Source organism: Prinia subflava, chromosome 24 (genome assembly GCF_021018805.1).
Source record: "Prinia subflava isolate CZ2003 ecotype Zambia chromosome 24, Cam_Psub_1.2, whole genome shotgun sequence".
NCBI classification, from domain to species: domain Eukaryota; kingdom Metazoa; phylum Chordata; class Aves; order Passeriformes; family Cisticolidae; genus Prinia; species Prinia subflava.
The window spans coordinates 6,043,220-6,113,200 of NC_086270.1; the positions used below are offsets into that span (position 1 = coordinate 6,043,220).

At 51.2% G+C, this 69,981-nt stretch overlaps 1 protein-coding gene and 1 long non-coding RNA gene across 3 annotated transcripts; one reads left to right on the forward strand and one right to left on the reverse strand.

Moving 5' to 3' along the window:
• The first annotated feature begins 479 nt into the window (after positions 1-479).
• MATN1 (matrilin 1) lies at positions 480-23,476 on the forward strand. Of its 2 annotated transcripts, XM_063418980.1 has the most exons (8): positions 480-706; positions 5,331-5,677; positions 10,628-10,850; positions 14,469-14,594; positions 15,948-16,361; positions 18,706-18,858; positions 21,143-21,221; positions 23,136-23,476. In XM_063418980.1, exons 1-8 carry the CDS (start codon positions 619-621, stop codon positions 23,185-23,187), a joined length of 1,482 nt encoding a protein of 493 aa, XP_063275050.1. In that variant the 5' UTR covers positions 480-618; the 3' UTR covers positions 23,188-23,476. The 2 variants fall into 2 exon arrangements, with proteins under 2 accessions (XP_063275050.1, XP_063275051.1); XM_063418981.1 differs by lacking the exons at positions 480-706; positions 5,331-5,677 and adding an exon at positions 5,783-8,416.
• LOC134561745 (uncharacterized) lies at positions 9,535-13,668 on the reverse strand. Its single transcript, XR_010082973.1, has 2 exons — positions 11,401-13,668; positions 9,535-10,244 (listed from the first exon to the last, which is right to left on the reverse strand). It is a non-coding gene; the product is annotated as an uncharacterized LOC134561745 (long non-coding RNA).
• Positions 23,477-69,981: the final 46,505 nt, after the last annotated feature.

Here is a 69,981-nt window from a genome sequence, read left to right on the forward strand (position 1 = left end):
TCTGCTGCTGCCCTGAGCCTTCACCCAGGGCAGGGACCCCCAGGATCTCCAGCCCTGCCCTTGACACAGGGGGAACGAGAGGGGACCTGTGTGACGCTGTCCCCTCCCTGGCATAGGGGTAATGAGAGGGGACCCATGACCCGTGTGACGGTGGCACTGTCCCATGCCCTTGGCACAGGGGCAATGAGAGGGGACCCGTGTGACGGTGGCATTGTCCCCTCCCTGGCACGCCCGGCCCCTCTGCGCCCCCAGCTCCGCGGGCAGCAGCCGCCGACCGCCAGCCCCACCCCGGCTCCCCAGGGCTGCTCTCACTGGTGCCGCTGTTCCAGCCCCACATTCCGCACCTTCCCCCGCTCCGGGGCCCTTTATAGCTCCCCGTGCCCTCCGCAGCAATGGGGCCATTGTGGGGGGCTGGGGGCCGGCAGGGCAGGGCTGACATCGCCCCCTCCCCACCCTGCAGCATCTCCCCCTGCTCCTTCCTCCTGCCCCTCTCCCCTGGCTGCCCCCCCGGCCCCGGCGTGTCAGGGGCTGGCTCGGAGCCTCGGCAGAAGGGCAGGTTAATACTCGGGGCCAGCCCTCTGCCCCGCACTCGCAGCGCGGCCGCGGCCCCGCACAGCCATGGCCGGGATCTGCTGTGCCCTGCTGCTCTCGCTGCTGCTGCTCCTGCACGGCCCCGGCGCCGGCGGGGCCCCGCCGCAGCCCCGCGGTGAGTGGGGAGCCGGGGGGCTGGGGGGGCTGGGGCTGGGGTCCGTCTGTGCCTCCGGCTGGTGCTGGGACGGGCAGGGCAGAGGGAATGCCCAGAGCCAGGGAAGTGAAGGAGCTGTGCCCGGTGTGTCCCCAAGGCAGCGGGACATGGGGCTGGGCTGGCTCCTGTGGGGACAGCGCGGGTGGCCCCGGCAGGGGTTGGAGGAGGCCCAAGGGGGCAAGGGCTCTGCCTTCCCTCCTCTCTACAGCTCCACGGTGGCTGCCTTGGCTGGGAGCTGGAGCAGGAATTGGCCAGACACCCCTGGGTCACCTCCTGAGCAGCAGGTCTGGGTCGGGTTGGTGGGAATAGGACTTTCCTTGGATTTTCTCCATCTGTTCCTGAGCAAAATCCTGCTCTCTTTGGCTTCCCAGGTGGGGAGTAGGGCAGCCAGGAGCAGGTGAGCTGCCTGCTCTGCAGCTTGCACGGGCTCTAAACTCCAGCCTGGAATGAGTGCCAGCAAGGGCTGGACACCCGGGGCAGGGCTGGACACCGAGGGAAGGGCTGGACACCTGGGACAGGGATGGACACACAGAATAGGGTTGAACACCCAGGGAAGGGAGGGTCTGCTCCTCAGGAGCATCCCTGTTCTTCCCTGGGCTCCTCAGGAGCATCCCTGTTCTTCCCTGGCTCCAGGCAGCCTGGAGGAATTGCTGCAGGAGATGCAAATCCCCCTGCAAGGCCAAACTTCTGGGAATTAGAAATGTTTGGACGGTCTGATAGTGATGCCTCACACACAGCCTGAGCTGTACAGGTGTGGCAGTGACTGCAGAGACAGTGACTGCCCGCTACCTGGGGCTGAGGAAAGGGAGATTTCAGATAAACTGACCTCTTTCTCCTCGGGAATTTAGGAAAGGAGGGTTCTCTTTGCTGTGAAAAGTTGGGAAGTGAAACAGAGCAGTGACTGAGCTCAGCCCTGCTGTGAGCAGTCACCTCTCTAAAATAAACCCCTTTTAGCCCTGGGTTACTGCGCTGTTTTCCCGCTGTTTTAATGGATATGGCAAAGATGCCCTGAGAGGGATTTTCTGCTAAGTCAGGGCATTAATTCAGCTACTCCTGAATCATTGCTAGTGTGGATATTTGTAAATAGAGAGGAAGATTTTATTTCTGGTTTGATTCCAGTTTTAACTAAACTATGCTGAGTTAAGATGTCAAGCAGAGCAAGTGACTGCTGGAGAGAACAGGGCCTGTCCTGCAGACCCTGACTGTGGCTGAAATCCCCAAAATCTCCCCCCTGATATCCTTTCTTTACTCTTCCCTTCTCTGAAATAAACTCCACTCTCATAAAAAGAAGTTAAAAATGTTATTTAGGGCCAAATCACAGAGCAGAAGTAAATAAAATAGATAGACTTCAAAATTTCTATTGGCTCCAGCTGTTCTTAGGGAAATAAAATAACTTTTCCTGCTTGGTTTGCCACTAAATCCAGGCATGATTCATTGGTCCAAAGGGGGACTTGTGTTTTATTTCTGGAGGAATTAATTGCAAGGCTTTGAGCCTTTCCCTGGACCTTCATTTCTCACCTGTAAACTGGGCACAAGCAACCCCTGGAAAATGGATTTCCAGTCCTGCAGATGGTTCTCCCAGGGAGTTTTCCTTCCTCTGCAGTGAATTGTGGGGGAAAATGAAATTCATCCATATGGGAAAAGCTTAGATTGGATTTTAGTGGGAATTAGAGCTCGTGACAAAGTGACCACTGCCTGCTTTGCTCTCACCTTCCCAGACCTTTCTGGAGCAGATTCAGCCTCGATGCCTCTCAGGAAACAAACCTGATTATTTCCTTTACGGATCCATCGCAGGGTATTTATTTTTATCTGCCTCAAAGACTGAAAGCCCTTTAGATCTCACACTGAGGACCAGCTGTAATATTTATGTCATCATTTGGAGCAGATTTGTTGGCCCAAGAGCTCCCATTTAAAAATCTGTCCACAGAAATCTCCTTTATGACAGGAACTCCCTGGGCCCTGCAGAAATCAAATATTAACAGAGTACTTGGTGCCTGACAGAGACAGGCTAAATGAGATGAAAAAATTAAAAAGAACAGGATGCCATAGATCTGCTGGGGAAATGGGGTATTCATTTAGGAAATCATAAAAAAACACAGGCCTTTTTTATGTCTTGCTACAGCTGAAAATAAAGATGGGAAATGGAGTGAAAGCGAGAAATTTAAATAATAATAATAATAACAACAACAATCATTCAGTTTGTTGCATTGCTGATGCCTTCTTTTTATAGCCTCTCCTTTTCACTGTGGGTATTCATGGGGCTGTAGAGATTAATTATGAATTATTAACTATGAGTTATGGGTTCCAGATTTCTCTGTAGTTTCCGCCTCACAGACATGAACCAGCTCTGGGCTGTGTTACTGGGGTCTGTTATTAGGGAACAGGGGTCTGGCTCCTGCTGTGCTGGGGGTTTGACCTGGGACTGTTGTTCCCAATCCCAGCTGATGGCTGAGTGTCGTGCCTGGGTCTGGTCCCATTCCCATTAAGTGATAACCGTGAGGTTGGTTATCCAGGTCTGAGGTGCAGCAATCCCTTTCCAGCCTTTTTTGGATGCAGAAATGCAGCTCAGGTTTCAGTCCCTAGCTTTATCCCTCCTTCCCTTCCTTCTTCCCTCCCGTCTTCCCTCAGTGCTGCCATTCCTTCCTTCCTTCCTTCCTTCCTTCCTTCCTTCCTTCCTTCCTTCCTTCCTTCCTTCCTTCCTTCCTTCCTTCCTTCCTTCCTTCCTTCCTTCCTTCCTTCCTTCCTTCCTTCCTTCCTTCCTTCCTTCCTTCCTTCCTTCCTTCCTTCCTTCCTTCCTTCCTTCCTTCCTTCCTTCCTTCCTTCCTTCCTTCCTTCCTTCCTTCCTTCCTTCCTTCCTTCCTTCCTTCCTTCCTTCCTTCCTTCCTTCCTTCCTTCCTTCCTTCCTTCCTTCCTTCCTTCCCTCCTTCCTTCCCTCCTTCCTTCCCTCCTTCCTTCCCTCCTTCCTTCCCTCCTTCCTTCCCTCCTTCCTTCCCTCCTCCTCCCTTCCCTCCTTCCTCCCTCTTCCCTCCCTCCTTCCCTCCCTCCTTCCCTCCTCCTCTCCTCTCCCTCCTTCCTTCCCTCCTCTCCTTCCCTCCTTCCTTCCGTCCTCTCCTTCCTTCCTTCCTTCCTTCTCCTTCCTTCCTTCCTTCCTTCCTTCCTTCCTTCCTTCTCCTTCCTTCCTTCCTTCCTTCCTTCCTCTCCTTCCCTTCCTTCCTTCCTTCCTTCCTTCCTCCTTCCTTCCTTCCTTCCTTCCTTCCTTCCTTCCTTCCTTCCTTCCTTCCTTCCTTCCTTCCTTCCTTCCTTCCTTCCTTCCTTCCTTCCTTCCTTCCTTCCTTCCTTCCTTCCTTCCTCCTTCCTTCCTCCTTCCTTCCTTCCTTCCTTCCTTCCTTCCTTCCTTCCTTCCTTCCTTCCTTCCTTCCTTCCTTCCTTCCTTCCTTCCTTCCTTCCTTCCTTCCTTCCTTCCTTCCTTCCTTCCTTCCTTCCTTCCTTCCTTCCTTCCTTCCTTCCTTCCTTCCTTCCTTCCTTCCTTCCTTCCTTCCTTCCTTCCTTCCTTCCTTCCTCCCTCCCTCCCTCCCTCCCTCCCTCCCTCCCTCCCTCCCTCTGTCTTTCCCTCCTTCCCTCTCTCCGTGCTGTCATTCCACACATTTATCCCTCCCTCCTTCACTCCATGCTGCTGTAGGGGGATGAGGTTTTCTGCAGCCCTCAGAGGCAGCCCAGGGTGACAAGGGACACCCTGCTTGTCACAAGTCCGTGTCACCCCCCGGAACTCTGCTTTCTCACAGGCACTTCCCTAGAGAAGCAAAAAGAACACTTAAAATATTCAGTTAGAGCTGTGAAACAGAGAAAGGACTGAAGCTCCTCTCTGCTCAGCACTGCTTTACCAGCACTGTTCTCTCCCTCCCGGGACATTTTCCCCTTCTTTCCCTTTGATTACCTTGTTGGAACCCTGGGCACTGAGAATTTCAGACTTTCTGTGCTGACAGGCACTGACCCCCAAGCAAACTCGGAATTCGACCTGGGGACTTGGAAAAGGCTTCCAAAATTGAGTGACAGCACTGGGATTGTGGGGGTGTATTTTGAATAGAAGTTTGTAATATCACATGGTGGAAAACTTAAGAGTTTAAGGTTTTAGAATATAGTAATATATAAATCAAGCAAGATGGAGGATTTAGGGCGTTGCCTAAGTCCTTCTTTTTTCACCTTCTTCTTCATGGGTCTGGGTGGTATCTTGTAACTGGATAGAAAAGTCTGCATTGTGGGCCACAGGTGGTTGGTTATTGGATTAAAAGTAAAAATAATTTAGGTGTCATTTCTTAATTGGACAGTTTGTCCCTAAAAGACCTTGTAGAGAGATAAAGACACAGCCATTTTTCACTTTGTTAGCTAGAACTCACAGCTTGTAAGGCTGTACTATAGATAAGAATTAATAAACATCTGAGTCCAAACATGAAAAAACGTCTCTCGAGCATTTAGCCCCGACTCTGAAAGAAAAGAAGATAAAACACCCAATGGTGTTTTAATGGTGGCCTGTGTGAGGATGGAACACCCGACCCTCAGATTTCCCCTCTGTCCCTGCCGCCCCCAGGCACCCTGTGCAGGACCAAGCCCACGGACCTGGTGTTCATCATCGACAGCTCGCGCAGCGTGCGGCCGCACGAGTTCGAGAAGATCAAGGTGTTCGTGTCGCGCGTGATCGAGGCGCTGGACGTGGGCCCCAACGCCACCCGCGTGGGCGTCATCAACTACGCCAGCGCCGTGCGCAGCGAGCTGTCCCTGCAGGGCCCCCAGGGCAAGGCGGCCCTGCTGCAGGCTGTGCGCAGGATCCAGCCCCTCTCCACGGGCACCATGACCGGCCTGGCCATCCAGTTCGCCGTCAGCCGCGCCTTCAGTGCCGCCGAGGGCGGCAGGGACGGTGGGCCCAACTTCAAAAAGGTAAGGTGGAGGAACAGGGTGAAAAGCCGGCCTGTCGTTTCTTCTAAGTGCAGCTAACTGTCGCTGTTGGACATGAAATAAAGATGCTTGACTCCAGTCAGCAGGCAGAGGAGAATCAGAAGGGTTTATTTACAATTCATTCAGCCTTTTTATAACCCCCTATGCTAAAAAGGCACATTATTGGTGCATAGGATGGACACCCGCCTCCATTGGTTCAGTAACACAAACAACACCTGGGAGAGAGGTTGTTATGGGAAAGGAATATTGTTTACCCAGAAATGTTAGGGGAAGAAAAGTTATTTACACAAAGCTGCTTGGGAAAGGAGAAACTGCTGAAAAGTTTCCCTTGGAAAAGCCAGCACCCTCAGGCTTCAGAAAATCAGGCCCACAGCTAACAAGCAATTCGTAAGTTCCCATGTGAAACTGTTTTGAGAATGAGAAGTTCCTTTATTTATTCCTTTATTAATTCCAACAATTTATTCTGAGGGTGAAAAACCTGTAATAACAAGGGATTTGTCCCATGAGAATCAGTAAAGAAAATACGTAACCAATATGCGAATAGATAGCTTTGATGGACAAGTAAAATACCTTTTACTAACCAATAGAATAATTAACAAGAAAGCTATTGACCAATTAGAAGTTGCCCTCAAAATTTGGAAAAGCTGTATAAAAGAGAGCATGCCACCATAATAAAGAGCTTTTTGAGCCTCCTGAAGATTTTACCGTATCACTCTGTGTGTCATGGCCGTCCTAACAACAATGGTAAGGAGGCAAAGAAAGGGTCTGGTTCCTCCAGCTCCTTGCTTGGGACTTCATCCTGGAGCGGTTGGAAAAAGCAGAAAGGTGATTTTCTCTGGGCTTTGATTGTGTGTGGACACATGGGGGTTGATTGTCACAGGTGGAAAACCTCTGGGAGGTGCAAACCAGAGGTTTGAAAACCTCCAGGAAGTTCACACCTCTCAAGTCTTCTTGGAAACCTCTGGGAGGCGCAAACCCCTCAATTCTTGGAAACCTCCAAGAGGTTCAAACATCTCAATTCTTCTTGAAAAACCTTTGGGAAGTTCAAACCTCTCAATTCTTCTTGAAAACCTTTGGGAAGTTCAAACCTCTCAATTCTTCCTGAAAACTTCTGGGAGCTTCAAATCTCAGTTCTTGAAAATCTCTGGCAGGTTCAAACCTCTCAATTCTTCTTGAGAAAGAAGCTCTTCTTTGTGACTTAGTGAAAGAAAATACAAAACTCATTATGACATATTCAGTCTTAGTTTTTGTTCTAAATGCAGCCTGACAGTTACACACAGCATTGGCCACTCCTGTAGATTGAAGAGACATTTCCACTGAGCTGTCCATGAAAGTGCTGGATCCTCATCTCCGGAATCTCTTCCACACCATTCCATGTCCCCTCTCCTCGTGCCCTCTTTTCCTGCTGCCAGTCAGCTCCCCCAAGCCTTGCTGTTCCCTGTCACCTCTGGCTGTGTGCAACAAACCATCCTGGATTTCCAGTGTCTCACTGAAACCTTTCCTGGACAGCTGGAAAAGCTGAGACCAGTGGGCTTTGGAATGATTTATCTGAGGCATTAAAAAAAAAAAAAAAAAAAAAAAAAGGGAAATCACTCCTTGCTTTTCCCTTCCACTCTGGAACTGATCCAAGAGGCAGAGTCATAGAAAGTGTTGGGAGGGGTCTCTGGAGCTCACCCTGTTCTCCAGTGGGGCTGCCCAGGACCATGCCCAGGTGACTTTTCAATGTCTCCAAGGTGGAAAACTCCACAACCCTTTGTATTCTTGGTTGTTTTATTCACTTTTTTCCTCTGCCTTGAAGTCCAGCCAGCTTTTCCCTTCTGCTCAGGGTGACCCCATCCCCTGGCTGGGAGGAGGAACAGGTCATGCCGGGATTTAGGGAGGTGAAGCTTCCAGAAACACCGGACACGGTCCTTGCTCCTTCCCACAGCAGAAATCCAACAAATCTCCACACAAATCTGGTTGTCAACATCCCAGAACATCACACGGTGCTTTGCTCTTGCTTTGTGCAGCAAATGTCACCCTCGGCCAGGGAAAAGCACAATTTGTTTCCGTAGGAGCTCCGAGAAAAACCTGCTCCCACCTTCCTCAAAACCCGCAGGGAGCCCAATTACTTTCACCTCATTTTTTAGGGAAGAACAGAACAACAAATAAATTGGCAAATTGTTGAGCAAATGCAGGGCTTTGTGCAGCTCCCTGCCCGATTCTCCTTGGAGCGCGGCTGGAACATCACGTTCCCAGAGCATAATGAGCCATCGCTCCCTCATTAGCTGCGGGATCGCCGGGAAATTCCATTCCGGGGCTGGGAATACCTGGGAATGCTAAGGAATACTCAGGAGTGCTCAGGTGTCTGAGATAACCAGGAATAAATTGTGTCAGAACACGCGGGATTTCTGTCTGACAGAAGGACTGAGGGATCCAGAATGTCAGGAATTCACAGGGAAAGCCGCTGCTTGCATGAGCACAAGGTTTGACCTTGGAAAGCAAAATTTCTGAGTTTTCACAGTGCAGAACTGAGGATCAGGGTAAAATTCAGCTGTTGGAGGCTGAACAGAAGCGTCATCTTTTCATAATTCCCCTCACATGGCTGAGCAGTGCCAGCACCTCCAGCATCCAGAGGCTGCTCCTTCCCTCCAAGCCTTTCCCAAATCAGGCACACACCAGCACTCAGCTTTTTCAATGACAGGGGATTACAGAGATCCTCAGATTGCAAATAATTTGGAGGTAGGTTTGAAAATACTTCTTTAAAAAGGGACATTTTTTTGCATTGACTCAGGCTGGATGCAGAGAAAATATCTATGGTAGGAATCCTGGGGAAAAAACCCCAGGGTTTCCTGATGATTGGGCTAACCAAATGTGATATTAAGGGGTATTTTTTACACTCTTTCTGTCAGTCTGTCACAGAAAGGTCCCCTGGCTTCCTCTCACTGTTACATTCATTTTCCCCGTGGGCTCCCTGACTAATTCCCAATCCCAGCTCTGTATCCAGAAGTTTTGTTATCTCCAACAGCAGGGCAGAAGGCAACATGAATTTTGAGTCCTTTATGGCAGGTTTCCACACAGAGGCATTATGAGGATCTTTCCTATCATATCCAGTGTGGATGCTGCAGCTCCACCCCATCCGGGGCTTATCTGGGCTCGGGCTTAACCAGGCTCAGGTTATCTGATAGAGAAGAGGAGCTGATAAAACCTGGAGAATTTCTTGATTTAGGAAGAGAATTGCAGGAGGACAGGTGGCTGCTGACAGGACCTGCTGGCAGGGTTTGGTCCCTGATTTGATAGTGCCTCTCATTCCTTGATTTGATAACTCCTCTGTTCCCTGATTTGATAACTGCTCCATTCCCTGATCTGATAACTGCTCTGTTCCTGATTTGATAACTCCTCCCATTCCCTGATCTGATATCTCCTCACTCCCTGATTTGATATCTCCTCACTCCCTGATTTGATAACTCCTCTGATCCCTGATAACTCCCCCCATTCCCTGATGTGATAACTCCTCTGATCCCTGATTTGATATCTCCTCATTCCCTGATGTGATAACTCCCCCCATTCCCTGATTTGATAACTCCTCTCTCTCTGCCGGCCGGGCTTTGCGGGGCTCTCCCGGCAGCCCCGGGCAGCGCTGCTGGCGCTGCGCAGGCGGCGCAGCCCGGCTGGAGCTGCGGCTGAGCCGAGGGCTCTCTCTCCTGGCAAAAGGCTCCACTGCACGGACGGATCCGCTCCCACCCCGGGAAAACCCCGGAGCTCCTCTGGCACGTCCACTCCCCGCACAGCACACCCCTCACCTGCCACAGGTGATGCTTTGTCTTATTTTTGCCACGCTAGAAGAGAAAGGCTTGAATTTGTTTATTTTTATCCCTTGGAAGCACCAATTGTAGAATTGTGATGCTCCTGGGAATTTTTAATTGTGCAGCCCTTAGGAAGTGCAGATAAACAGCTGAAATTAGATTGTAAAGCCCACATTTTTCCTGTTTCTCCCGTTTTTTACAGAGGGGAACTTTTTTCCCCATTCTGCGTTCCAGTCCAAGCTGTTCCTTTGGGGTCAGCAGTGGTGTCACAATAAATCAGTTGTAAGGAAAAGTGGCAGGGGCAGAAGAATTGGCAAAGAGCAAGAATTCAGGTCTTGTGACAAAGTCTCTTTCAGAAGAGAAATAAAGAGGAAAAGGGACAAACCAGAAGCAGGGCTCTGGGAAGCTTTTAACTGGTTCAGGGCTCCATTTAATCCAAGCTGAAATCCAGTTCCTACTTAAACCAGCTGCCACTTTAATGCTAGGGTCAGCAGGGGTGGGGTTTAATCCCTGCTGTTTATTTTGGAGCAGAGAATCACAAATCCTGGCAGGCCCTGACACACAGCGTGACCTCGGGCCTCTTCCCCTCTCTCTCCATGGGGCTGGTTTCAGTTCCACCCTTCAGCTCCTCCACCTATAAACGGGATGAAGCCTTCATCTCACATTTCCATGACATTTCCTGAGACTCTGTGAAGTCCCACACTCAGCTGGGCTTGTCCTGGGTGTCCCTGAAGATCTTTAGTTTGGCTTGAGCTCGAGTTTGGCTATGAAAAACATTAATTTATTTTCCTTAGAGGGGGATGCACCAGTTGTCCCTTGGTGAATCCATCAATCCCTGGTGGTTCTCCCTTGGTGAACCCATCAATCCCTGGCGGTTGTTCCTTGGTGAACCCATCAATCCCTGGCGATTGTCCTTTGATGAAACCATCAATCCCTGGCAGTTTAACTTTTCCAGCTTGGAAAGAAACTAATTCCACCTAAAACACCCCATGGTTCGTGTGATCTCCAAAGAACGGGAAGAGCTGGTGGGATTCCCTTTCCCCTTAATTTTAGAAATGCAAACCCTTCCCTCGTAGCCCAGCCTGTTCCACAAACCTTACGGGATGTGACAGGACACCAGTGCCACCCGGCCGTCCCTCCCCTGCAGGTGGCCATCGTGGTGACCGACGGCCGGCCCCAGGACGGGGTGCAGGACGTGTCTGCCCGGGCCAGGGCCGCGGGCATCGAGATCTTCGCCATCGGCGTGGGCAGGGTGGACATGGGCACGCTGAGGCAGATGGCCAGCGAGCCCCTGGACGAGCACGTGGACTACGTGGAGAGCTACAGCGTCATTGAGAAGCTGACCCAGAAGTTCCAGGAGGCTTTCTGTGGTGAGTCCTGGCGTGCCCAGCCTGGAGCTGCAGGACTGCCAGCCAGCAGGGAACTGGGAATTCTTTGGATGGGAAGGACCTTAAAGCTTTGCAGAGAATCCTGGAATGGTTTGGGTGGGAAGGGATTGGAGAGCTCATCCCATGACCCTAAGATCAGCTCAGCTGGTCAGAGCATGGTGCTAACATCACTGAGGTTGTGGGTTCAGTCCCTGTTTGGGTCATTTACTTAAGAGTTGGACTCCATGATCCTTGTGGGTCCCTTCCAACTAAGAATATTCCAAGCATCCCTGCCATGGCAGGGACACCTCCCCCTGTCCCAGGCTGCTCCCAGCCCCAGGGTCCAGCCTGGCCTTGGGCACTGCCAGGGATCCAGGGGCAGCCACAGCTGCTCTGGCAATTCCAGCCCAGCCCCTGCCCACCCTGCCAGGGAACAATTCCTGCCCAATCTCTCATCCAGCCCTGCCCTCTGGCACTGGAAGCCATTCCCTGGGTCCAGTCCCTCCAGCCCTTTTCCAAAATCCCCCTCCAGCCTTTCCCATGGAAGTTGTACCTGTGACCACCCTTTATCCTTCTGCTTCCCTGCTCCAGATCCTGTAGAATCAGAGCCCTGTCAGGGACAGGGGCTCTTTGAAGTTGCCTTTCCAGAACTGCAGGGTTTTGTTCAGGGGATTTCAGGTTTTTGGTTAAAGAAATCTCCAGATTTCACCAGCACTGGAGAGTTTGTAAACATGATCCACACACTCCTGAAGGCACTGCAAAACAACCTGGGAAAGAGGAGTTTAGCACCGCTGAAATCACACCCCTTTGGGGGCATTTGAGAGAATTTGTTTTGTAATCCCCCCTGCCCGTATTGCCTGTTCAACAGGGATGGTCCCAGTTCCTGTCAGAGGCTGAGCTGCCTTTCCCTCACACTGCTTTTGGGGTTGGAGGCCTCGTGGGGCAGGGGTCTCTCCTGGCTGGAGCAGGATCTAATTCCTGTCTGCACAGCTCATCAAAGGAGCCCCAGCATCCCACAAACACCGTTCCACAAACAGCATTCTACAAAAATGGCATCATACAAACTGCATCCTATAAAACCACCATCCTCCAAACCCCATCCCACAAACGCCATCTCGCAAACCCCATCCTACAAAAACACCATCCTACAAGTGCTGCTTTGCTCCTACAGGAGCTGCTGAAGGACTGGGAATGTTTTATTGCTTCCAAATGTGCCACAAGGCAGCAGGAATGGGCCATAAATCCCCATTTTCTGTCAGCAAGAGAGGCCCAGGGGCTTCTCCTGCCATTCCCTGGAAGCAAAAACGTGTGGCAATGCTTCCTGAAAGGTGTGATCCACCTGGAATTTCAAACACACACGGCTGGGCCTGGAGAACTCCCAGTTTTGAGAGGTGTAAAATCTCCTGATTCAGATTCCAGGATGAAAGTGATGAAAGGGAGCAGCTTTTTGTCATGGAAAATTGGCTCTTCTGTGGAAAGGAGGGCAATTTTGGATACAGAGTGAGCCCTGGATTATCCTCAGGTGATAACACAGAGTGAGTCAGATGTTGCCAGGTGTCACTGCAGCAGGAGCTGTGGAAGAGGGGAACAAACACTTCTGACAAAAAGAGGGAGAGTGACAGAACTTGAGGGGGTGGAACCCAGGCTGTGATACTTGTGGGAGGTTGTGTTGGCTGCCCTGGGATCAGGAGGAAGCAGCGTTGCAGAGGCCTCACTGTGTGGTTTGAAGCTGTGGGGAAAAATCCTTCCTGTGCCTCCCTGTGCGGGCAAAGCTTCTCCCATGGAAAAACCCTGGGAGGTGAGGGAAGCACTCAGGATTCTTGTAGGGAGCAGAGCACATTCCTGGGGGAATGTCCCTGTTACCATGTTCTGCACATGCAGCTGCCCCAAAGCACCGCAGGGATGGACCCAAACCCCCCTGCTCGGGCACAGCACAGGAGTTGTGGGACTGGCAGCAGGGAGAAGTGTCCAAGTGCTCCCCACAGTGCTCAGCAAACTCCTGGGGAAACAGGAAAGCCTTGGTGCTCCAGCCAGCAGTGAGATTAGCCAGAGACCTGACTACAGGCAGCTCCAGGGGCAGTAAAATTCCCAACGAGCTGGCCTGGAACTATCCACCAGTGCTGGCACAGGAAGTGGAAGGCCAAAAACCATACAGAATACAGGTAGTGCAGAACACAAACAGTTCAAAATAAGAAACCTGAGCTGTGAAAGACTCTGCTCCACGTCCCATCAGTTCAGTCCAGCCCAGTGCCTGGATTCCCACACGCTTTTCCCCATTTGTACCTGAATTTGCCTGGCCCAGCCCGTTTGCTCTGGAGCTGGTTTGCCACCCTCGCTGCCGTGGCTGTGACAGCGCTGTCACCCCCCAGTGCTGCTGGCTCCTGGGGCTGGCGCTGAGCTGCTGTTTGCTCAGCACCCCGGGAGCCACAGCAGGGCAGGACTGCAGCAGGAACCTTTGGAGGGCACGGATCTGAGAGCCGCACATGCAGGGAGAGCTCTGGGGTGAATTCCAGGCGTGGTCATGCATTGTTGGGAAAGATAAACGTTTTACAGGAAAGTTTTGCCAGATATGATATGAAGATATGAATGCTTAGCAGAAGGCTCTCTGAATTGGAACCTGTACGTGAAATAGAGATGGAAGCAAGTTTTGATATAGAAGTATAAAAGATGTCTCAAGTTAGATTTGCTGAATCAGTTGTTACTGGACAACTAAGAAAACAAAGGTTAAGATGTTTGGAAGGAGATTTTTTGACTAGAACAAAGCATATGTTGGCCACAAACAAAAAGATGTTCTTACCAAGTAAAGATGAATCTCAGGAAAACCCTAGGCAAACAAAAAGATGTTTTTATCAAGTAGCAAAAAGGTCCAAGAAATTTCCACTGCAAAACAAATTTATGTTTAAACTGTAACATACTAACTCGAGGTGATTGGATTGTACTAACCATAATATGGTGATAATATTGGTTGTGATAGGCTGTAGGTAAATGTGACGGTTTTGTGCATGATGCTGATTGGTTTCTATGTATTAAGATGCTCGGTAAAGAAAGCTATATAATTCATTGTAACCAGAACTAAAGTTTCAGGCTCCAGGCAGGTCTACAAGCTGTAGCTGGCAGCTTTAGATGTGGCTCTGTTACCCACGACCCAGGACTGCTGTAACACCATCTATGTAATAAACAGCATTATGGAAAAGAGTCAACTGGGGTTCTGTACCTCTTGTTTTAGGCTCTTACAACACGAGTCCCATGCAGGAAGGGCAGCGGAGTTCCCTGCTCAGAACTGTACTGCAGAGATGGAAAAGTTGGGTCCTGGGCAGACACAAAAAATCCTAACCCAAACCTCCCCCAGGAGCTTTGCAGAGTGAGGGGTGCTGTGATTTGCCCACACCCAGCTGGATTTGCCCTCGGGACGGGGAAGATTTCCAATCCTGGCCATGCCTCAGAGCAGGGAGACTTGTGGGAATTTCTTCCTTGTCATTATGCCTCAGCCAGTGCCCAGGACCAGTGAGCTGTGTCCCGCTGCAGAGCAGATTTAATTCTGGGGCCAGGACGGGGCTGTGCAGGGCTGGGTGGGAGCCCTCGGGCCGGCCCCTGCTGCAGCCCCCCCTCCTGTCCCTGCAGTGGTGTCCGACCTGTGCGCCACGGGAGACCACGACTGCCAGCAGGTGTGTGTCAGCACCCCGGGGGCCTACAGGTGTGCCTGCAGGGACGGCTTCAGCCTCAACAGCGACGGCAAGACCTGCACCGGTACGTGGGGGTCACGGCAGGGAGGCTGGGGACATCTCCGGGATGTTCTGCTCAGAGAAGGCAGAAAGGGAAACCCTGCTCTTACAGGCCAGAATCACTTCCAAAACAGTGGAAGCTCTTTTGTGTGCTGTGATCTCTTGTCAGGTTTTCTTCAATTAACTGTCAAGTTTTCGGGGTGTCCTCTTTGAAGAGTGTGGTGATGGGTAGTTGTAAAAGCAGAGTCCTTTATTGCATGGCTAAATCAGCCCCATGGAGGCAGAGTTGTTACAGTCTGTGCAGAAAGCCTCTAACACAGAGTCCCTAAGTCCCAAGCAGAAGCAGCAGCCACAGCAGCCGTGACAGTGCTGTGATCTGTGTCCCGTGAGCTCTTATCAGTAGCAGTCACAGCAGCAGCAACAGCAACATTGGTGTTTTTCGTGAGCCTCTGTGCGTTCATTCTCAAAGTAGTGCATTTTTATTCTATTTTTGGCCAATCAGGTTAAAACACGGATTTTCCACATCCTTGCTAGACCTATCCTAAGCTAAGATTGATGTGCAAAGACAAACGCAAACTCTTACATAAATTCTACGTGTATAATTCTATCTTTTCCATCTAGGAATGTTTAATTAGCAAGGTTACATTGGACTGAGGGAGCTGGGGGTGTTCAGCCTGGAGAAAAGGAGACTCAGGGGTGACCTCATCACTCTCACAGCTCCCTGAGAGGTGCCTGTGTCAGGTGGGGTCGGGCTCTTTCTCCAGGCAGCACTGACAGAACAAGAGGACACAGCCTCAAACTGCACCAGGGGAAGTTTAGGTTGGATATTAGGAAGAAGGTTTTTACAGAATGAGTGATAAAATACTGGAATGTCTGCCCAGGGAGGTGGTGGAGTCACTATCCCTGGATGTGTTTAAGGAACGACTGGATGTGGCACTTGGTGCCATGGTTTAGTTGAGTTTGGGTTTGGGTTGGACTCGATGATCCTGGAGGTTCCTTCCAACCTAATGACTCTGTGATCCTATGATCATTTTCATTTTATGTCTAGAGTTTATCTATCTTTGCAACTACTGAGTTTTAAAGTAGGTTTTAGGTCCTTTTCTTGCTGGCTACTTCAGTCTCTGTTTAAAACTAAACTTGCGTTTCTACCTCATGTCTGTGTGGATTTATGTGTCTTAGTTTCTCTGAAGGTTCTAATTCAATCCTCACATTTCTGGGCACTCCTGGGCCTGTGTGGATTTGGCCCAGGGGAATTCACACTCCAACAATTAGCCCCATTTCCTCAGCAATAAACAGCATTAGGGTTCTATTTTCCTACATCATTTATTGAGCTCTTTGCTGCTGTTTTCTTCTGCCCTCTCCTGGTGTTTTCCCTCAGCTTGCAATGGTGGCTTGGGGTCTGCTCTGGATCTCGTGTTCCTCATCGATGGCTCCAAGAGTGTGAGGCCTGAGAACTTCGAGCTGGTGAAGAAATTCATCAACCAAATCGTGGATTCGCTGGAGGTGTCGGACAAGCAGGCCCAGGTGGGGCTGGTGCAGTACTCCAGCTCTGTGCGGCAGGAGTTCCCCCTGGGGCAGTTCAAGACCAAGAAGGACATCAAGGCAGCAGTGAAGAAAATGTCCTACATGGAGAAGGGGACCATGACAGGCCAGGCTCTGAAGTACCTCGTTGACAGCTCCTTTTCTGCTATCAACGGAGCCCGGCCCGGGGTGCCCAAGGTGGGGATTGTCTTCACTGACGGGCGCTCACAGGATTATATCTCAGATGCTGCCAAGAAAGCCAAGGACTCAGGTAGGGCTCCTGAATTCCCAGGGACTTCTTTCTCCCTTGGCCCAGGCAGGACTCTCCCCTGGCTATGCCTCTTAGGATACAAACAGGTTATACAGAGTAATTTTGGGAGATATTCCCTGACTATCCTTGCCCACAGAGAGCTTGGAGCACCTCAGTCTGGGGGTCAGGTGCACCTTGGTGTGCCAAGAGCTGGTTTTAGTTCCCCCCTGTGTCTTTGGAGGAGTTCCTGCAAGGCAGGAGTTCCAGCCCCTGGAATGAGATGGATAAGGTGGAGTTTTACCCCCAGAATGGGATGGACAGGATGGAGTTCCTCTTCTTGGTATGGGATGAACAGGATGGAGTTTTAGCTCCTGGAATGGGATGGACAGGGTGGAGTTCCACCCCTTGGAATGGGATGGACAGGATGGAGTTCCCCCCACCTGGAATAGGATGGACAGGGTGGAGTTTCATGCCCTGGAATGGGATGAACAGGATGGAGTTTTACCCCCAGAATGGGATGGGCAGGATGGTGTTCCAACCCCTAGAATGGGATGGACAGGGTGGACTTTTACCCCCTGGAATGGGAACCCAGTTCTATTTGCTCCACACAAATGTGGAAGGAAACCGCAGGGGGAAAATAGAATTGGAAGCTTCCAGCACCTTTAGGGTTGGACAGGGCTTGGAGCAACCTGGGATGGTGGAAGATGGTGGAACAAGAGGAGCTTTAAGGTCCCTCTTAACCCAAGCCAGTCTGGAATTTGTCTGGGGTCAGTCAGGAAACCCAGCCCAGCTCCGGAGGCACACGGGGGCAAAGACAACGAAGCCCAGGAGTTGCAAGGCCAAGTGTGGCTTGGCTGCATCAGCCTCAAGGCCTGGAAAGGCAAAGGAAAAGCAATGAGACAATAAACAAAGCACTGACACAGATTAAGGAGGAACCCCACGCACATTAATAAGAAACTTTCCTCAGCTGCTGTTGTAGGAAAAGCGCTGGGTGGCCACACACTGATGGATTTCTGTGTCTGAGCCCCATGAAACATTAATGCCTCGAGAGCTGCCCCTTCGCTGACCCGCTGAGCACGTTCCCAGTCTCTGACACCCCTGTGTTAAATGGATCCAGCCTCTGGGAATTCAGTCAGCAATTGCTGAATCCTTCCCTTCCTTTTAACTTCGCTCTCCACCACTAGATGGGACTCAGGGCCAGCACATAACCAGAACGGTCAGGGAGCTCGTGAAAAACCAATGTTTATAAAGCACTCTGACATCTTACTGGGCTGTTCAGCTCTTATAAAACAAAAGGTTCTTATAAAGTGTATTTATAGAATTTATTCCCCCCTGGTGATAAAACTTTGTGCCTTGTCTCTCCCTCCTCTCTTGTCCCCGCAAGGAAATCTCTTATCTGTCCATAAGTTATTGCTGTGGGATAAACAAGTGCTTAAAATGAGACTGCAAAATTGTTCAGTGAGCTGAGCCTTGGAATAAAAACAACAAATATTGGACATATCTAGAGAAAGACAAAAGGGGGAGCAGGGAAACCTTCCCAGTGCCTGGGCATTGACAAGTAGGGACAAATATTTCGAATCAGGGCTTAACTGATATCATTCAAAATGGGAAAATTGCCTTTCAGTTCAATAGAAACAGGTTTAATGCAGATCAATCTCTTGGCAGAGCAGAATGATCCCTGGACAACTCCCATTGGGGGCTGCAATTTTAGACACAGACTCAGCTCAGTTCTGTTGACCCCAGCTCGCCACTGCAGGGGGACTTTGCCACTCAGGGGCTCATTAAAAGGGGTTGATTAACAGTGGCTGAGCCTATTTTGGAAACTCCCACTGTTTCCTCTTGCTACATTATCACCTCCATATCAGTGGGACGGTGTTACCATCACCTGTCCTTTCTTGCATCTCCAAAATCTTGTTCTTGTCCTCATTGGCTGGGAAATTCTAGTTAAATGCTGCCTGCAAAAATATTTTGGCCCTGTTTGACCCGGCTGAAAGGACAGTCTGCAAAACCTTGTTCTTGTGGCCACAGTGCCCACGGTCTGATAATTTTTAATAAAATCTCTTCCTGTAAAATGATTTTGACCCTGTTTGACCTGGCTGGAAAGACAGTTGTCAAAACTTTTTTCTTGTGGCCACAGTGCCCATGGTCGGGTAAATTTTAATAAAATCTCTGCCTGTAAAATTATTTTGACCCTGTTTGACCTGGCTGAAAGGAATCTGGAATAGTGGAGGGGAAGGGGGTAATTATAATTTAGGGTCTGGAGCTGTGTGTGGCCCGGGGGCACAGGGGTTGGATGAGGATGTCCAGGCTGGCAGGGGGGCACTGTGCCAGCCCCGTGCCGCTGACAGGGCCCCGTTCCCGGCAGGATTTCGGATGTTTGCCGTGGGAGTCGGCAACGCCGTGGAGGATGAGCTGAGGGAGATCGCCTCAGAACCCGTGGCTGAGCATTACTTCTACACCGCCGACTTCAGGACCATCAGCAAGATCGGGAAGAAGCTGCAGATGAAGATCTGTGTCGGTGAGAGGGGATTGGGGTTCAGTCACAGCGTTTGAAGGCTGGAATAGTGTCTTGGTTTGCAACACAGGTGTCTGTCAGGGAAAGCTGGAGCTCCCCTTGGAATGGAGAATGTAAAACCCCCTCCCTCCAAATTATTATAATTTTGCAATTAGGGGCTTTCAGGCTAAAATATGGGAATAGGAATGACAGTTCTTTACTAGGAATATTAAAATACAAATGCAGTAATATAAAAAAAAAAAAAACCAAACCCCCCCACACACAAAAAAACCAAAACCAAAACCAAAAACAAGCAAACAAACAAAAGTCCCAGAAAACCCTGACGGAGTCAGAGATACGACCTGACACCCTGTTCAGGGTGTTGGGAGCAGCCCAAATAAATCCTCCTGCAGTGACAGATGTGGTTCTGTTGGAGCAGAGATGATCCTGCAGACAGGTTCAGTGGTGCTGAGATGGGTCCGTTCTTCCTCTGGGAATCCAGTGGCAAAGAGGAATGTCTGGGGTCCCTGTGTCCCCATTTTTATCTGGGCAGGGAATGGTTGGCTCCTCCCCCTGGGTGTTCCATCTCCCAATGGATGATGGAATGTGTCAGTCCCTGGTGAGCCTCAATGGCCCATGAACAGAAGATATCCCCGAGGGTGGGCAGTGGTGACAGAGATCACAAACACTGCCCCACCTGGTTTAACAGCTGGGCTGTGATCAGAAGGCATCCGCCCTCCTCCCCTGGAGTTACAAGAGATGAAGAAAAAGAAACCATCCCCAACTGCTTTCTACAGATGAAATAGAATACACTTTTTTTTTTGGTTACATGGCCCAAGACAAGTAGAGGGGTAAAAATGGCCCTGGAGAAGCTGCAGATGAAGATCTGTGTTGATGAGAGGGGATTTGGGTTCAGTCACAGCATTTCAAGCCTGCAGTAGAGGGATGAAAATGCCCTTGGAGAAGCTGCAGATGAAAATCTGTGTTGGTGAGAGGAGGATTGGGGATGGAGGGGTTCAGTCACAGCATTTGAAAGATGAAGTGGAAGGATGAAAATGCCCTTTTAGATGGGTGTGATAAAAATCTCCCTGTTCCCAGTGTGTGGAGCTGGCAGAACACACGGGAGGATCAGGACACATCCGTATTTTGGGTGGTTGCCTGAAGTGAAGCAACCCTGACACCTCAGGCCATGTCCCCCTCTCCCAAGTCCCCTTCTCCTTCCTTTCCCCCCACCTTTCTGCCCTTCTTCTTCTTCAGAAAGGATGAATTTGTCTCCAGGTTTCAAAAGATAGGATTTCCTTTCCTCTTGGAGAAATTGGAGAGGGATAATCCCTGTGTCTACAGGCCCGAGATTGCAAAGCAGAGACTCTTTGCCAAGTCTCCTTAAAATATTAGGATCAATCCAAGAACAAGAGGATGGGATCTATAGGAAACCCCCAACAAATTATACTTAAAAATCATTCAAATACATGTAGGCTTCAGCCTTCAAAAAAAAAAAAAAAAGTAAATTTCAGAAAAACTATTTGCTTGTAAAGTATCAGTTTGGATAAATCTGTTTACATTTGAGTATTAAAAATAAAAGGAAGGCAAGGAGATATTTGCATTTCTTTCTTTCCCATTGCCAGTTTATATTTCTCAACAGCTGCCTGGAAATCTCCTGTTAATCTTCAGTTTTAGGTAACTCTTGACTGGTTTAAACCCATTGTGTTTTAGTGCCAGTGATTCCTCTCCTTTAAAATTCTCTCTTTTATTTACTCCTTCTTTGCTCAGCTCAGAGTGGCCTTGTAACCCCTCCCTTTCTTTCCCAGTCATCTTCTTCCTCCTGTTCCAGTCTAAGTTAATTTTCCTTGAAGAACAGATGTAAATTAGTGACACAAATCAGCAAACTGATTAACGCTCATGGTTCCACCCCCTCAAGAACTGGAGTTACTGAAGCAAAGCTCAAGCTAGTCTTGATGGCAGCAGTGCCTCCAATTTTTATTGGATGTTGTTGGAGAGAAAGAGGTTGGTTTTATTTGGTCAGACTCCAATTTTAGGGCAAACTTGAAGCATCAGGAGCAGAGCTCAGTGGGTTTCCAGCGAGCTGGAAAGGTTTTTCATGGCTGAAATAACAAAAAAATGTGACATTCTCTGTTCATCTGAGGTTAAAGCCAGAAGAGATCGATTGGATAATTAGAAATAATTATATTTTTATTTCCCTCCCATTTCTGACATAGAAAACAAGAATTATTCTGTTTCATTGGGCTCAGGGATTTTGATTAAATCAACTTTTTTGTGCCACTCATCCTCTTGCTGTTGTGACCCACAGAAGAAGATCCATGTGAGTGCAAATCCATCGTGAAGTTCCAGAACAAAGTAGAGGACCTCATCAACTCCTTGCAGCAGAAACATATCCTTTGGAAGTCTGGCCAGGATTTTGTGGGTTGTGCTGGGATTTCCATGGGAAAGGTCTGTTCCTGGGGGAAGGGTCGGGGTGTGGGTCAGGAAGGTGGGAGTGAGGCCCCCAGGGGGTCGGAGGTGATGCTGGTGATGAGGGCGGGGTCGCATCGTAAGGCAACTGCGACAATCGTGTCCATGAAAATCTGTGTCAGTGAGAGGGATTGGGGATGGAGGGGTTCAGCCACAGCATTTGAAAGGTGGAGTAGAAGGGTAAAAATGGCCCTGGAGAAGCTGCAAATGAAGATCTGTGTTGGTGAGAGAGGATTGGGGTTCAGTCACAGCATTTGGAGGCTGGAGTAGAGGGGTGAAAATGCCCCTGAAGGAGGCATTTCACAGCTGCCAGCAGTGAAAACAGACAAGAAGCCTCTGTTTGTTAAGCACAAAGATCCATTTTTATTTCCTCCAGGACTGAGGAGAGGGAGGAAAGCCGAGGTGGGGGGGAACAGAAAAGAGTTGTAGGGGCGGAGTTTTAGGGTTTGGGTCAAAGGAGGGGTTAACACAAGGAGAGCACAATCAGGTTTCAGCCTCTTAGAAAGGGGAGGGTTCCACAAGGTGGGGGTTGGCCAGAAGTTGGACTTGGAGACCCTGGAGGGCTTTTCCAAGTTCTGGAAGTCTGGGGCTCTGGGGAGATGGGGCTGCAGGTCCTGAGGCCGCTGGAATAGGAGGCAGGGAATTCCTTCAGAACAAGCCTCCAACACCCCCAAATCCCTTCTGTCAGAGGGACAGAGGGTGCTCTGCATCAGAACACCTCCGGCTGCAGAGTGGGCAGTGTGGATAATCCAGGTGGACACATCCACCCATCCCAAACACAGAGCTGTGAGATAAATCCTGGTGGGATCATTCCCTGGAGGTGTCTCCAGCCAGGTGAGTTGGACCCCAACAGAACCCACCTGGTGGGACTGAGTTATGACATGCTGGGCCTTCCGTAAAGCAGCAGAAAGAGGAAAAAAAAAAAAGCCACCAAAAACTTGTGAGTAGGATTAAAACTTCTGAAAAAAATGGAATTCATGGAGCCTCGGGGTGGCTGACAAGGGCAGGGGAGATTTCTCACCACTGAGGATCAGGAGAGGATCTAATTTTAAATGCAGCCTTCTGATTTCTTCACACATTTCTGGGCCCTGCTGTGCACTGGCACAGTTCTGTTCCTCCTCCCAGAGTCAGGCTGAGTGAAATCCCTGACTCGTGTGGTGCAGGGGTCACTGGAGGGCACAGTTCACACCCACTGGGTGGCCCCTCCCAGGCACACCATGAGCAGGAATTAGTGAAAAGAGCAGAAAATTGCTCTGGAACTCCAGGAAAAGTGCTCTTCTCCTCTCCTCAGGGTCAGGAGCTGTGTCAGCCTCTCTGACACCCCCGAGTCATTCTCACAGTTTTCCTCCTCCTCTCGGAGTGAATCCGGAGCTGTGGGAGGATGTGTGAGCACAGACAGCATCTTCCTTTGGTGAAATCCGTCAGCCTGAGCAGCTCTGGGAATGCCAGAGGGGATGGGACAGATTCCCTCTGTGCTTGCTCCCATCCTTACCTGTGCTGCCAGCCTGGGATCATGAAATTATTGAGGTTTGGGTGAGAGGGGACTTAAAATTCATCCTGGGACACCCCTGCCCTGGCAGGGACCCCTCCCCCTGTCCCAGGCTGCTCCCAGCCCCAGGGTCCAGCCTGGCCTTGGGCACTGCCAGGGATCCAGGGGCAGCCACAGCTGCTCTGGCAATTCCAGCCCAGCCCCTGCCCACCCTGCCAGGGAACAATTCCTGCCCAATCTCCCATCTAAATCCCCCCTCTTTTAGTTAAAACCTTCGCTCTGTGCCCACATAAAAATCTCTCTCCCAACATTCCCTGACATTTTTCCTCCTTAACTCCTCCTCACTGGAAGCTGTGGCCAAAAGGATCGAAGCCCTGGAGAACAAGATCATCTAAAAACCCACCCCAGCAGTTTTTTACCTCCTTCCCAAAGTAACAGAACCAGAACTGCTCCATTTTTCAGGGAAGGCAGCTCAGCCCCAGGGCTCTGGGCAGCTTTTATTAAGGTCTAGGCTACCTGCATTTGTTTAAAAGGAAGAATTATTACAGTAGAGCAGACTTTGTATAAAGGGCAGAGCACGGGGTGTGACTGAGACTTAGACCAGGCTCAAGTTTGTTACATCCTATAGAGTGCATATATGCAAAAAGAAAAAAAAAACCAACAAAAAAAACCCAAAAAAACAAACCTCAAAAGATTTCTTTTATTTAAAGCTTAATATATATATAATGTGTTAATGGGTACTTGATGATGAGTTCTGTGAATCCTCTGCTGCAGCTTTCGTTTCTATGCATGAGATAATTTAATTTAAAAGTTGGAGTGGCTTCGAATCACCCTCAGCTGCTGGCTGTAAGCGCCCAGGCTGAGCTCCTGGTTGTTGTCAGTAATTAGGTGAGGTTTAGCCCTGATCCTGAGCTGCTCTGCAGGCAGGCTGGGCCAGGCTGCTCTGGGCTGGGTTTGTCCTGAGCTAAGGAACAATCACGGGAGGAGATTTCCCAGCAAGGAATGGTGGCAGCGTCCCTGTGCCCTGGGCTGAGCCTGCTCTGGGGGACGTGCAGGGGACCCTCTGTGGCCCTGAGTGCCACCGGCCAGATGTGCCCTGCTCTGGGTGACCCTGACAAGGTTTAGAGACCCTCTGTAGCTCTGCCACCAGCCAGGAGCTGTCTCCTTCTCTGGGTGACCCCAACAAGGCTCAGGGGCCCTCTGTGGCTCTGCCACCAGCCAGATGTGCCCTGCTGTGCCCCACACCCTCAGCTGGAGCTCCAATCCAACCCCCACCCGAGAATGCTGCTGGAGCTGCCCTGCCTCACCCCACAGCTCGGAGCGCCTCCCAAGCCCACCACAGACCTTGCAGAGTCTCCTGCTCCTGGGTTCCCTGGGAATGAGGGCTGGGAGCCCCTCAGGCTGCCTGTCCCTGCAGCTGTACCTGGCCATGGATCCCCTCGGCAGCACCGGATGCCTTGGGGGAGGTTTGTGGGGTTTATGGGTCTGTTTATAGGGTTTTATTTTTTGTATCAAAATATTTATACTTGAGACTACACGAGAAAATCTTTTCGGGGCGACTTGGCCTGTTCAGAAGTGTCACCAGGGCAGATGTGTTTTGGTTTTGGGGGAATATTAAAAGTTTGCTGGAAATTTGGGAAGCCTGTGTTGTCCTTTGTGTGAGTGCTGAGGAGGCTGCCTGACAACACCACCCCTCCAAAGGCTCATTAGCAGGGAGGAAATCACCTCGTGTCACATCCTCTTATCTCTGTGAAAGGGAAGAAATGAGTGCAGAGAAAGCCAGACCCTTCTCTCCAAATAGGGCTTATTTTACAATAAAAATAATTTATTTCACCCCTGGAGATGTAGGACTGAGTCAAGGACTGCAGACAGCTCTTGGTGGCAAAATCTCACCCTCTCAAGCAAATCCTGAATATCCCAGATCCAGGGTAACCCCTCCAGCTTCTCAACTTCTTGGGATGAGTTCTTGTCTATTTTTACACATAAATTGTGGATATTTCATATTTGTGTCTCGACAGGAGCAGATCCTGTTACAATCATTTGTGGGATTATTCAAAGTGCACTTTTGAGAGCCCTTGAGCCACTTCACTTTATGAATTAGAACAAATTCAGATGTGCAGAAACCTCTTAAACCCCTTTCCCAGAGGAGCAAGTCACCCCTGCTGCCACCCAGGGAATCCTTTTCCTCATGTGGAATCCCTTCCCATCCAAAATATATTTAAAATGGGAGCAAAAAACACCCTGCAGGAGAGTGGAAGTTGTTTCTACATGTTCTGGTTCTCAGCTTTTTTCTTATCCTTCGCTCTGCTTTTCTCCTTTTCCATTTTCCCCTCTCTTCAGTCAGCTGAGCAGAATTCATCCCTATCTGATAAGGTTAATCATTGATTAATTTTCTTTTATTTCCAGCTATAATCCCTTTATCCGTCACGGAAATGAGCTCCTGTGGGTAATTTCCTTATGTGCTTATTTATTTATTCTTCAAACACCCTAAAAGTAAAAATTTAATGGCCTCAGGATCTGGAAGATGGATTTGATTTTAATTCCTGCCATGGCACCATGGAAATGCCCACACTGGAAGGTTTCACTGTTGTCATCTTGCAGCTGAAGCTGTTTCCCTGATTTTTCAGGAAATGGGAGAAATTCCTGGCTGGATCTTTTCCTCCAGCACTCAGCCCACTTTGAACCCAACAACTCCCAAAAAACTCATTTTTTGGGAAAAGAAAGCAATTCCCAGCCCTTTCTGGGGAGGCTGAGCCAGGCAGGGCCATTCCCAGGGGCAGAGATTCCAATTCCAGTTCTTGGGATGGGAAGGGCTGATCCTGAGCATTGCTCCTTCAAGGCACCTCCAGGCAGGACCTGGGGGGTTGGATCCTTCCTAAATCCTGGAGTTCCTTGTTTCGGGAGTGTAGACACAGCAGCTCTCCTTCCCTGTGGTTTTTTATGGAAAGAAGACCATTATATCCATGTTTTGCTCAGCATTTTCCCCAGAGTTTCTCTGCCCATCCATCCCCTCCATCAATCAAGGAGCAATCTCCAGATTTCTCTGGTTATTACTCATTAAAATCCCAATCCCAGCTAAATTGTGGATCACCCCTCACGCAGGAAAATCCCCCTCCAGAAGCCCAACCTCAGATTGGACCATAAATGGCAAAAACAAAACAAATTTTTCCTACCAGTGCTCCAGGGCCAAGATCCATTGTCAGGCCCAGAATTGTTTCTGTGAGGAATATTCAGGGCTGTGGTGCAGATAAAGCAGAACTAAACTAATTAACAATCCCTCTTCCTCCCTTCTCCTTAGAACAACAAAAGCCAGCCCTGAAGTCAATTAGTCGCCAAGCTTCTGCAGTTCTAATTAGGCTTCATTAATGGATGGCCCAAGGGCAGCGGGATGGGACCCGGCAGAGGGGAATCCTTGTCTGGGAAACAAAGGAACGACCAAACACAGCACTGGTGTCCCGAGTCCAGCAGGGATGGGCCAGGAGAGCTCAGGATGCAGGAGGGTGAAGTGATCCCACTGCACAGGGAATTCCTTTCCCTTCCCTTTGCTGCCTCATCCCTAAAGGAGATTTTCCCAAGAGGTGCTGATGCCACATTCCTGGGAATATTCGAAGGCTGGTTTGGATGTGTCTTGGTTTGGAAAGACAGGTGTCTGTCAGGGAAAACTGGAGTTTCCCTTGGAATGGAGAATGTAAAACTTCCTCCCTCCAAATTGTTACAATTTTGAAATTAGGAGCTTTCAGCCAAAAATATGGGAATAACAGTTCTTTACTAGGAATATTAAAAATGAAAATGCAGTAATACAAAAAAACGCCAAAAAAAAAAAAAAAAAAAACAAAACAAAACAAAAAACAAAACAAAACAAAAAACCTCCAAGCAAGGCAACAAACAAAAGTCCTAGAAAAACCTGACAGAGTCAGGAATACGACCTGACACCCTGTTGTCAGGTTGTTGGAAGCAGCCCAAATAAATCCTCCTGCAGTGACAGATGTGGTTCTGTTGGAGCAGAAATGATCCTGCAGACGGGTTCAGGGGTGCTGAGATGGGTCCGCTCTTCCTCTGGGAATCCAGTGGCAAAGAGGAATGTCTGGGGTCCCTGTGTCCCCATTTTTATCTGGGCAGGGAATGGTTGGCTGCTCCCCCTGGGTGTTCCATCTCCCAATGGATGATGGAATGTGTCAGTCCCTGGTGAGCCTCAATGGCCCATGAACAGAAGATATCCCCAAGGGTGGGCAGTGGTGACAGAGATAAGAAACACTGCCCCACCTGGTTTAACAGCTGGGCTGTGATCAGAAGGCATCCGCCCTCCTCCCCTGGAGTTACAAGAGATGAAAGAAAAAGAAACCATCCCCAACTGCTTTCTACAGATGAAATAGAATAAACTTTTTTTTTGGTTACATAACCCAAGACATCTGCCCTCAGGGGCTCCTGGGGGGATCGGGTTGGATTCCCCTTTTCCTGGCTGGAGGAAGTGAATCCCAAGAATTCAGAATGCTGGGAAGTGCAGGGAGCATCCCCAAAGGGCTGTAAGGACAGGCAGGAAGGAGGAATTCTGGCCCTGGAGAACAAGGGCTGAGGCAGGCCATGAATGGGGAATTTTCCAGCTCGGTAATTCCCACAGCTCTGAGGACCCTCATCCCCTCTGGTTCTCCATCCTGGCTGCCCATGACCCCAACAGCAGCTCTTGGCACAGCCTGTGGTGGAAGGGATGTCCTTGGGGTCACAGCAGGGATGTCACTGGGGTCACAGCAGGATGTCCTTGGGGTCACAGCTGGGATGTCCTTGTAGTAACAGCAGGGATGTCCCTGGGCTCACCTCGGGAATGTCCCTGGGGTAACAGCAGGATGTCCTCCTCCCTGTGCCCCCCTGCTGTGACCTTCTCCTGGTGAAGCAGTTCCCACTCTGGAGAGAGGGAAAAGCTGGATAAAAGCTGTTCCTGCCCTCCAGGGAAGAAGCCCCACACCCAGCTGGTGTCAGGGCTGGAAACTGGGAACTGCACATTCCTCAAGAACTGGAAACAGGGAATTTGGCACCTCAGCACAGCCTGGCAGGGCTTAGGTGACACAGGGAGCTCCTGGCCCAGAGCTCTGGGGAATCCCAGTGGTTCCACCTGGATCCCAGGCCGGGACTCCCTGGAATCTCAAGGATTCTGTGGTTGGGCCTTCCAGAACAGCATGAAATGAAAATTCCCCAGGGGAAATCACTCCCTGCCCTTTCCTGCACCTCCAGTGCCATCACCTGGATTTGGGATTTTATCACTGTGCCCATAAATTAGTCACTGTGTCTCAGCAGCTAATTGGAAAAAAAGTTAATTACTGATAGCAAGGTCTGATTTGGGAAATAAAGGATTAATTTCAAACCTGTATGGGGGAGATCTTGATAGCAGCAGGTTGAAGGGAGAAATTTAAGGTGGATGTGAACTGTGGGAGGGAGATAAAATGGTAAACGTGGAAGTGGTTTTGGAGCTGAAGTGCAGCCTTTAGGGCAGAAATGGAAAATCCTCAGCCCCACAGAGCCTTTCCTCCTGGAAATGAGGGAGTGAAGCGAGAGCTCCCACAGGTCAGGGAGAGTGACAGGAACACGAGTTTGTCACAGCTCCAGGTGCTGCCCCAGATGGGCACTGGGGCTTGGAGGCAGCTCTGGTCCCACCCCTCACTCTGTGGGATCATGTGGGGCATGTTTATTTTACCAAACCCTCCAGTTTGTCCATACCCCTGCCTACTCTGGAAAGATCCATAAACTTATTTCTTATTAGGTATACGAATTTTTTTTTACCCTGGCGCATTTTGCCCTGTTTGTCTGGGCCCTGGCACAGGTTCCCAGAGCAGCTGTGGCTGCCCCTGCATCCCTGGCAGTGCCCAAGGCCAGGCTGGACCCTGGGGCTGGGAGCAGCCTGGGACAGGGGGAGGGGTCCCTGCCAGGGCAAGGGGTGGCACTGGAGGGGATTTAAGTCCCTTCCCACCCAAACCATTCTGGGATAACAGCAGATGCCCAGAGCACAGGGGGCTGGGGTGTGACAGGGACAGGGACAGATCCAGGAGGAAAAGCTCCAGGCCTGGCTGGTTCTGCTTTGGAGCAGTAGTAAATGGAACAAAAGCTGTGCTTGTGCTCTGCAGGTGAGTCTGTGTGAGCAGAGGACATTCGGGACAGCAGCACGGCAGGGATGGGGGAGCCCCGCTGGCAGCAGCTGGAGGGTCAGAGGTGCCCACAGGACACCCGGCCCCAGGTGACTCCCAGCTCCAGGTGACACCCGGCCCCAGGTGACACCTAGTTCCAGGTCACACCCGGCTCTAGGTCACACTCAGCTCTAGGTCACACCTGGCTCCAGGTCACACCTGGCTCCAGGTGACACCAGGCTCCAGATGACACTCGGCCCCGGGTCACACCCAGCCCCAGGTGACGCCACAGCCCGGGCCATGCAGAGAACGAGGATCAGCCCTGAGGGAGGGACACAGGAGCTGGAGCCAGGCTGGCTCTGCCGGTGGGGTTGGGATTTATCCAGAGGTGGGCGGGACTGGGAGCTGCAGGGTTTGAACTGGGAGCACTGGGACCCTTCTGTTGCCCGGTGCTACCCCTGGTGTGGTCAGTGGGGGCTCAGGACCACCGACCCCTGGCACAGGGGTGTCCCCTGTCCCTGTGACTCTCCCTGGGCACCAAAGCCGAGCCAGGCTTATCCCTGCCCCCCATCACAGCCCGCTGGATGGAGCCTGGCAGGGATCCCGCGGGGGTGGCACAGCTCTGGGGGTGCCCTGCCCCGTGGCCAGACCCCCAAGACCCCGAGACAAAACCCATTGGGGGCACGGCCCGAGGGATGCCCTGGGGTGAAGGGGAGGGGAGCAGCGCTGCTGGACTTCCAGAGCTGGAACGCGGGAGGCCAGAGCGGCTGGCATGCAGGTTTCCCATCCGCGGGATGCTCTGCACTTGTCGCCGCGGTCACTAGATGTCCCCACCTGAACACAAATCCCGGCTGGCACCCTCCAAAGCCACCCCGCGCCGGCTCTGCCCTTGGCGCTGCCGGTAATTAATGACAGCAGCGCTCGCCGCTCCTCGCCGGCACCGCAGCGGCGAGCGGGGTCTGTTCAACCTCTGCAGCCAACGGGGCGGGACGAATAAATAAATAAATTTATAAATAAATGCGCAGCTCCCGGGGTGAGCGGCACCGGAGGCTGCGGGAGGCTGGAATCGCTCCGGAATCCGGGGCTGATGCTCCCTGATCGCCCTCGGGGCACCGCTGGGCCCCCGGGACTGCTTCGCTGTGCTGCCGTCTCATCCCTGCCCCTGGATCTGGGAAACGATGCTGGTTCCTTCCTGGAAGGAGCCAGAATGGGCTGGACTGGAATGGGAGCACTGGGAAATGGGATGGGAGCACTGAGCATTGGGATGGGAGCACTGGGCATTGGGATGGGAACACTGGGAAATGGAATGGGAACATGGGAACACTGGGCATTGGGATAGGAGCACTGGGCATTGGGATGGGAGGTGTGGAGTCCCTGTCCCTGGAGGTGTTTAAGGAAAGCCTGGATGTGGCACTTGGTGCTGTGGGCTTGTGACAAGGGCATGTTGGGTCTCAGGTGGGACCTGATGATCCCAAAGATCTTTTCCAGCCCAAGTGATTCCATGATCCTGTGATAACCACGGCTCCCACGGCCCTGCCTGTGGCTGGTGCATTCATTAACCCCGAGAGCATCAGGGCAGGCCAGGCAGCTCCAGGTGCAGGGAAGGAAGGGATGTGAATTCCCCAGGGTTAGGGGACTGCCTGGAGGCAGGGAACGGGGATGGACAGAGGGAGAGGCTGGGAGGGAGGGAGAGGGCCTGAACTGCATGAACTGGGCACAGGTGAGGGTTGGATGGGAGAATTCCAGGGCTCAGGGACTCAGTTTTGGCTGGATGGAGATTCCACTGCTTAGGGTCCAGCAGTGGGATGTTAATATTAATTCCCAGCTCATTAAAACTTCTTTATTTCCTTGAGAAGAGGACAGTGGAGATTGTGACTGGAGCTGATCAATCCTCAGGCTTTGCCCTCCCCAGGGCAGCTGGGGGATGCTGCTCTCATTTCTCCAGGCTGGAAGCTCTGTTTTCCCGGGAAATGGGCTCACGTTTAGGGGCAGAGGATGATCCCATAGGAGATACCCCTCCTGCTCCTGCCCTCCTTGGGGTTGCTGCTCTTTGGGGTTGCTGGTCTTTAGGCTCAGGGTTTATTCCCTCTCCAGTGCCTGATCTGTCACACCAGCCCTTGATGTCCCCAGGGTACATTTTGCTTCCCCCTGTCTCCAAAGAGAGCTCAGGGAAGTGCTTGGGCTGTGTGACAAGGCTGACCCCATAAAATGTCTGGAAACTGCACGACATGGTTTCCCACATCACAGGAAAATGGCCCACAGCCATCAGAGGGGGAAAAAATAAAAATCCAAGCTGCTGTAACAGCAGCCCATTATCTGCTGCAATGGTTCTGGTAACACCCAGACCCTTCTGATCCACCCAGAAATCCCAGACAGGAACGCAGGGGTGCCAAGGACAGCTCTGAGCTCGTGCTCAGCGTTTCTGTCCGAGCAGAGAATTGGGAAGTGGGATTGGTTCTGCAGCCTCGGAGGAATAGATTGAAAAATGCGTTTGAGGAGAGGGAACGGCCCCAGCCGTGCTGCGGGTGGGCTCATCTGGGATTCCAGGCAGGCTGGGCAGGATTTCACTTGCCAATCAACATCTGATTTATTTCCTGGGAACATGAGATCTTCATTCCGTGGTCGCCTCTGCTCCAGCATCTCTGGAGACTGCAAAATGAAGCTGCGTGGCTTTTTTAAAGTTTTTTTTATTTTTTCTCCAGAGCAGCAGGATAAGGAGGAAAACACGGATCCAAGGAGATCTCCTGGGAAGGGTGGGATGAGAGCAGAGTCAGCTCTGGGTCTCCCCTGTGCCTGCTCGAACGCTGGGATTTCCAGGGTGAGGCTGGAGCTCAGCTCCAGCTCAGATCCCAGGGATCATCTTCTTGATCCTGCCTGGAAATCTTCACTCAGGAGGAGAACAAAGGGAAAAAACAAATCCACTTTTCCTGCCCTCCATTCCCTGCCCACATCAGGGGATCCGAGGTGGTTCATGCTGGTGGCCACAGTGACAGGAGCAGTGACCCAGAGCTCCTGCAGGGAGCTGCTCTCACCTGGAAAAATCCCTTGAGAAGGGCTGGGGCTGTGCAGCCGGAGCCTGGGGGCTGTCTAAAGCCCAGCCTCAGCCCCTGAGAAGTGTGGTATCCAAGGAAACATGATATCTAAGGGAATGCCATGTCCAAGGGATCATGACATCCAAAGGAAAGCAAAATCCAAGGGATTGTGGTGTCCAAGAGATCAAGGTATCCAAGGGAACACAATATCCAAGGGATTGCAGGACCCAAGGGATGGTGGCACCCAAAGGATGCCCCGAGCCAGTTCCTGGAGCTGGAATAACCATGTCCCTTCACTACAGGACACTTGGGTATCTTTGTGGATCATCCCAAGGCCTTCCCGGATCCCTGGAGCTCCCAAAAGTCAGTGCCAGTCCTGGGCAGGACAAGGGGAGTGGGCTCAGGTTGTACCTGGGGAGATTCGGGGTAGACAGCAGCAGGAATTTCCTCATGGAAAAAGGAGTTAATCACAGGAAGGGACTGCCCAGGGCAGTGCTGGAGTCACATCCCTGGAAGTCCCAAAAAAAATGAGTGGATGTGGCTCTTGGAGATTCGGTTCAGTGGGATTCAGCCAAAGTTTGGCCTTGATGCTCCTGGAGGTCTTTTCCAACCAAAACCACTCTCTAATTCCACGATTTCCCCAACAGTCTGGGCATCCAGAGGCTCAGCATTGTTTCAGGGAAGAACAAACCATTTCTAACAGAAACAACTGTTTGCGGTCGGGTCTTTTTTTGTTGTTGTTTTATTTGGGTTTTGTGTTTTTTAAAGCTTCTCCACAAGTCCCATGGTGGGAGAGAGCATTCAGATCCTCATTTTCATTCTGCTCAAGACAGAAACCTTTTCCTGCAGTTGTTCCATCAAAAAAGAATCGGATTTTTTTTTCCCCCACTCGCCCTCCCTGAATCAAATAAAGAAAAAAGGTCATTTAAATGAAAGCCGGTGCTCAGAAGGTTTAATACATTAAATTAGATGCAGGGAAATAAAACCACTCTGGAGCTGTTTCTTCAATGAAGGATTTGGATAAAAGAGCTCCCTATTAAAATGTTTAGCCACTGTTTTGCTCTGAAAATATTTGAACTCCAGTACAAAAGAGACCAAAAAAAAAAAAAAAAACCAAACCCAAAAAAAAACACTTTCCAGAAAGAACCATCATAAAATAACTCAGAATTCAAATTAATGTAGCATGTTTTGGTTGGGATTTGGGGACTAGAAAAATGTTGTTTGGGAAGAAGAAAAAGGGTTTGCAGACAATGGGGAAGAAGGGCACAGACAGAGACATTAAAAAACCCCCACGCTTTTTGCTTAAAACAAAAAATCAAAATACACAGATTTGGGTGAAAACAAACAACCAGCACCATCCAAGATGTTGGAAGAGCCAAGGGATTTCCCTGTGTTTGGTTTTCCAAAGCTTCCTGTTCCTCACCCTTAAAAAAGGTGCTGTAGGTTAACAAAATATTCCTCTCACCTGGAACTCTCCCAGCCAGAGGTTTTCCTGCCTCATTTCCTTGGGAAGCTCTGGGATGGGCTCTGGGGTCTGCTTTCCACAGCTCCAGACCTTCCACACCTCCCCCAGACCCTCCTACAAACATCAGCACCAGGAATGGGAATTTCTACTCAGTTAAAGTCTCTGTGGCAGGACCTGGGAATTGCTGATTTCCTTCCGTTCTCCTCATTCCATCACCACTCTCCACATCCAGCACTGCTCTGGGGCAGCTCCAGGCAGCTCCATCCCCACTGGCACCTGGAGCTCTGTTCCAACCCTGCTCTGCTGCAGGTCCCCAAATGTTGGAGATGCCACCCCACAGCACCATCCCTTTTCATGGGATTGCAGAATCCCAGGATCACTGAGGTTGGAAAAGCCCTCTCAGTCCATCGAGTCCCAGCTGTGCCTGATCCCCACCTTGTCCCCAGCCCAGAGCCCTGAGTGCCATCTCCAGGAATTCCTTGGGCACCTCCAGGGATGGGCACTCCAAACCTGCCTGGGCAGTTCCCATTCTTGAGCGCCCTTTCCATGGGGAAATTCCTGCTGCTGCCCACCCTGAGCCTCCCCTGGCCCAGCCTGAGGCCGTTCTCTCTCCTCCTGTCCCTGTTCCTGGGAGCAGAGCCCGACCCCCCGGCTGTCCCCTCCTGTCAGGAGCTGTGCAGAGCCACAAGGTCCCCCCTGATCCCCCTGGTCTCCAGGATAAAGAAGGATTGGAGGATGTTTCCTTTTAGCCAGGCCTTGGCAGGGGCTGCCCAGGGAGCTTTGGAGTGCCCATCCCTGGAGGTGCCCAAGGAATTCCTGGGTGTGGCACTCAGGGCTTTGGGCTGGGGACAAGGTGGGCATTTGGCACAGCTTGGACTCGATGATCCCCAGCGGTTTTTTCCAACCTCAGCAATCCTGGGATTCTCAAGGCTACTGTCACCTGGGGGTAGCAATGACAACCAACCCACAGGAAGTTCTGAAGGAAAAAACCTGCTCCATCCTTCTACTGGGAGTGCAAAATCCAGCCCAGACTCATCCCAGCTCCATCTGAGCTCCAGAAGCTGCCTGGCAAAGCTTCAGTGAAACCGGTGTGACCCAGAATTCCCATTCATCCTCCCCGCGGAGCCGGTCCCACCCAGAGCGGCTGCTTTCCCTTTCTTCCCTTTCACTCCTTTGTTTCATCCTTCTGGGAAGAAACCCAAGATGAAATCTCAGCCCCTTTTGAGCGCGGGGCAGGAGGGAAGGAGCCTCAATGCGGATCGCGAGTGCTGATGAGGAGGAAGCACATCTGCAGAGGATACTTCCAATGGCGCATTGTCTGCGGGGTGTCGCCGGCCCATTTCCTCCCATCGGAATTCTGCTGCTGGAAGCACTCCCGGGGAGCGGCCCCGCTCCACATCTGCAGCAGCCCCGAGCTGCCAGCTTCAATCCTGCCTTTCAAACGCCAGGGATGAGGGAGGAGAGCGGGGGAGGCGAAATCGCGGCTTTTATTGATGAAATTCCCCCTCCCTTCCGCAGCCAGCGCCGTCCCTCACCCCGGAGAGGCCGGGAGGCGCCGGGCACCGCTCCCCTCGCCCTGGGGTCTGTTGGAGGAGCGGCCCCAGGGACACCTGGCAGTGCCAGGGCTCTGGCAGCTCCTGGAGAGCTCTGCCCGCAGGGCTGATCCATCCCCTGTCCCAGAGGATTCCTGTGGAGCTCCCGGGGTGCCCGGGCAGGAGGAGGGAAGAGCAGCGCTGTGCTGTGGAGCATCAGCGCTTCCCGAGCCTTCCGCGCTCCCACCAAAGCGGAGCTGCCCGGGGGCACGGCGCAGCCCCGGGCAGAGCAGGCTGCGAAAGAGGGAGCTGTCAGGGAGAACAAGGGAAGAGCAAATCAGCCAGGCGGGGGCAAGGTCAGCAATCAAAGATCTTCTAATGCTCCTGGCAGCGCCGGGAGAGCAGCTGCAGCTCCCTGCCAGGGAACGGATGAAATGAGGATGTCTGTGCAGGAGTCACAGGAGCGGTGCTGCTCTCAGAGCTGGGGCCGGCAGCAGGGATCGGCCGTTCCCAGGAATTCAGAGCACCAGGAATCCTCTGCAGTGTGGCTGGGACCAGGAAGGGCCAGTCCCAAAGGTCCCTGTCACAGCCACGGGTGGCAGCTGCAGCAGGGCAGGAGGTGACCGGGCTGCTTTGGCACCACCCAAAATCATCATCCCCGAGGTGGAGCTGAGTTTGGTGCGGGGGATCCCTGAGGCTGCACTGTGACCCTGGAGGTGACACTGGGGACAGTGTCCCCCTGCAAGCCCTCAGTGATGCCAGGCCCTGAGCTCATCCCACAGGTGTCACAACTGCTCAGCACCACTGCTGCTCGCTCCCAGGCTGCCATCCCTCATCATTCCCACCCTTTTTTATGATTTTCCCTCTTTTATCCTTTTCTTTTTTTTTTTTTTTTTCCTTTTTTCTTTTTTTTCCTTTTTTTTTTTTTTTCTCTTTTTTTCTGAGATTCCTTTGACAAGCCAGTGGGCTCAGCTGCAAAGCTGCAGCTTCTCCCTGGCAGACCAGGGAGGAAATGTCTCCCCTCAGAAAGGAGGCAGCAGGGAGATGATCCAGGGATCAGGATGGAAATTTCTCCAGTGCAGGGGGTAGCAGGAACAGACACCAGGAGCACCCAGGATCCAGGGAGAGGACAAAGAGCAGGAGTTCAGGTCCTGCTGCTCCTCGGAGGGTGGAGAGCCCCAGCCCTGCACCAGGGACCACTCAAATCATTTGGGAGAGCTGATTCTGAAGGGTAAGAAGGAAACAGGGTCAGGGAAAAGGGGGTTGAGCACTTCTACAGGTAAAAACCTGCGGTGCAAAGGGCCAGACTCACCCTAAACCCCTGCAGTGCTCCATGGCGCAGGATTCCCTTCAGATCCTGCAAAGACTCCTCAGACTGAGGCACCACATCCACTCTGTTATTGAGGACACAGCCACTTGCAGCTTGACTCAAGGGTGAAAGGATTTGTGGAGCTCTCTGTACCAGCCAGGACCTGGGATTTCCAGCAGCAGCACCACAAGTGAGGAACCAGCAGCCCTGGGGGGATAAAACCCAGCACATCCCTGGGATAAAAGTGTCCCAGTGTCAGGGATAATACAAAGAAGCTTTTAATCAATCCCATTAGGGAGAAGTGGAATCAAACCTGCCCCTCTGCCAGGCTGCCTCAGAGCAGCTCGTTCCTCCTGGCAGCTTCTGCAGGTGCAGAGATTGCCCTGTGCCGAGGTGAGATTGAATTGAGCCAAAACAAATCCAAGGATGTTTCAGGCATTAAAGTTCCTCGGGAAGGTCGGTGGTTATGTGGTACAAGTATCTCCTTTTCAATCTCCCCTCGAGTTTCAATTTAGAGGAAGATGGAGTGCTCTGATTGCTGCCTTCGGAGGGAAGTGGAACAAATGAGCCTGGGCAGGAGGGTTTGGATTCGCTGGAGCAGCTCCTGGGGCTGTGGCAGTGCTTGGAGCTTGGATCTCCGGGCTCAAATCTCATTCCTGGCTGGTGAGAGCTGGAAGAAAACACAAAGACATTTTGTTGCACTTGCATCCTTGACAGAGAATCTGCTGCTGCTCCTCACGCTGGGGCCTTGGGAAGACTGGAGGGAGGGAGAGGGGAGAGAGGGAAAGGTGCAGGCTGCAGGTAAGGCCTGAGAGAGTTCAGACTCATGTGTGAGGGGTTGTAGAAAAAGTCCTACAGTGACCCCACTGAGGGACAGGAATGTGGCAGGGAATGACCCTGGTGTGACACACTGGGGAGGAGCCCCTGGAAGCCCTGGCACAGCTGGAATTCTCCTGGAGGAGGATGGAGACACCAAGTGCAGATGAGATGGAGGCACTGCAGAGTGCCTTGCTTTGAGAAGACAGGTGTCTGCTAAGGAAAGCTGGAGTTTCCCTTACAATGGAGGATGTAAAACACCCTCCGTCCAAATTATTATCATTTTGCAGTTAAAGATTTTCGGGCAAAGTTCTGGGAGATGGAATAACAGTTTTTTACTAGGAATATTAAAAAATACAAATGTAGTAGTACAAAAACAAACCAACCAAACCCTAGAAGACCCTGACAGAGTCAGAGATACGACCTGACACCCTGTTGTCAGGGTGTTGGGAGCAGCCCAAATAAATCCTCCTGCAGTGACAGATGTGGTTCTGTTGGAGCAGAGATGATCCTGCAGACAGGTTCAGTGGTGCTGAGATGGGTCCGCTCTTCCTCTGGGAATCCAGTGGCAAAGAGGAATGTCTGGGGTCCCTGTGTCCCCATTTTTATCTGGGCAGGGAATGGCTGGCTCCTCCCTCTGGGTGTTCCATCTCCCAATGGATGATGGAATGTGTCAGTCCCTGGTGAGCCTCAATGGCCCATGAACAGAAGATATCCCCGAGGGTGGGCAGTGGTGACAGAGATCACAAACACTGCCCCACCTGGTTTAACAGCTGGGCTGTGATCAGAAGGCATCCGCCCTCCTCCCCTGGAGTTACAAGAGATAAAGGAAAAAGAAACCATCCCCAACTGCTTTCTGCAGATGAAATAGAATACAATTTTTTTTGGTTACGTAACCCAAGACACAGAGGAGCTCGGAACCATGGTCCAAGAATTCCGAGGGGACAAGGTTAGCTTGGAGCAGGAACAGCTCCTGTTAGAGCAAGTGGTGTCACTGAGGGGAAAATGAGCAGCTGGGAGCTCAGTCCTGGGGGATGGGAATGGGGTGAAGGAGCAGAAATTGGGGTTGGAGCAGTGGAGGAGAAGCCGAGGCAGCAGGGCCGGTGCTCCAGGGCTGTTCCCGTTCCCGTCATGGGTGTGACACTCCCGAGTCATTCAGCAGTGACTCACATGCCCTCGTCTCCTCCTGTGGAAGTGGTGACAGCACTTCAACCAGGTGGAGCTGGATCCCTGCTCCCACTCCCGCTACGTTTTCCAGCACCAGCATTCTGGAATATTGCAGGACAGGGATGGATTGGCATCAGCCCAGACATCCTCGGGGGGGAAGCCACTGCCCTCTGTCCATGAGGAAAGGGGAAATTCCCTTCACAGAACACGAGCTGGAGTTTTTTCTTGCGGGAGCAGCTCCTGGAGGGAGGCACTGCCACACCACGGCCGCCAGATTTCACAGTTACGGAAGCATTGAGGCTGGAAAAGAGCCTTCCCAGGAATGGGGACCCCACCACTGCCCTGGGCAGTCCCTTCCAGGGCTTAGCCGACCTTCCTGTGAAGAAATTTTCCCTAAAATCCAAGCTGACCGTCTCCTGGAGCAGATTGAGGAACATCTCCTCTCCTGTTTCCTGGGAGCGGAGCCCGACCCCCCCCGGCTGTCCCCTCCTGTCAGGAGTTGTGCAGAGCCACAAGGTCCCCCCTGAGCCTCCTTTTCTCCAGGCTGAGCCCCTTCCCAGCTCCCTCAGCCCCTCCTGGGGCTCCAGACCCTTCTCCAGCTCCCTCAGCCAAATTTGTGGCAATTTTTCACTGACATCTCTCCCAAAATCAGCATCGTGCCAGGAGAAAGGACCGCTGGCCCCACTGCATCCCTGGCGGTCCCTCATCGCCTCCACTGCTCCAAAAGCCACAGGTTCCTCTGGGAATCCTGAACAGCCTCTAATTTTCCAAATACTGAAACCCCAGCCTCCCTCTTTGCCGCGTTTTAGGGACAGTTCACCCCGATGTGAGGTATTTCTGTCCTTGGTGGCTTTCAGCTTCCCCCGCCGTCCCTTTGCTCTTTCCAGTCCAGTTTTTCAGCTTGTTTGCAATCTGAATCGTGACTTTCATGTCCGGGCAGGGCTGACGACCTCTCTGAGCCGGGCAGCCTGGAGGGCTCGTTTGTCTGCGGTTATTCTGCATTTCAATACTGGCTCAGGGTGTAAAACAACACCAGTGCTCCTTTATTCACCAGCACTCCTGAACTCAGCTTGATTGGTTCCTACCGCATTTTTCCATTTTTTTTTCCATCTCCATTTACCCCTTTATTTTTAAAATTTATATTCTATAAGATTGACCACTTTTTTTTTAAAACCTATTACTCGTGCTTTGATAACAACAGATTAACTAAGATAAATTATTTTAGTAACTTTCCACAGAGCCTAGCCCCGATTTCCGAGCGGATTCCAGCTCCTTGGGCCACCGTGGCTGGGTTCAGGTGAGAGTGGAAAAGCTTTGCCCTCTCCTCGTCAGGACAGGAAGGAATTGCAAATTTGATGGAAATACTTGAGACTGAAAGCGGACGCAGCCAATTCTCCTCACCCCACTTGTCCTTGGAGAGAGCCAGGCCATGAATTGGATAAAAATGGCTTTAATCGTGTTGGGGGTTAATATTGAGAGTGAGGGGAACACAGCCCTCCCCTGCCTCCTGCTCTATCCATCATTTATCCCCAGCCAATTAGCTGCTGCACGATTAATAGTCTATCACATTATCCATGCCTCTTCCCAGACAGAATTCCCAAATTTCTGCTCTCTCAGTGAGAAAAAATCAATCCCATAAAACAAATAACTCACTACTGAGCCAGCCCCTCCCCACCACCCAAGATGGGAAACAAAGACCCAAATGCTGAAATATTTACTGCAGTGATCGAAGCCCTCCCTGCTCTGCCGTGGGCTCAGTCCATGGTTGGGGTAAAGTTTTCTCTAAAAACTGGAAAATCCGTGTAAAGCAGGTGGAAGTGCCAGTGTTTCCCAAGGCTTTCTCAGGGGTGACCTGGCAGGAGGAACTTCTGGGTGTCTCTGTCCTGTGTGGGTCACCACAGCCACAATGTCCCTGTCCTGTGTGTGTCACCACAGCCAGTCCCAGGGCTGTCCCTGTCCTGTGTGTGTCACCCACAGCCTCAATGTCCCTGCCCTGTGTCACCCACAGCCAGTCCCAGGGCTGTCCCTGTCCCCCCCAGGCCACAGCCCTGCCCGACCCTCTGTTCCCCCTGACCCAGAGCAGGGGTGCTGCCCGAGCCCCCCAGATCCCAGCTGAAGGTTTCCCATTCCCGGTGGGATCGTGGGAGGGAATCGGGGCCATTCCCCGCCTCTGGCTGTCACCTCAGCGCGGTGACAATCGGCTGATTGCGCTTAGCGCCCCGTCAGCTCCTCATTACGCGCCTGATTGAAGCCTGTCACTGATGACGTTTCCCTTAATTAAGACAGGATGATGCGAGCCGGATGTGGAGCGGGAGGCTCCGCATCCCCACAGGGTTTGGGGGGCCGGCAGGACCCTGCCCTGTCCCCTCTGTCCCCTCTGATTCCGACTTGGCAGAGTCTTAATTACTAACGGTGCCCAAGATTCATCTGCCGAGTCTCCTTTCTTAATTAGCACAGCCTTGAACAGTAAATTTGACATCTCCCCACCTCCTCCCACCCTGGCTGCGGTGATATCGGGACCAGGGGAACGCCGGCGGGTTTGGCTGAACAGAAGCCAAATTTTGGGGTTCTCCAGCCCTTCCTGCCTGAGTGTCCCCAGTGAAGGGATGAGGGGGATCCCATTGGTGCCAGAGACCCTGGAACGGTTGAGATGGCAGTGGGCATATGCTGGGCACGGAAACACGGGGGAAACCCTTTCCAAAACCCCAGAGAAGCAGGAGAAAAGAAGAAATGCAGTCAAGTCAGAGAGATGGATCTGTTGGGGCTGAAATCTGTCATCTCTGCACACTTCATTCCCAGGGGACAGCAAAGACCCCACTCGGAATCAGGGCACAACCTTTGGGTGTTTCAGCAGGGATTTGAGACAGAAACAGGGAAAATGCTCTCAGGGACAGGGTGGGATTTTGGGGTGCCTGTGCAGGGGTTGGATTCCATGATCCCTGTGGATCCTTTTCCATCTCACGATCCTTGTGGGTCCCTTTCTGTCTCAGGATATTCTGTGATTCTGTGATCTCTGCCTCACTGTGCAGGGCCAGGAGTTGGACTGGATGATCCCTGTGGTTCTTTATCCAGCCTGGAATATTCTGATATTCTGTGACTTTTACCCCACTGTGCAGGGCCAGCAGCTGCATTCCATGATCCCTGAGGGTCCCTCCCAGCCCGGAACATTCTGCTGTCCTGCAATCTGTGCCCCACTGGAGATGGACTCTGTGTCCTTCCCTGGCTGTGTCCCCAGGATGTCCCCAGGATGTCCCCAGGATGTCCCCCGCAGGCTCCTTTGCTGGCAGCTCCAGCCCACCCCAGGGCTGCCATTCCTGGGCAGTGCCTGTGGCTGGGAATGACGGAGGGTGGCAGTTCCCGAGCTCTCCAGAGGAATACAAAGCCCTGATATGATATCTGAGCACAGAGCCACCAAACCCCTATTAAGAGGCTCCTGTTCATTATTCCTTTGATTTGCATGCTGCTGTCTGAAGGAACTTAAATGTGATTATTTCTCAGTGCTGCTTCGCCTGTGTTAGAGGGAGCCAATGCCACAGGGCCTTGTTCAAAAACCGCCTGGATAAATATTGTTAAAAATAAATGCATAACATTAATTCTCCATCGTTCATGTCACTGTTTATTTAATGCTCTAAAAAGCTAATTACCACTAATTTTATTCTACATCTTCTTCAGGTCTCCCAGTCTCGGTGCCGGAAGATAAAAGAATTAATTGTTAATTAGCATCCCTTTCTGGGAGAACACTTTTTTCTTTATCAAAGATTACAAGAGGAGGGAGAGAGGGAGGGAGTGGGGAAGGAATGAAGCTCTCAATATTTCTGCCAGCCACGGTGCCAAAATGGGATTTTTTTTTTCTTAAACAGCAACACCAAGCTCTTATCTGGCCCTGGGGAGGAGAGGGACAAGCTCTGGGGTGTGAAGGCAATAAAATTATCCCTGTCAGGGAGAGTTCTGCTGGCTCTGGGTGTCTGAACACGCTGTACTCGCTGGTGTCTGCAGCCAGGGGACAGGAAAGGATCTTCCTGGAATCTGAGACAGCCAGGGGGGCTCGAAAATGTGTCAGGGCAGGCTCAGGCTGCAGAGCAGGGAAAGGTTCTTCCCCCAGAGGTGCTGGGACTGCCCAGGCTCCCCAGGGAATGGGCACGGCCCCGAGGCTGCCACAGCTCCAGGAGCCTTTGGACAGCGCTGCAGGGATGCACAGGGGGGATTGTTGGGGGGTCTGGGCAGGGACATGAGCTGGATCAATGATCCCTGTGGATCCTTCCAGCTCAGGACATACCAGGATTCTACAAGGGGCAATGCTGAGCTGGGTTTAACCCTAACAGAAATTTCCTTGCTCTTATTCCCAAGTTTTCAGCCACCCCTCGGCACGAATCCCCCATTCCCCTCCCATTCCCTTCCCCTGGAGCCTCCCCCGTTGGGTGTCGTGATGGGAACGCTCTGTTTGCTGCAGCCTCGCTGGCTTTGGGATGCTTTTAGAGATGCTTTTCTCTGCAGCTAATTGGAAATGTTGGCGAACTTTTAATTTGTAACAATGAGGTGAAAACGCCGCCGCCTCCGTATTTACATAAATTAGGGAGACTTTGCACACAAACGTTTCCTAGAAGAGAAGACAAAAAGGAAACAATTTCAGGATGAGTTTCCTGCTCAGAATATTCATGAAGTGAGGCATAAAAATATGGAGAGTGACTGGACAGTGTTGTCAAAACAAAGAATTAGGGACAGAGGGGTGGGGACGGTTCATAAATATGTCCTGGGTAAGGCTGGGAGAGCTGGGGGTGCTCCCCTGGAGAGGAGAAGGCTCCAGGGAGAGCTCAGAGCCCCTGGCAGGGCCTGAAGGGGCTCCAGGAGAGCTGCAGAGGGACTGGGGACAAGGGCTGCAGGGACAGGAGCCAGGGAATGGCTTCCAGTGCCAGAGGGCAGGGCTGGCTGGGAGATTGGGCAGGAATTGTTCCCTGGCAGGGTGGGCAGGGGCTGGGCTGGAATTGCCAGAGCAGCTGTGGCTGCCCCTGGATCCCTGGCAGTGCCCAAGGCCAGGCTGGACACTGGGGCTGGGAGCAGCCTGGGACAGGGGGAGGGGTCCCTGCCATGGCACTGGATGAGTCTGAATTCCCTTCTAACCCAAACCATTCCAGGATTTTTGCCCTTCCCACTCCTTTGGGGTGGGCTCTGCCTGCTCAGGGTTTGTCCCAGCAGCAGGGGACAGTCCCTGCCCCATGTCCCTGCCCGGCTGCTTAGTCCCAGGCAGGGCCCAGGGCTGGAGAAGCTGGACAGTTTGAGGCTGGAAAATGGGAATTTATTCCACAGCAGGAACCAGTGGATTCTGCTCCTCCTGAGAAGGATGGAAGAGCCTGAAATAATCAGTGCTCAGGGCTGGACCTGCCTTCATCTGCTCACGTTCACGACCTCCAATGTGCTCCCAGTGAATATTTAAATCTCTCCCAGTTAAATCTCAGCATTTTGGGCTGTTTTTTTGTGGTACCTGCAGGCAGAGCCCAGCCAGTGGCAGTGATTCAGCTACTGGCAGAGTCCACACCCGGCACTCTCCAGCCTCATCCCATGAATCTCCCATTAACCTGAATAATTCCATTAATTCAATATTTATCTCTGCTGCTGTTAATGGAGTGTTTGATTTAACAGTACATGAATATTGCATCCAGCAGACGGCAGGAACAGAGAAGAAAAAAAAAAAAAAAAAAAAAAGCGAAATTCGGATTTAAACCCAGAACAGGGTAATTTCCAATCTAACACACTTGCAAAACTGTTAAACACAAACGGCGCCAGGCCTCCCCCCACCGTGGGGGCTGACATTTCAATCCAGGTGGAGAAGTTTGGGATTCCTTCAGAGGGGCACAGCCCACCAGGGCTGCTGGAACCCCCAGATGTTCACATCTGCTCCGCATTTCCTGGGATTTGCTGCAGCTCCACAAAAAAGAAAAAAAAAAAAAAATTCTAATCTGAGGCAAAAAAAAATTTTAAAAAATCAGTCTTGGAGGAGCAAGAAGAGCTTGAGTCAGTCTGGAGGCTTTGTCACCTGGCAACTGTGGTGGCACAAGGACATGAGGTCTGGGCCCCACAGGGACAGCCCAGAGGGAGGAGCTGGGCTGGGGGAAGGGGGAACAGGTCCCTTCCCTTTTTCAGGTGTTCCTGTCTCCAAAATCACTCAGCATTTCCTGTTTGAACCCCCTGGGAGTTCCCTGCCAGACTGAATTGAAGCAGGAAAACAGGGAGAAAAGAGAAGAAAAAGGGGAGGAAGGGAAAAATGGGGGGGAAGGAGGAAAAATGGGGGGGGAAGAGGAAAAATGAAGGGAAAAGTGAGAAACGGGGGGAAAGAAGGAAAAAGGGGGGAAGGGAGAAATGGGAAATGTAAATATATAAATTTGGGGTTTTGCAATTCCACCTGTAGAAGAGTGATTTTGCAGGGATTTGGGGGGTTCTGAGGAGGTTTAGGGGATTTTGTGGGAGGAGCAGGGTAAGGGCATGGCATTTGTTTTATTATTAATAAAAGACAAGTGTCTATTTACACTGTGGTGCCCCAGGCTTGGAGAGAGCTCTGAGCTTTGTGCAGCTCTGATTTGGGGCAAGAAATGGACGCCTGGCAGATGTTTGGCCACAGCTTCCAGATGTGCCACATTTTTATTGGAAACTGCTAAAAATTGAGCTGTTTGAAAGGGATGGGGTGACAGGAAGAGGACGATTGCTTTAAACTGACAAGGAGTGGATTTAGACGGGATATTGGTAAAAACTGTTCCCTGAGAGGGTGGGGAGGCCCTGGCACAAGTGATTCCATGGATGCCCCATCCCTGGAAGTGTCCAAGGCTAGGGTGGACAGAGCTTGGAGCAGCCTGGCACCTCTGATACCAACTCACTTCGAGGTTTTTACACTTCATCACCTGATTAGATTTTAGAACTGTGCTGAAATTTTTGGAGAAAAGAAAAAGAAGAGAAAAAGAACAAAATTAGCTGGTGTCTTGGTTTGAAAAACAGGTGTCTGCTAGGAAGGGGGCAGGACCTCCATAGAGATGGAAAATTTGAATCTCCTCCCTCCAAATTATTCTAATTTAGAAAATTAAAAGGGCTTTGGCAGAGGTATGGGGATAGGAATAACAGTTCTTTACTAGTATATATGACAAAACAACAAACAAACAACAACTACAGCATTAATAATAAACAGAACCAGGAACTTTGAGGGCTTTTTTTTTTTCACAAAAAAAGCCAGGGGCAATTTGATCTCGGTGCCCCTGCAGGACTCCGAGAGGCCGAACTGGAAGGGAGGAAAGTCCTGGGCCGGTGGATGAGATGAGGAGCTCTGCGCTGGCAGCTGGAGCAGCAGGGGTGTCCCGGCAGGGCTGGGCAGTGCAGGGCTACAGAGTAGCAGGAGACCCTCAAAGCTCGGAAGAAACAGCGGTGGTGGGGGGAGGCTGGAGAAAAACGAGCTCAGGATTCCCGGGTACATGAGCAGATGATGGTAGATTTCCCAGGACGAGGCAGAGGCAGAGTGATGGCTGTGAACTCTTCCTGCAGCGAGGGGCAGCTTGACTGTCTTCCTTGATGCTGAGAGCAAGAGGGAGCAACTGCCCCCCCAGCTCTGTCCTTTACCTTTCCCAAAGCTCGAGTTATCTCTTCCTTCTCAGGGGAGCTCCCGGAGACTCAAAGACAATAGGTGTAGCCTTGGGCTACCATGTCCTTTGACTACTCCCTTTGTTCTGGTTAAGTACTGTTGTTAAAGTTTCTTAGCAACCTATGGGAAAAAGTTCTGTAAGTGAAAAAGAGGCAAATCTAACCCTCAACAGCTGGCCGAAGTGGAAACTGCCCCAAACTGCTGCCCTCTGACCCCTTTGTTCCGTGGCTCAGACCCAAATCCTGCAGAGCCTCAGGGCTACCCCATGCAAGCCCATTTGTGATGGTTTCACATTCACCAATTTCTGTTTTCTAAATTTAAGGTAGTGGTCTGAGTGTCTATCATAATTGTTTACTTTTTCTGCTGTGAGATAGGATTAGAGAAAAGCAAAGCAGGCTCAAACTTAAAAGGTACAGATTTTTTAACAAATGCTAAAAGAAGATAATGAGAATCAAAACAAAACTTTCAAAACACTTCTCTTCCCCCCATAACTGTTCACTTTCCCACTGACAAGATAAAGAGGCAAAACCTGTGGTTCTCAGTCAGTTCCACCACTTTAAAATAGTCTGTATAAATTTTTAACCCTGTGTGTTTGCAGAGGCATATCACCTTCCCAATGGCTGTATTAGCTGTCAATTTTCATGCCTAGTCCCTGATTGGTTTTTGCTATAACTTTCTTGAAAAAATCCCTTCCTTCCTAAACCACCACACTGCTCCACCCCGTGACCCCAAAACCTTCCTGGGGTCCCTGTCCTGCCCTGAGGACAGCACTGGGCACAGGAGGGGACCCCTGCCCTGCCTCTCTCACTGCATCCCTTGGGACTTGGACATCTCTGCTCCCTTTTATTGGAAATATTCTTGTGGATTCCTGGCTGGGGGTTAACCAAGGTGTCTGCAGGCGATTCCTGCTGAGTTCTGTCTTCGTTCCACACCTGGGGCAGGTGTGGGCACAGGTGAGAGAAGGAGGCTCACCTGCCCCTCACCACCCTGCCCCCGGCTCCAGCCCTCCTGCTCACCAGAGAACACCTCAAGCAGGTGAGTCAGGGGCAGGAGGGGACCAAGCTCTCCCCTCCCTGCTCCGTGTTCAGGATTTGCCCCTAATTAGCACTCAGTGTCAATTAACCGGCTGATGAGGAGCTGGCTGCAGCAATCTCGCCCTTCTGCCGCTTGCCAGAATATTCATGAGGAATTTTTGCCCTATTCCCAGACCTGCTCGATAGTATAATGAGGAGAGGTTGGATCTTTTTTTGTTTGGTGATTTTTTGTGGTTTTTTGTTGGGGTTTTGTTTGTTTGTTTGTTTTTGTTCTTTTGGGTTTTTTTGTTTTTTGTTTTTTGGTAGAAGTTGAGATTCTCATTCCATCAGAGCCTCGTGCTGCTTCCAGAGCCACATTCCTGCATCCTGGAGGAAGAGGAGAAAGGGATGCTCATGTCCCTGCAGAGTGTCCAGAGGTGGGAGGCATTTCCAGGTGAACCTTCCCGGCTGCAGGAAGCACCCCTGAGGGAAGGTCTGATTCCCTGGAGCTAAAGGCAAACCTGGCCCAGCTCTCCTCGAGGCCATTTCCCTCTCTCTTCTCCTGTTTTGCTGTTATCACTCCCTAGAAAATCATTAATGAGGTAAAATTTAGGGGTTTTAGGATATTTGTTATTGGATGTGCACTCAGCCCTTCGGTGAGGGGCGATTCCACACAATATTCCCATGGAAAACAATTCCTGTCTCTTGTTCTCACCCTCACAAGAAACCTCTGACTGGAATTAAGTGTTAAATTTTTCTTTGAGGTGGAGGGAGCCAGGCAGAACCTGGGAGTCTCCCTGGAGGTGCAAGGAATGCCAGCTTCACTTGGGAAAAGTGACAATAATTGAGGTTTTGGCTCCTTAGTCAGCCCTGAGGAATCCTTCCCTCACCCAAAGCACCCCAAGAATTCCAGGTTTGAGAATTCCAAGTTTGAGAACTCCAGGTTTGGTGCTCCCCTCCCAGGGTGAGAAAAGTATCAAGAACCAGCTGGGAGATCACAGAGCACTCTGGGTTTAAACTGAGAGGAATCATTTCAGGTTTGAGGTTTCTGCACCCTTTTGAACCTTTAGAAAAGTTAAATTTAGGTCATTATCAAACAAAACCTCATTGCATCAAACCAAGGCTGAGCGCTCAGTTTGCTGGGGTAGAAAGGGACTTTTCACATTTTTACATGTTATTGTCTCTCTTTGCCTCTTTCTCTCCTTTCTGCTCGGAAACCTTTGTCAGAAGTGCCTCGGACTCATAAATAGTTATTTATAACCTGGATTATAGTTCTGTTCCTGGCCAGGAACAGAGAGAGTAGAGCTGCCCCTCATCCCCCATCTCCCCCCTGTTCAGGGAAGGGTTTGGAGCCACACGGAATTCTGAAACAGCAGCGGGATGGACGCAGGGTGGTTCTGTAAAACCATGGAATGTTAATTCGTGTTCTTATGGGTTATGGTATGTTAAAAATCATAAGTAACCACTGTAAATATGTTATATGAAAATATAACCTTAGTTCCAGCCAGCCTTGGAATTTACTAATCCTGAGGCAGGCACCACCCTAGAATTACCATTTAGGAAAAGACAAAGAATTGTCGGGAAATCCGGGCAATAAGCAATCAGTCCTTCCTCCCGTGGGCAGCAGAGCCATCAGAGCACCATCATCGCCAGGATCTGTGGAGAACTCCCCTCCATTCACAAACCTCAGTTTCCATTCACCCACGGGAAGCCTGAAATTCGCACCTCGCAGTACCGGAGGAAAATCTTTTCAACAGACCAACGACAACTATGAATTCGAATAACCGGTCCCAGGAACAAAGAGACTGTGGGGAAATCTTGTGCCAGGGGCAAAATAAAGTGTATAAAACCTGAGCCCCAAAGGAGGCAAATCTGTGAACTTTTGGGGGGGCGGCAGTGTGCCAGATACTGCATCCCAGTTCACCCTTTGACGATTTACCCGGGTCATCGTCAACGTAACTCCGCTGGGGGTTTTACCGAAATTCTGTAGTTTGATCTTTCAATAAACCTGAGCTCCTCTCAGGTGTTCTAGTTCCTGAATTGAAGTGTGGCAGCTGATTCCTCCTGACTGTTTATTCACTCAGCTGCTTCAGGAGAGCAGCCAGAGCTGACTCCACCCCTCCCTGCAGTGAGGAACGCTCCAGAGCATTGCCCCTTTCCCACCAGGAATTCATCTCCGTGTGCCCCTGGCTGTAATTAGCACCGTAATTAGCACAGTCCTGGTCAGGCCCTGCTCTCCACGGCTCGTTTCTCATCCCTCCGACGATTCCCTCGCTGCTGGCCTGGGCTGTTTTCCACCTCATCGAGTGACAGGAGCTGCTTCTCAACACTGCAAATGTTTTACATGGCAGAGGAGCCCCGAGGTGAACTGGGATCAGGGAAGGGAAGCACAGTCTGGGAGGGATAATTGTGCACAAGGATCTTCCCACCTGGATGCGGCCCCACAGGGAGGTGGGGAGGTGATAAATCTGCTGTCAGAGATGATGAATTCCTGGTCCAGGAATCGGGAACATCCTTCTCCCTCAAACGGCACCATTCCAGAATTGTTATTTCTGCAGCAAAGTCAGCAGCTGGGTTTTCCAGAGGCTCAGTGGGATCTGAGGGCTGTTCCACAGGGATAAAGCCTCCCACAGGCAAATCCTGTCCAGATGTGCAGCTCCAGCAGGATCAAGAATCCTGGAACAACCACTGGAATAACAGGCTGAAGGAATACTCCCCATTCCTGACAAATATGGGGCCAAACAATGGATCCTCATGCAGGGAATGTTTCCAGTTCTCCTGTCCAGGGCTTTTATTGGCTCATCCTTGGCTCTGTCCCTGCCTAGTGATGGACAAGCCTTTCTGAGGTTGCTCCTCAGGGTGTCCACTCAGCCTCACACCACAGTGCCTTTGTCTCCATCACTTTTCCCATCAGGAAATTGGCTTCCAGAGCAGGAACCATCCCAACGCTTTGCTAAAAGCTGCCCAGGTATTGATCCTGCAGTGACAGGAGCTGTGAGGATGGAAAATGTTCCCACACTCCGTGCTGAGCATCACAGGGAAAACACAGAACAGCTTTTCCCTGCCTCCTGAATCGCACCCAAATTCCCCCTCCCTCCCCTCTGACAGAACGCCCATGCAGAGGCAGTTTGGGTTCATCCTGCCCTGAACTTCATGAGCTCATTTAGCAGTCCAAGCCCTGAGCTGGTAATTAATGCCTGTCTAATTAGCTGGAGATCACTTGGAGGGGGATCAGCACCTTGCCCTGTCCCCCTCCTCCCTTGGGTGACCTTGTAAAACCACACAAACAAACAGGAGCGGGGGAAATAAAGGAGAAACACTTCCAGGTCTTCATAAAATCAGTTTTTTCAGTGGCTCAGATCAGAATGAGTCCAGCTCAGCTAGGATCTGGATCAGCAGCATCATCCAGGGAAGATCACAGCTCTGTCCTCTCTGCCATGGGAAAAAATTGACAAAATATCCCCTTGTTCAGGTGTTCCTTCAGTTTTGGGAGAGAAGGAGGGAACCACAACGAGCCCTTGCCTGCATTCCCTCTGCCAGCCCCCACAGGACCCAGCTCCCTACAAACGGTGGAGATTTGATGATTTAACACCAAGGTCGAGCTGCCCTTTGCTCCTCCTTGCCCACAGCCCATTCCCTGTGTCCAGAGCTTGGAACAGAACTGGGAAAATATCAAAAGATGTTAAAGCTATGAAAACAAGGCACTGGCAGACTGTCACCTCACCAAGTAGAAAAGCAAAGAAATATTTTTATTCCAGACTTTCCTGCTGGCTGAGCACTCATCTGAACCCACCAGGCTGGTTTAGTGCTCGGTTTTATTTCCTCACTCCTGTTTGAAATGTTACAGGTTTGGAATTGGAAGCAGCTTTGGGGAATTGATAGTTTGGAGGTGCTGGGAGGGGAGGATTGTGCACGTGCCAGCCAAGGAAGCCCTCAGCTGTCCCAGCACGGGGACAATAAACACGGCCATAAATGCCAGTAAAGCCAAAATGTTCCATTTTTCCTGGAGATGGATCCCAGGGAAGGACTCAGGCAGGATGGGGGTGATTGGTCCCTCCTGGTTATTCCATGCAATTGTACAAACACATCAGGAGCTGCACTCTGGGTGCGTTCCAGGGAGAGATAAATAAATAAATGCATTTTGATAGGCTTTGTTTTGTCCACGGTAAATGCAGGCTGGGAGAGAAAATCTATGGCTCTTCCTTTTATTGCTGTCATTCCCAATAGCTGGGAGATGGGAACGGGGAAATATATCCAGGGAGTGATGGGCCCTGCTCTGTCAGAGGTTTCAGAGGTAAATAAACAAGTTTTATTGGCTGCTCTTACATCTCGATGTAGCATTTAATGGATATATTAAACACTGATCCAGCTGCCAGATATCCCAAGGAAATATTGTGCACATCCCAGCTCAGTCTCGCAATGTCACAACAAATCTGGATTTTCCTAATGGGAACAAGGTTTGCTCCCATAAACCACTCTGAGCTTTCGGAGCTGATTCCCTGCCAGTCATTTCTCCCCACGTCACGCCAAGGTTTTGCAATTCCACCCAAATGACCTTCACTCCCTCCTGTCTGGGGGAAAGCAGGGACTGGGATGGAAATTTGGGGTGGGGAAGGCCTTGGATGAGGAAATGCGAATGGGAGGACTCTTGAGTGGCCCACGGGAGCTCCTCAGGTAAAGGAGGTGCAGACCAGCCCTGTACCAAAAACAAGATTTAAGCAACTAAACCAGACCCCCATGGATGCAGAGTTGATGCCTGAACACAGAAATAAAAAAGAAACAGGATTAAAGAGAGGCAGAGTCACCATCCCTGTGGTGGCCAGGCCTGAAGAGGAAGAGCCAGCTGTGTTTAATCTGTCAGGAGCTGAGGACCAGCCCCGGTACCCGACACTTCGGGGCATTGTTCCTATTTATATCCCCCGGCAAGAACAGCTCGGCAGGCTGACAGAGTTTGGAGTGAACGCTTTTAAAAGAAGAATAAATCTCATCTATTCTTTATTCCTCTCCTCAGGCAGCATCAGGGGCAGCTGCCCTGTGCAGGAGGTTTCAGGTCATGAGTCCCGAGTGCTCCAGGTTTTGTTCCCTGTGCCCAAAGCAGCCCCAGGGGCTGGAGCCAGGCCCTGTGAGACCTCTGGGCTGAGCTCGGTGCTGGGCTGCTCTTCTTCCCAGCACCTTCCACTCCCTCAGCTCCTGGGAATACTGCAGCCTCCTCTCCTTCTCACTCAGCTCCTGGGAATGCTGCAGCCTCCTCTCCTTCCCACTCAGCTCCTGGGAATGCTGCAGCCTCCTCTCCTTCCCACTCAGCTCCTGGGAATGCTGCTGCTGGATCAGGAACAGCCAGGGCCCAGCTCCATGGAAACCATCCAGGGGTGCTGGTCCAGCAGCCTGAGACTGCTCTGGTGGGAAAATCCCAGGGATGGAGGCAGATCACACTCACTAACAGTGTTAATGGAGTGCAAGTCCAAACCGCTCAACCCCCAGGGAATTCACCCTCTGCTGCATCACAGACCTGCTCTGAGAGCTGGCCAAGGCTGGGAAACCCCGGGAAGGAGCTTGGGAAGGGCAGTGCTGAGGATGCTCAAAGGGGCTGCTTGTTCGGCTCCTGCCGGGCTCAGCACAGGAAGGGCAGTCCCAGACCATCCCCAGGTGATCCAGGCTGGACTTTTCCAAACCTGAGCCCAAGAAATTCAGTCCCAGACCATCCCCAGATGATCCAGGCTGGACTTTTCCTGGCATGTCCAGACTCTCTCACAGACCCTGGAGTGACTTGGATAAAGATTTTGGCTGCTTCATTATGAAGATTTTTTTTTTCTGCTGAGTTGTTGAGACATTTTAACATCTCCAAATCTCTGGTCATCCATGGTGGAAGGACAAACAACTTCTGCAGGGTGCTCAGCTCTCCATGGGCAGCCCAGCCTGAGCTGGAGATGCTTTTCCCAAACCCAGGGATCAAGAGGCCTCCACAGCCACAGGATGAGACACAGACAGGGCTCAGCAGGTGCCTGTGCTCCCTGAAAGTGCCAGGAGTGCAGGGAAATAATCACAGTTTCTGAGGGTTTCCCAACACAGCCACAGAACCGACTCTAGAAAGAATACTCCTAAGCCCAAACGTTTTCTCTGCCTTCCTGGGAATCCTGAGGAGGAGTGGCCCAACCTGGCTCAAGTTCTTCTGCAGCTGAAGAGCCCCTCGTGTGTTCTTCACTGCTGCCTTCTTCCTCACGGAACCAGTGCCTGGAATTCCCATGGAGCTCTGAGGTGGATGCACCTGGTCTCTCATGGAAATGCACCCTCAGAGCCCCACTGGTTTGCTCTGGGAGGAATTCCCTGATGAGGAATTTTCCTGAGAAAAGCCTCCCAAATTCCTGGGACCACACCCACACAGTAAAACTTTGGGAAAGAGGGAGAGAGGCAAAGCCCAGCCAAGGCAGAAGATGAAAAATGCATCAAACATTGAGGAGAGATGAACAGATGAGAGAAACAAAATAAAAACAAGGAGCAAAGGGAGGATCTGAAGAAAATTCTTTCTGATACAGCTCTCGGTAATAAATAAAATATGTTCTACCACAATATGCTCCAGCAACTGGCTCTGGGCTGTTCCTTCTGTCTCAGACAAAGTTCCACTGCTGATTAAATTCATCAGAGCCAGGCCTCTGCTGCCTCGAGCTGCTTGCTCTCCTCAAACACTCGCTCCAGAACTGCTGCAGGGATTTCATTTGGAGTTGTTCTCCGGCTGGGTTTATCAGGGTTTCAGAGCAGATCTGATCACCATGCTAATGAAACGCTGTCCTGACGCACTCTGCTCGCAGCCACGAGCTGCTTTCTCCCCCAGAAATACTCCAGGAGAGAAGGTTTCCAGGATGAAATGAGGAATAAATGTTCCCAGTACCAAAGCCAGCAGGTTTTTCCAGCAGTGTTGGGTTGATTGTGCCAGTCCCTTCCGGGGGTCAGAAATCCCTGGGGAGGTTCCCTGCAGGTGAACCTGGGTGTGGCTCCAGCCTCATTCACCTGCAGGGCTCAGGGATGCCACACTCAGCTCTGAGCAGCAGAACAGTGAATTTTTGGGCTCAGGGGGTTCATTCCTGGTTTTCCTTCAGCAGCAGATGGGCTGGACAGCTCCTGAGGGAGCTGGGAAAGGGGCTCAGCCTGGAGAAAAGGGGGATCAGGTTGGGTACTGGGGAAAATTCCTTCACTGAAAGCTGGACCAAGCCCTGGCACAGCTGCCCAGGGCAGTGGAGGTGTTCCCACCCCTGGCACGTGGGGACATGGTCAGAGGGACCAGCTGGGGATGGCTGCACTCACTGATCTCAGGGGGCTTTTCCAGCCTGAGTGACTCTGGGATTTAACTGACAGGACAGCAGTTGATCCTTCCCGGTTCCTGATGGCCCCAGAGCCCACCTGGGACTCTCTGTGGTCAGTTTGATCCCAGTAGTGTCCAGGGCTGTGGAATGACCCCTGGGATGAGTCTGACCCCAGCAGTGTCCAGCACTGCCCAGCCTGTGGCCACCAGGCTGTCACAGCCAGGACAGGGGAGCAGATCCGGCTCTGGTGCAGCCCTGGCTGGGCTCTCTCCTCCCTGGGCTCCCCAGCACCCTCTGGATGTTGGATGAAGGCTCTGAGTGGCAGCAGCTGCAGGGAAGTGGTGGCAGGGCTGGGCAGTGGGAAGGGCCTGGGGACACCAGGGCAGGGCTCGGTGACACTTGGCCCCAGCTGTGCCCAGGGCAGTGGCACAGCTGTGCCAGGGCAGGGACAGCTGCCAGAACAGCTGCAGAAAAAACCCTGACAGCGACCTTACATCAAATGGAAGGCAGAGCTCTGGATAAAACCAGGCTGGGTTTTCCACAGGGGGAAAAATCCTAAGGAGGAGGCTGAGTCAGGCCTGGGAATGAGTCACAGGGAGGGAATAAAGATGATTTAAATTCCCAGGGACTCCTGGCACCATTAGATCAGAGCTCCAAGGCTCAGATCTGGTTTCAGCTGCCTGAGTTTAGGTGGTTCTTGACCTTCACATTGGCATGGCCAGAAGGAAATTCCATGTGAAGAGGTGTGGGAATAGAGGGAAGCAAACCCTGGGTCTGTCACCCCTTGTCAGCCAGGATCAGGGCAAAGGGACCTCCTTGAATCTCTGTTTTTAATTCTTTATTTAGTCTCTTTTTGTGATTCTCCTGAACCTCTTTATTTTGATAAGAACTGCATTTTCATGCAGAACAGCCATTTTCCTGAGGGACCTTTAGTCCTGAAAAAAAACCCCAAACAAACCAAAACACTTTTCTTTTACTACTCCAAACATCTTTTTTTCTTTTAGTAGAAAAGCTGCTTTGAAACAGTACAATCCATTTTTCCACTCTGATAACCCCAAACCTTTCTGCCCGAAATTCTGTTTGCAGTTTTCAGGAGATGCTGAAGGCACAAAGAGAGAAATTCCACTAACCAAGAAAACCCACCTGGGGAATGTCTCACCTGTGTGCTCAGGTTCTGTCTCTTAGGTAATTTGGGATTTAATTTTCCTCTCACGTGCAGAGACAGTTCCAGAGAAGGGGGAAAAGTTCTGATGTAAAAAATTATGTCAGACTTGCAGAATCAGTTCTTTTCTTGTTGAATCCATTAAAAACAGGTCTCTTCTTGTTAAAAAAATCCTTCAGACTCGGGGTTTTTGCAATATTCAACCACTTCTCCTGCAGATCATTGCAATACCCCAGCCCCTGGTGAGCTCTCCCAGCCTGAACAAACAGCTCAACCAAGACCTCCAAAGATCAAAAGCAGCAGGGAAAGAAGAATTCAAAATAATTTCATCCTCAGAAAAAATACATGAGGAACTGGGACGGAGCAAGCTCCAGGTTCTCCTGGTGCAGATCCCACAGGGGTGGCGGGATTTGGGGCGTTGTGTCCCGGGAGGGACAGAGAGCTCCAAACCTCCCCTTGCAGGTGCCTGGGGCTCAGGGCAGAGCCAGGCTTTGCTCCCAGGTCACCTCCTGGATGATTTTTCAATGCAGGACAGAACCTCAGAGAACTCCATCTCCCTCCACACTCTCCTTGCACTCACATATTTTCACTGTTCCCCTGAATTTCCTTCTCATTTGCAGCTGAAGGCGGGAATCAGTTTGGTGCTCCCATGGAATTCCTCCAATTCCCACCCAAATTATTCCAGAGCTGGGCTGCTGACACAGAGGGGCTCTGCTGGCTGTGATTCCATCATTTGGAATATCATTTACTGAGTTCAGGGATAAAGCTCTGCCAGCTGGAGGGCTGAGGTCAGCCCACAACATTCCCAGGTGGCTTCCCAAGGAGTTCCCGTGTTTGGAAGCCACTCTCATTCGGACATTGTCATTTTCCTGGTGAAATAAACTATTTTTATTTCCTTCTTCTTTTTTAAAGTTTTGTTGGGTTTGATTTTTTCCCCCAAATGATCAAGAATTGCCCCAAGTGCAGCACCAGCTGCTGGGTGGCTGCAGCTGCAGTGGGATCCTGGTGCTGATTTTGTTATTCCATTCGTGGTCATACCTTGAAAAGCCAAGGAAAAGCAGAAGAGCAGGAAACAGCAGCTCAGCAAGGCAGGAAAGGTTGGATTTGGAGGTCAAAGCTCAGGTTCTGTCCTCTGGGCAATGTGGGAAAATATCCCACCCCAAAACCAGTGTATCACACCCAAAAAACCCAGTGTATCCACGCACAACCAGTGTATCCCACCCAAAATCCAGTGTGTCTTACCCAAAATCCAGTGTATCCCACCCAAAATCCAGTGTGTCTTACCCAAAATCCAGTGTATCCCACCCAAAATCCAGTGTGTCTTACCCAAAATCCAGTGTATCCCACCCAAAATCCAGTGTGTCCCACCCAAAATCCAATGTTGGTACCCTCCTTGTGCAGATCTCAGAGAATGTTTTCTTCTTCCTGAGCCAGGAAAATCCGGAATGTTCATTGAACACCACCAGCTTTTCCCAGCAGGTGTTAAACACAAATTCCACGCAGGGCTGGGACTGGAAGGGAAAATGTTTCTGGCATTCCCAGGAGCTGCTGCTTCACAGGCTCAGAGGAGACAGAGCTCCCACAGGCTGAGCTCAAACCTCCAGAGGGAGGAGAGGTTCCACCTGGAAGGGATTTAGGGGTTTCCAGTGTTCCAAAGGAGTTCCTGCCTGGGCACCTCCTCCTTCCCCAGGCCACAGCAATCCTACACTGAGGATTTTTGGTGGGAACGTGTCACAGAGTGAAACTGCTCCCCACAAGGGTTCTCATGCCAAATTCAGGACAATTTAGAGCCTGGGAGGTTCTGTGGTCAAATCTCCTGAGATTTTAATGGGTTGGGATCACACAGATCATGGATCATTGAATGGTTTGGGATGGAGGGGATCTCAAAGCCCCTCCAGTTCCCCCATGGCAGGGACCCCTCCCCCTGTCCCAGGCTGCTCCCAGCCCCAGGGTCCAGCCTGGCCTTGGGCACTGCCAGGGATCCAGGGGCAGCCACAGCTGCTCTGGCAATTCCAGCCCCTCCCCCCCCTCCCAGGCAGGAATTCCTTCTTGTCCTCGGACCAACAACATCCCTGATCTGCCAAGTTCATGGAATCTCACCCTGCTCTGGCTCCCTTCACCACTGTCCCTGCTTATTCAAGTCACAGAATTCTTCCAAGATTATTTCAGCCCCATCTTCTTCTTTTTCTCTCCAGGGAACTTGAAACTTCTTCATTCAGCCCTGGCTGAGATATTGATAAATGTTTGGATTCATTTCCTATTTCAGCTGGGCATATTTTTATTTTTTTTCAGTTAATTGCATGGCAACTTAATTTATCCTTTGTCAATTTGTTTCTCTCAATAAATGATCTGCCAACAATACATTGGTTTTAATTAGCCTGCAGCAAGTGTCTCCACGACTGTAAATCAACTGCTTGTTTGAGCTATGAATTGAAAAGGAGAATCATTGGAATTCATATTGTGCTTTCCTGGTTTGTATTTTGTTTTGTTTTGTTTTGTTTTGTTTTGTTTTGTTTTTTTGTTTGTTTTTGTTTTTGTTTTGTTTTTGTTTTTGTTTTGGGGTTTTTTTTTTTTTTTTTTTTTTGGTGGGGGTTTTTTGGGGTTTTTTTGGTTTTTTGGGGGTTTTTTTTATTTATTCTGAAGGGATTATGACAAAACTGTGTTTGCAGCCAGGAACTGACAGCACACTCAGATAATCAGCAAGAAAGAGAAATGTATAAAATATTTAAGTAGTTTTTGGGGTTTGGGGGCTGGTTTTGGTAGATGAAAAGCATCAGGCACATAAAGCAAAAAGAGAACTATGAAAATACATTTCTTGATAATTTGAAAAAACCACAAACCACAAGCTCTCTCTACCCCTTCTCTTTTTCTTTTATATATGTAATTTTTTATTAAATAATGGTTTAGTCAATTATTTTTACATTTAAAACAGCCATTCTAGATATATTTACACGAGGAGGTGCAGACAACCAAACCCCTCCTACTGAAGAGTGTCCAGCTCAGTGGAGAACAAGGAAATACTCAGGAATTAAGGGCTGAGGGATAGGCATCACCTGCTCACTGTCCCTGACTGTTTTCCACCTAAACCTGTGCCTCTCTCCTTGGATATTGCTCCAAGGCTTTATTGCCCCTACGGATATGATGATATTTCCCTTAAATTCCCTCATTATGGCAAATAATGAGGAAATTTGCCCTTCTCATCCCTTGGTTCAGCAGAACTCCTTCTCCTCCATTTCTTGTGCTCTGTTTTAATTCAGGTTGCAGGGGCTTCAGATCCTACACAAGATCTCTGCAGGGTCCTTGTGTTTGATTCCCTCCATGGTTAATTACAGCAAGCTCGTCAGGCTTGAGACCTCCCACAAACCCCTCACTGAGCGCTTCCCTCTGAGCTGTTTGGGGCCTGTCTTGGTTTGGAAAGACAGATGTCTGCCAGGGAAAGCCACAGCTTCCCTTCGAATGGAGAATGTAAACGCCCTCCCTCTGAATTATAATTTTGAAATCAAGGGGCTCTCAGGCAAATATATGGGGATAGGAATAACAGTTCTTTACTAGGAATATTAAAAATACAAATTTAGTAGTACAAAAACCAAGCAAACACAAAAAAACCCCTAGAAACAGTGACAGAGTCAGAGCACAGCCTGACACCCTGTTGGTCAGGTCCAGCCCAGCCCTCCTGCAGTGGCAGCTGTGGCTCTGTGGGAGCAGAGATGATCCTGGAGCAGGGGCAGTTTCCTCTGAAGGTGCCGTGGGGTGAGATGGGTCCGGTCTCCTCTGGGAATGCAGAGCACACAGGCTGTGCTGGGCTCTGAATGCCAGGGTTTATCCAGGTGGGAATGCAGTGCACACAGGCTGTGCTGGGCTCTGAATGCCAGGGTTTATCCAGGTGGGAATGCAGTGCACACAGGCTGTGCTGGGCTCTGAATGCCAGGGTTTATCCAGGTGGGAATGCTGGGCTCCTCCCCTGGGTGCAGCATCTCCCATGGATGATGGAATTGGATCAGCCCTGCAGGGAGCCTCGATGGCCCATGGACAGCAGAGACCCCCTGGAGGGAGGGTGGGTCCTGGAAGGGATAAAGAACCCTGCCCCAGCTGGTTTTAACATCTTCCCATAGACAGAAGGCACCTGCCCCCTTCCCCCCGGAGTTATGAGGAATGGATTATACAAGAGATAAAGAAAAACACCTCCCTAACCGGTTTCAACAGATGGGAAATAAAATACACACATTTGGTTACATATTGCAACCCAAGACAGGCCTCTGGTGCATTTTCCCTCAGGATTCCCTCAGAGCATCCACGGCTCAGCTGGAATCAGGAACCAGAGTGACACACTTACAGGGCACCAGAGTGTTATGAGCCCCTCACGGGTGTGTCACCTCTGGGTTTGGCCTGCAGCCCTAGAAAAAGCTTAAATATACTGGTGAGATGGCATCAGAGGAGATGTTTGAAAAGCAAAGATGTTTTAATTAAGATGACAATAACAAACCATAAAGAACAAAAGGGAGAAACCGTGCTAGGTGCAAGGAAGAGCTTTGCCCCTGCTACAACACCCCAGAAATGCACCAAAGACCTTTGTGCACTCCTTTCAGTCTGTAACAACTGAGGGCAGGTTCTTTACACCCTGCCCAATAGGAACAGGATTTTGAGGTACAGCTTCAAGGACCCAACAGGTGCTCTGTGCTGGTACAGGGCCAAATAACGTATCAAAGTTTCCGGTTTCCTCCTTCTAAGTGAAACAAAGACTGAAACCCAAATCCTTCCCTAAAATGGAAATCCCTGCTATTGGGGGGTGCACACCCCAGCACGTGAGGTGCACTTCTACACCAGAGCTCTACAGAAAACCAGTTTTCATCTCGATGTTCTGGAGGGGGAGAACTTCTCCAGGAGCAGTGTCCTCCTGGGCACAGCTCTGCTGGGACAGGTTTGGGAGGCTCTGAGCACAGTGGGGCCTTGTCTTCATCATCATCCTCATTATTGTCAGCCTGGGCCAGACGTCACCTGCTCCACTGGAGTGTCCTTGACAGACAGAATTATTTAGGGGAGGCTTTGCTTAATGGGTTTTCCTAAGGAAATCCAAAGGAATTGTAGGGTTTGAATCACCCCTCTTGCTCTCCCGGGCTGCAGCAGCTCTTTGTCACCCTTTGTCACCCTCTGCTTTCTGCAGTGTCACCGTGGCTGCTGCAGAATGGGATCTGCTGTGGTCACCCATGGTTTGATTTGGGATTTGCTGTCACTGACTGGACAGAGGTTCCTCATCCCAAAGGGCAGCAGGATTAGGGCCTGGGAAGCAAGGGATTAAAAAAAAGGAGAAGAAACAACAAAAACGTCTCTTCTTGGAGAAAAGCTGAGCAAGTTCATTGGGGAAGTTTCAGAATTGCTCTTTGCCATTTCTGTGCCATTTCTGTGCCATCCATTTCTTTAACCACTTCAGAGCTGGGGCTGGCCCAAAGAGGCAACAGGAGATGGAAAAGAGCAGGAATGTTTTCATGGAATAAATTGGCTTCTCCCTGTCAGCCTGTCCCACCGCTCTGAGGAGACTCACGGGAATCAGTGGATGCTGGTGGTGTCACTAGTGACAAACTCAGGTCTTTGAGATTTTGGGAAGATATTTCCATTAATTCCTTGAAGAATTAAAGGCAAGAGCAACTCAAGGTAAGCAAAGGAATGCTGAAGAAGTTTCCCCTTTCAGTCCAAGGTGAGGGGTAGTTTGGAAATTGCTCTCCTTTCTTCTTCAAGTACAATTTTTAAAAAGAACTAAATTGGATTAAAGTTTAATTTTAAGAATGTCCTCTGTTTTCAAATTCTTGATTGAATTACCCTTTAAAAATTAAATTGTAATCCTTTAGGAGTTATTGATTCCGAAGGAGGGAAATGCCAATAGGACCATTCTGGCCTGAAACGCTGCCCATCAAATTGACATAATGCTTTCAATTTCCCTAAATAACTCCTCGGAGCTGACTGATTCCCGAGGCTTTCCCAGCACCCAGCGGCCCCTGGGCAGGCACAAGGATGTGAGGGGCCTCATCCTCAGTCCTGCACAGGGACAGGGGCACAGGACAATTCCTGGATGCCCCTGGCTATGGAAACACCCTCACAGTAGTGCAGAAATGTTTATTTTTGGCACTGCACTACTGTTTGTTTATGGAGCCTTGGGGTCAGCACCGGCCCAGGAAACCTTTGGGATGCTCTCTGGGCATGGAACATCCTTTATTCAGTGTTTCCTGGGGCTGCAGAGGGCACAGGATTTAGGGAAGTGCCTCAGTGCAGCCCTGGAGCTGTGGGGAACCTTCAGCCCAAGCTGCCCCAGCACCACTGAGGAGCTCCGGGCGTTCCTTGGCTTCCTTCCAGTCTGTGGAGCTGCCACGTCTGGGATCTGACTGCCTCAAAATCAGCCTCCAAACACTCCCGTGCCTGCCTCCCTGGCTAAATTACACCTCCAGCAGCACTGAAGGCAGCACAAAAGAAAAAACAAACCTTCCATTGTGTTTTGCAGAAGTCTTGGCTCGTTGTTTTTTGTTGGTTTGGATTGGTTTTTTTGTTTTTTTGGTGTTTTTTTTTTTGAGTTAAAACAGCACCACAACAAAAAAGCCAGAGTGAATAGAGCTCCCAAGATATAAACACAGGCTGGATAATTCCCATTCCCCCCGGGAACAAAAGGTTGCAGCTCCTGAATAGAGGCACTGTTGAGAAAGCACTTGAAAAGGGGGATGAATCAATTAATGCCTTTGATAGTTTGAATGTCCCACTATCTAAAAAACAAGCACGGCTTTAATGGGGAGATAATTCAGTTTACTGAATCCAATTACACGTAATTGGCTTTTTCCCTTTCTTCTCCCCCTTTTTTAATTGCTGCTGGAACCAGGGCTCTGCTGCACTCCTGGCTCTGCCAGATGTGGCTGTTCTTGATCCCGCCAGGGCAGGGAGCAGAGGATCCAATCGCCCTCAAAGGGGCAACCTCCAACACCCTGGGGGGCTTTGTAGCCCTGGAGAAAAAAGTGTTCATGAAACCCAGCCAAAAACCACTCAGCGGAGTTCCCAAGAGGCAAAATCTCAGTTACACATTTTGTTTTTCCTCTGGGTGAAAACCCCTGTGCTCTGCTGGTGCTCTGGGACACGGGCAGGAGGAATGAGCTGGGGCACACAGAGCCACTGGGCCAGGGGGTTCTTAAGAGCTCGGGGGGACATTTTTGGTGACATTTCCATGCTGGCCCAGACCTCTGTGCAGCAGGGTTGTGTCTTCCTTCCCTAGGATTCCAAATCCAGAACTCCCGCCTGGCCTGAGGCAGCATCAGCACCGGGACAGCTCCAGTTCGAGAGCGCTTTGGGAATGTTCCCTCCACTGCTGCTGGCTGGCATTAGGAGTGTGAGGACATTCCAGCTTTTCCCAAAAAATTTTGGCTTTTCTGGGTGCCTTGAAGCTCCATGATCGCATCAAAAACCAGCAGGTAAGGAAAGTGTATCGCTGCTGACTGGGGGCACTGGTGCCTCCTGGCCATGGAGAGCTGCAGCTCCTCCAGAATCACGGCCACGATTCGCTGCTGCCTCTTTTATTCCAAACCAGCCTTGCAGAACTCGTGGGTTGGGCTTTTTGGCTGTTTTGGGGGTTGTGTTGGTTTTTTTGGGGTTGTTTGTTTGTTTGTTTTTATTGAAAGAAGGAAGAAATACACAAACCCATTTTCTGAGTAAGAGGACCACGCTAATGAAGAACTGGCTGATCCTCATCCCCCCCGGCTGTGGAGCTCCCCCCTCCTCACTCCGGGAACCCCCGGGAGAGGGCATTGAGGAATGGGAGGGAGGGGAGACTCCGGGAGGGAGGGATGGGAACTAGGGGAGACTCCGGGAGAGAGGGATGGGAATGAGGGGAGGCTCTGGGATGGAGGGATGTCACAGCCTGGCAGTCCGTGACACGGCCACTCGGGCAGGGGATAGAGCTGCGGAATGGTTGGGAGATCCCCAGGGAAGGGAGGGGCTCCGGGCGCTGCTCCCCATCAGCATCATGGCAGCGCCTAGTTCATCACTAAATCCTGAATTTATTCCCGGACAACCCCAGTGCTGGCCCAGGGAAGTGCAGGCTGGAGGCTGGGGCAGGTGCTGCACTGCAAATTAAGCTAATTAAACCCCATTCCTTCGGCTCTTTCCTGCTTTTCTCCTCCCTGCCCTGCACATTCCCAGCGCTGTCACCCCGGGCTCGCTGCCACTCCGAGTCTGCAGCGGAAATCTGATGTAATTAGCCATTAATGGAGTTGAGGAATTTCGCCCGGGAACTGGAGCGTCCCTGCAGTCAATCTGTGCTCGGCCGAACTGACTTCGAGCCTGAATTCCCAGCAATCCGGGTTCCAGGGATGTGAGGGGTAGGAAGAACAGCCACGGACAGCCCCAGCCCTCCTGGGAGGCAGCAGATACTGCTCCAAGCCCACCAGGACAGTCCCATCCTTGGCCAGGTCTTCTCCACCTTCCTGTGGGATGCAGAAGGAAAGGGAGAAGGGGCTCCTCTTCCCCAGTCCCTGACCCCTCGCCATGGATTATCACAGTGCTCTGCACCCCTGGCCTGGGGCAGGGCTCCCCATCAGCTCAGAGCTGCAGCACCGGGATGAGTCCCCCCGCAGCTTCCAGGGAAGGAAGGTTCTCCATGTGGGAAAGGAGCATCTCCCCCGGCAGTGCCAGGACAAGACAATTCCTAAAGAGACTCCAGGCAGACGGGGAGGTGCCTCTACTTAGAACCAGCTCACGCTGGGGGAAGTTCTCACTCTGACAGTGCTTGGCTGGCACTGTCTGGACACAGTTGTCACCTTCCGTGGAGCCTGGTGTGACACAGCCCTGCCCAGGGATGTGACACAGCCCTGCCCAGCCTGGGACACCCAGAGCTCCTGGCTCAGGGTGATTCCTGGAAGGCAATGAACCCTCGGGAGCTGCAGGAACGCCCCCAGGGCTGGATTCTTTGCAGGAGCAGAGCCCCTGTCCTGCCCTTTCCCACCTTTGGCCAGGTATCCATGCCATGACCTGGTTTATTATCCCACTGAGTTTCCCTGTGAGTGTTTTTCAGGAGGCTTTGGCAGAGCACAGCAGATAGGTGATGCCCCCTCCCCTCAAGCCTGTTCATCTCTGAACGGGGCTGCAGGTCCTGTCACAAAGTCACTGGGATTGTCCTGAGGGCTTTCCACCTCCCTCTGCCCTGGTCTCTATTCCATTTCCACTCAGCCTGGAGAACTCTCTGTTTTTCTCCAATGGACTGACACATTTCTTCCTCTCCAGTTTCTCTTCCAGCCGTGCTCCTCACAGGTGCCTTCCATGCAGGAATGTCCTTTTTACGACCCCACCGTCCTCTCCACCCTCCAGGTGGGGATTATTCAGTCCTAGCGCATAAATGCAGAGAGAATCTGGCACAAGGGTGCAGCTTTGACCCTGGCTGGGTCCTTGTGAACCCCTGTGTAATGTCAGTTCTAATCCTGCAGCGCACAGGAGGTGGGAATGTGCCTGAATCCCGACTCCCCAACCCAGTTGTGGCTGTCCAGCGGCTCCTGGGGACAGCCCAGCACTGACCCGACCCCGTGTGCTCAGGGATGCTCAGGAATCAGGGGGGCTGAACATCCCAGTGCTGGTGCAGGAGCCCCCAGGGCTGAGAGCAGCTCCACCAGGAGCAGCAGGGCTCCTTCGGACATCACTCATCCCAAATATTCCTCCTGCATCCCCAGCATCCATCCCGCAGTCTGGCACTCGCTGCCAGGGAGATGAATCACCATCCGTCACCTCAGCCGAGGGAGAACAATTAAAGGAGACTGAAATGGGCAGCATTTTAATTTATTGGCTTTTCACTTGTGCCTGGCAGCTTCCCTGAGGGGGATGGAGAGTGCTGGGAGCTCGGCAGAGCCCAGGGTGGCAGCACAGCCCTGGGTGGTGGCAGAGCCCTGGGTGGTGGCAGACCCTGGGGTGGGAGAGCCATGGGTGGCAGCAGAGCCCTGGGTGGTGGCAGAGCTTGGGGTGGTGGCAGTACAGCCCTTGGTGGTGGCAGAGCCCCTGAGTGGTGATAGAGCCCCTGGGTGGTGGCAGCAGGGCCTGGGGTGGTGGCACAGCCCTGCTGCTCCCGGGGCACAGCAGCCCTGGGGGTTGGTGGTTCAGGCAGGGTTTGGCTGTGGGAGCTCCGACTGCTCAGACCCTGCCTGTGGGTGAGCCCTGCACAGCTCCCTGCCCTCGTCCTTGCTCCTGGGACACCCGTGTCCCCTCGGGCTGTTTTGGGGTCCCCATGTCTCTCCTTTTGCTCTTGGGACACCCGTGTCACCTCGGGCTGGGCACACAGGTTCATCTGGGGTCCCTGACATCACTCCAGCTCATGGGGGGGTTCACCCTGGGCAGGACATTCGAGCTCAGCCCTGAGTCACCCTCTGTGGGCAGCGGGCTGTGGGCAGTGCCACGTCAGGGCTGCAGGCTGCAGTCAGAGGTGACTCAAGCGAAGGTGGACGGAGCCTTTCTTCCCACTCCTCGTGTCAGCACGAACTGCCCCTGGGAATGAAACAATCCTCAGGACTGGGACTCTCCCTCTGTTCCTGTGCCTGTTCCTGTGCCTGTTCCAACCCCCGCCAGAGCCTGGCCCTCCCAGCAGCCTTGGGCATTTTGGGGCTGAGGTGCTGCCTGTGAACCCTCCAAACCCCTGTTCTCCCGGGACAGCCCAGCCCAGGGTGCCTAGAGCTGACCCGAGCGCTGAGCTGAGCCTTGGGTGCCCTCAGAGCTCTGGCTGCAGCGTTTGTGGAGCTCCAGCTCCCTTTATCCAGGGTCTGGAGGGTCCTGTGGTCCTCAGAGCCCCTGCAATGAACTGGGATCAGTCCCAATGGGAAAAGCAGGATAAAGCAGCCTTGGCTGTGAATTAAACCCAGACTAGGGGCAAAGATCCTCCAAAGTCAGTCTGGGTCTGGCTGTGCCCGTAGCACAGTGCCCAGATCCAGCCTAGGAATTATTCCCAGGCTTTCCTGAAATATTTTAAACTTCTTTTCCCCTCACTAAACCAGCCATTAGCATTGGTGTCACACCCCAGGGTCACCAGGTGCCTCACCTGAGCCCTCCTTGAGCTGCAGCTTGGAGTAACACTCCCAGCAAGAGGAACGGCATCAGTAAAGCCTGAAAATTCAGGTATCAAAAACCAGAATGAGTTGAGTTGAGTTCCCACCTGCACCAGGCTCTGGGAAGGAGCCACATCAGCATTCTGTGGGTGTGGAGCAAAGAAAAATCCAGAGGTTTCCATCAGCTCTGGCCAGGGAGCTGGGCTGGGACAGAGGCATTTAGAGCTTTCTGCTGCTTTTCTGTGTTTTATAAGAGAAACCCCTGGATTTCTCTGGGGGGTTAAACCCCCGTGAAGCTGGAGGATAAAGGGGCGGTAGCAATCAGCTCCGGGAGAAGTTTGGCTGCTGGAAAAACCAGAGTGGGGATGAACTATTAATTGAAATTCCCAGTTAATGCACAGCTGCCAATAACAGCTGCATAATGGAGAAAATCCAATTAATTTTTAATTATCCCCTTCCAAACAAATGCAGGGTGTTAAATGTGTCACCTCCAGCAGGCAAAGGGGGGTGATGGAGGGGTTCATTTTGGGAACAGTCATAGGGCCTGGGCAGATCTCTCCACGGAGCTGTTTCATGGATTTGAGTCTGCTCCTTGGGATGGAAATCCCAGAGACTTTTGGTGAATCCTGGCAGGGATTTCCATCTCCTCCAGAGCAAAACATCTGCAGCCAGGCAGCACTTCCTGGCCATAGGGAATAACACTGATAAGGATTGTGATGTCATGATAATGATCCTCCCACACGGAATAATGATTATAATGATTATAATGATTATAATGATTATAATGATTATGATATCATGATAATGATTATCTTACATGTAATAATCATTGTAAGGATTATGATGTCATGATAATGATTATGATATCAAGATATCAAGATTCCTACATCTGGAATAATCATGATAAGGATTGTGATAGCATGAGAATGATTACAACATGGTGATAATGCTTCCCCCACACAGAATAATCATAATAACAATTATGGAATCCTGATAATAATTATGACATCATGATAATGATTATGACATCATGGCAATGATTCCTCCATATGGAATGATCATGATATCATGATAATAATTGTTGTGGAGGTTGTTAGCTCTTGCTAGGTCTGGACAGAAGACACTGGACACGATTGTATCTTGTTCGGGCTTGGCTGTTTGTTATTTCTTATCTAAGTTACATTCTCACAAGGTGTGAGCCCTGTCTAAGAAGCCGAGAAAATGGCCATTTCTAACTCATTTCAAGGACTTTAAACAAGAAGCAAAACCAATTAAAACCCAACACCTAAGTTATTTTTATTTATAATCACTCAGTGTCCTCAATGCGGGCTTTCACCAACCAGTTAGAAAACCTGAGAAGGAGGAGGAAGAAGAAAGTGAAGAAGAAGGACCCAGGCAACGGCCAGATCCCTCCATAATGTTCTTTCTATATATTATACTATATTCTATACCCCAAATCCCCAAACTCTGAGTATTTCACGCTGTGCCATCACACACTCCTGTACAAACTGCACACACACACTCCCAGTGCTGCCCCTCAGTTCTGGGAGCCGTTCCCACGGCCCCTGGTCAAAGGCAGTGCCCTCCTGAGGGTCACCACCTGTCAGAGCAGAAAGCCTGACATTTTCAGCATCCAGGGTTCCAACAATTATGACATCATGATAATGATTATGATCTCATGATAATGATTCCACCCATGGAATAATCTTGATCATGATTATGACATCAAGGTAATGATTGTGAGATCATGTCAACGATGATGACACCATGATAATGATTCACCCCCCTGGAGTGATGGTGATCATGACCAGCACAGTGGGAGACAATTCTGCTTTTGTGGTGGCACAGCCCAGACCTGATCCCACCACGTCTGGGGCTCCTGACAGTGGGAAGTCAGTGGGAGCTGGCTCAGCTCAGGCTGTGCCTCCCTGGCAGTGTGGAGGGGGCACACGAGGATCCTGCTCTGACTCACAGGGAGCTGGCAGAGTTTGGAGCCGGGGTGGGTGTGAGGGAGGGTTTATGGCTCTGAAAAGTCACCTTCTCTCAACGCTTGTCCCAAACGTGTCCCCACACTTCCTATTTTTAGAGCCCTGCTCTCCAGTGATTTTGCCCAGGGACAGCCTTGTGGGGATTCAATTAAACTCCAGAATAAAATAAACACTCTCCCTCAGCCAGGGCTGGAATGCTAAGCAGAGCCATTATTTGAACAAAACAGGGCTTGAGTTTGGTGTCCTTTATTTTCATCAGCCGGGGTCAGAGACCAGTGAAGACAGGAAAAACCCCTCATTAACTCAGCCCATCCACTCCCAAAGCCTTTCCCCTGCTGCTCTGAGTGATCCAAACACCTCCAAGGCACATTTCCTTTGGAAACAACTCCACATTTTGAGGACAGAAATCGCTGAAGAGCTCCTTTTCTTTTTGGGGATGATGAACCAGCTGTGTCTGTCTGGGCAAAGCAGTGACACCCGGAGCTGCCTGCACTGCCAGGGCTTTCTGCAGTTAAATTGAACAAGCTCAGGTCTTCCTTTATTCCTTAATTAAATACTTGATCAGGGCAGGCTGACCCATGGCCAATTCCCTCAGGTGTTTCTATCCAGAATTGTAGGTTTTCCCTGGAAAAGGAAATGGTGATCCCAGGGTGTGTGGAGCTGGGTGAGCTCTGGCAGTGCAGTTCCAGAAGTGGAGGAACCCCGAAGTTCCCATCCCACCCCAGAGATTTTCTGTTTGGAGCATCAGATTAGCCTGGGGAAGGAGAATTTCCCTGGCGTTTTTGACAGGATGTGGTGCAGAGCAGCCACAGCCTGTGTGAGGCCTCTCACCAAACTCCTACCAGGAATTCTGCTCTGGTGCCAGTCCTGGATGGTTCCAGCTCTGCCAAGGCTGGCTTTGGAGCTGGGCAGTGGCTGCTGGCACAGCCCAAGCCCAGGGCAGAGTTTTAGTCCAGTCTAACCCAGATTCCAGCACCCAGAGGTGCCAGATGGGCTCTGGGAGACCCCGGCCCCACCTGGGTCTGGGCTGGGGCTCTGAACTCCGGCAGTGATGGGAGCAGTGAAGGGCGGGAAGGGCAGAGGAGTCTGGGGGCAGGAGCAGAGCTCTGCATGGCAGTGCTGGGCTGGAGAGTGGAACAACGGGAGCAGAAAGGGAAGGGAGAACAGCGGTAACACCCCAAAGGTGGTGCAGGAAGGGGAATGTGCCTCCTGCACCTCTGCTGTGGGCAGGAGATCCCAGGCAAAGGGTGCAGCAAGGAAAATCCAAGTGAAACCCATCAAACTCCTGTGGAAGAGGTGCTAAAAGGGCCGGGAAAGGAGAAGCAGTGAGGGAGCGATGCCTGCGGGTGCAGCAGACCCTGCAGGGCTCCGGGCCGGGAGGACTCCTGGGATGGCTCCATCCCCTGCTGAAATACACAGGCAAGGAGCCCTGCTCCTTTTTGATGCCTTTATTGAGAATCCAGCTCTGTGTGGCCCCGCAGGGTCGCGCACACCGCCGCTGCTCCCTTCGGCCCTGTGCAGGAGGAGGGGGCAGCTTTGATACCCAACAGAGCTGGGGCTGCCTCCTCACGGGCGGGCCTGGGAACACCAACTTTGGGCTCCTTGCCCGGGGGTGTCCTGCAGGTGGA

Excerpts from the sequence above, each read along its gene's own strand:
- MATN1 (XM_063418980.1), top strand. The coding sequence starts at position 619 with ATGGCCGGGATCTGCTGTGCCCTGCTGCTCTCGCTGCTGCTGCTCCTG. Across the intron at positions 5,678-10,627 it reads GTGGGCCCAACTTCAAAAAG|GTGGCCATCGTGGTGACCGA; the intron begins GTAAGGTGGAGG and ends CCTCCCCTGCAG. Across the intron at positions 18,859-21,142 it reads GCAGATGAAGATCTGTGTCG|AAGAAGATCCATGTGAGTGC; the intron begins GTGAGAGGGGAT and ends TGTGACCCACAG.